Below are 60,948 nucleotides of genomic sequence, written 5' to 3'. Positions count from 1 at the left end.
AGCCTTGCATTCACCACTCGAAGCAAGCACGCTCCCTTAGCTGATTGCTCTCACAAAAGTAAGCATAGTTGTGACACAAAGCTGTAATTCTTTGAAACGAATTGGCACTGCAAGCTACATTTTCCATAGCTGAGCTGAATGGTTTATTGGCATGTGCCAGTAGCGCTATTAGGCCGAGAACTTTGGAAGACATTAACGTATTTTGTCCTTCAATGTAGCAGATATGAAACTTAGAAGCCATCTATTGTAAACAATAAGATGCAGGGCTTGCACAAGTACTGTAGGCGATGGGGGGGGAGAGAGAGAGAGAGAGAGAGAGATTGATTGATTGCACAAACAACAAGGTGCATTGTTGAGATAAGAGAAATTCTCATCGGTTTCTCTACAATCAGCTCTTTTCCCGCATACTCTCACTTTGATTACTTACAAGAGTAGACTGATATTAAGTGCTCATAGGACTGCTGAGAGAAAGGGCTGCTTTTTTTATGAAAATGCGGCAGGTGCATGATAATGGGGCGTCGTCATGGTATCACAGCCTTAAATCTGGATCGATACGACACTATACATGTGAAGAAACCTGCATCAACATGACAATGTTAGAAACTATATCAAATGTTATTGGAGAAAGAACTGTGCTGTAAGCGACTGATATGAAGGGCTTGTCTCCATCCGTGACTGGACTGGACACCACCAGGTTCTCAAACCCACGATTTTCAAAGAGTAAGGACCTTCGCAAACCCTGCAAAATTGTAAACAGCTGGGACATGGGCCTTATTCATTCATAACAGGCATTTCTTTAGAAACGCAGAACCAAACAAAGGAAAGAAACCTTAAAGCAAAGCAGCTCAGAGACAGCTCTCCATATTGATATCTTTCAATTCTCCAGAGACACTACTTGCTGGCCTGCCTGAGGCTTTTGTTAAGAGAGAAAATTTTTGCTACCCCTTCACAAGCTGCAGCAACCAATGATTGCCTTGCTTTGCATTGCAAGCTGTTGTCTCTTTCCTTATCAGCTAGACACAACTTTAGAACCACAGCATAAAAGGGGTTTTTATATGCCATCATCATGACACAGACTTTTACTAAGGTTTCTGCCATGTAAGCCTCAGATGTATATATTATATAAAGGAGCATGCAAACGCCCACAAACACATACATTATTATCACTGATGAAATGAAGTTAGCCTCTGTCCCGTTTCTGATGAAGCCTTGGCCCTGTTGTCAAAGAAAATCAGAGCCTCTTGATCTCGTACTTTGCCCTACGCTTGGAAGAGCTCAGTACTCTCGTCCTCTTTATCCTGTGGTATCCCCTTAAAATCTGAGATCAATCCTCCTTTAGTCTAACCCTTCTCTTCATCTTGTCTACTCCTCTATCTGCCTTCGCTTCTGTCTCCACCTTGTCCACTGGACTTTCTTCCTTTATCAAGCACTTCGCTGCAATATGATTGGTCTCTCTACAAGTGTAGCACTTTCACCACTTACTGATCCCACTCTGCCTTCTCTTCTGATGTCAAACAAGGAACTTCTTCACCTTCTTCCTACACTTCCTCAACTCTATCCAACGGCTTCTCCTTACTCCTCATCTACAAAAGCCAATGATCCCATGAGCAAAGCATAGCCGTCCTGTGCATGGGCCATCATCCCTTGTATGCTCGCGACCTTCTACTTCAAGCAATACCTTTCCGACTCCAGAAGCAGACCGCAACAGTATAGCTCCATCTCGAGAGAGACCATCTAAAATGAAGCGAGGGGAAGAAAAGAACTCCAAAACCTCTGGTTGTACAATAAAAGAGCGTCGGTCTTCTCATCCCTGGGCGCTTCCAAACTGTGAGAGTATGTGCCTCATAAGCAGGTGCCAACCATAGGGCAGGCTGACGCAAACAACTGTTTGAATCCCACCCAAGTACCTGGTGCATGTCCATGAAGCAATAAAGTCAGCCACCACTGCCGCCCATTCCCCTTCGGAAAGAGGTAGCGTTTCTGATTTTGGAAGCTTCCCTGAAGTTGCCTCCTGAGAAAGCTGTGCCAAAGCTTTCGTTTCATCTCAAAAGTCCTAAAAAAGTATCCAACTTTACGTTCTGGCCTCCTTCCTTGAAATCTTTCTGTCCCCCAAACCGTCAACTAATTGTACATGTTCGGTCTCAAAAGAAGGTCGACTTCAAGGTTCAGTGGCAAAAGTAGCCCCAAAGGTTGGAGACATAACTCCTTATGCATCCTAGTACTCCCTAATCCCTCATGTGGGATATCCATAAGGGTATCCATGCATCTTGACATACCTCCATACATCCCTCCCATGGGTCTTGGCATCCCTGCTCCATCGGCACCAAACATCCCTGTGTTGTAAGGCCCAGAACCACTCTACCCATGCCATATGGTCCAAAGAGCACCAACACCAGTGTCATATGGTCCATATGCACCTCTACCTGCACCGTAAGGCCCAGAAGCACAGGGAGATGTCGCAAGGTAACTCTTGATCGCCATATCAAAAAACGTTGTATTCCTGTCCACAAAGCCTGCATGTTTGCATGTGCACATATGCATCATCTGCTGTTGCATTTGTTGCTGAATCTCCTCATGTATCTTCCTCTAACTAACAATTGAGTTGGATCCCTTCTTATTGCTGGAATACTTGGATGCTTTTACCTTCATCTTGGTCTATGACTTGGGGTTTACGAATCCTCTCCATTGCCAATAAAAACGACACCCCAAACTACTACCCATGAAAATCGACCTAATGGTACATTAGCTATTGTAGAAGACATGGACATAAAGTGGTAGATGTTATTGGAGATGGCATGGTCGTCAAAAGAAGCAGATTGTGATGGCTCACCTCGAACTAGGATAACTTCTAACCTTGCCGCTCCCAATGCCTAGGCCGAGATCTTAGCGCTAGCACTGCCCTTTAGCCTCTTCATTTGCCCCTTTAGCACCTCCTATGTCAGTTCCTTTTGACTTGGAGTGTTGCCGGTTTCTTCTCAACCTAGGCAACCTTTCTCATTTGGTTGGAGTGTTATGCTTCAAAGGGTGGTAGCTCTTCTCCACCTCTCTCCGCCGGCTTCATAAGTAGCCAATGGGTATGATACGCTCATCTTTTGCACTTCCATTATCTACTTCCGCAATTTATTTTGCTATTTGGCCGTTATTTTCAGCTTCAACCTCCACTACGGTCATCTTCACTTGGTGTTGGACGGTCGGTCGTTTTTGAGCACCGGGTCCTTTCTAGCTTGGCGCTCATTTTGGTTCTCTAGATTTGTTAGGACTTTTTTGTTTTGTTTTCGGAGTCGGGTAGGGCATGCCCGACCGCTCCCCTCATACACCAAAAAAATATAGAAGAAGAACGACCAGGACTATGCACCCGGAAACCAAAGGTAGACACTTTTGTCACTAGTTTCCTCTGGACTACGAGAGGCCAGAATTATCTACACTCTTAGGGCCATGACTAATCCCTTGAGAGACCCATTTCGCCAACTTGATTTGGGCGTGACAACAACCAAGTACCTCTGTTCAGAGGCCCAGGTACTGCGAGACTTGCTTTGGTCTTCCCTTTGGAGTTGCCTCCTCCAGGTAACTTATCGCTCACCTCACTAAACTGCTTTTGAAACCCGACGGTTTTCCCCTAGGAAATGCCATACCCGTTGTTAGGTGCAGCGGAATGATTGTTTGCGCTTTGCTCAAGATGAGTGCTCCGAATTGTGCTCAAGGTTCCTTTTGTTCTTATGGAAGGTAGAGCCTTCCGTTCTTAGTGAGAGAATGCTATGATCACAACAAAGTGAATGGACACTGTGCATACAAATGTATGAGACTGAGAGATAGAGAGAGAAGAGAGATATGACACCAAAGACGTAAAACCCTCCTCCAAGGCCCCACTCTCGTCGGCGAGAGTGGTCTACTTATTGATTGCACAATCTGGTACAAATGGTATGCATGTGACTGATGCAAGTCTAGGCTATGTCGACGATGACGACGGTGATGACAAAATCGACCTAAGGGCTGAAATCTGCAATCTTTCTACTACTGTCCAAAAACGCTATGGGCTGAAATCTGCAAATCTTCTATTTGCTGAATTCTGACTCTATGTCGGTGACAATGTTGATGGCGACGATGCGACGACGACGCGCTGAAAAATGAAAACGCTGATCCTAGGGCTGATTCTGTCGCGATAGATCTGCAAAACGCTGAGGTTGCTGGCAGATGCAAAAACGCTAGGGCTTAAAATGAAGTCAGCTTTTCATGAAAAATCCGCATACATTCGTGCTCATTCATGAGCGAAACGTGCTCAACATACAATATGTCATGCCTAGGAAAAGGGATCACATAAGGACGTTGACTAAAATACAGGAAACGATCATGAATGAAACATTCGAACAATGCGTGCGTATCAATCATGCGAACACAAAATACTTCCTATGATGGTTCTTTGGACCTAGGCTCGGGAGCCAAGATCAGTTCTTCCTGAATGATCGAATCCTCCTGTGGGGGTTCTTTGCACCTCGACTCGAAAGCCAAGATCGGTTCTTCGTGATTGATCAAATCTACAACGAGGTTAGCTTCGCTAGAAAAAGCATCCACAAACACATCATCCTTGTGAACAATCACATCATCTTCATGCAACAACATCATGCTTGTGAGAAATCACATCTTTATCATTCAAATCATCATGCAAATCATGGGCATTCAAATCATCATGCAAATCATGTCTATCATGCTTTGGAGAAGAAGAGACTGAGAGAGTCTCCTTTTCCTGATTCTCTTGCATCTGTGCCTAAACTTGAGAAAAGAGTCGCAAGAACTCTTCCCTCCTTGCTTTGATCACGCGATCAAATTCTGCTTGTTTTGCTTTGTTCGCTGCTTGTCTTTCTGCTTCGTCTTCTGCGTGTCTACGTTCCATTTCTGCTTTTCTTTCTGCGTGTCTGCGTTCCATTTCTGCTTTTCTTTCTTTGCCTTCATGATCAAATTTGGCTTGTCGTTCTTTGGCTTCCAAGCGTGCTTGCTCGCGCTCACGCTCTATGGCTGCCATTCTTGCGGCATTTCTTGCGGCATTTCTTGCTTTGCATTGTAAATTCCGTTCCATAAACAACAGCTCCAACTCCTCCATTGGAGTTAGTGCAATCGGTGTCGTAGATGGGGAAGGGTCAAAAAAACCTCTTGGTGGGGAAAATTCTTCTTCGCCTCTCTCATGCTCATCACCTCCAAGCGAAGTATCCATTCCGCTTCGAGTGACAATCATTCTGAAGTCGTGGGTTCTTGGGGTCTTGAGGTTCTTAAGTTCACGAGGAACTTGGGTTCTTGGGATTCTTGAGGTTTTCTTTCGCTTGAAAATCACGTTTGAGAAGGATCTTCTCTTCACCCGAGTTCTACTCCTTTCTGCGGGCGCACCCCTTGGCGGCCTTGCGCTCACACCAAGGTTTCTTTTTCCCACCTCACGTCGATTGGCCGGCCGCTAAGTGCACGGTCCGCTCTCAATGAGTGAAAAGAAACACAAGGGGAGGCTGGACAAGCCCTTCTTTCTTGGGATTCCTGTCACTCTTCAACAAAACACGATTAGGAATCGACACGCCCAAGCGAACCTGGGTTCGTGCGACCTCAACAAGCAAAAAAAAAAAAAATAAATTATGTGGTTCTTGTGGTTCTTTCCTTGAGTGATACAGAACACTGCCAAAGCTCTGATACCAATGTTAGGTGCAGCGGAATGATTGTTTGCGCTTTGCTCAAGATGAGTGCTCCGAACTGTGCTCAAGATTCCTTTTGTTCTTATGGAAGGTAGAGCTTTCCGTTCTTAGTGAGAGAATGCTATGATCACAACAAAGTGAATGGACACTGTGCGTGCAAGTGTATGAGACTGAGAGATAGAGAGAGAAAAGAGATACGACACAAGAGACGTTGTAAAACCCTCCTCCGAAGGCCCCACTCTCATCGGCGAGAGTGGTCTGGTCTACTTATTGATTGCACAATCTGGTACAAATGGTATGCATGTGACTGATGCAAGTCTAGGCTATGTCGACGATGACGACGGTGATGACAAAGTCGACCTAAGGGCTGAAATCTGCAATCTTTCTACTGCTGTCCAAAAACGCTATGGGCTGAAATCTGCAAATCTTCTATCTGCTGAATTCTGACTCTATGTCGCGATAGATCTGCAAAACGCTAAGGTTGCTGGTAGATGCAAAAACGCTAGGGCTGAAAATGGAGTTTCTGTCGCAGGGATTCTGCAGATGCAAAAACGCTAGGATGATCTGCTGTGGTCTTGTCGCCGTGGCTCTGCAAATGCAAAACGCTGGCTGATCTGCGGTGTCTTGTCCAAAAACGCTAGCCAAGATGCTGTGGAGCAAAAATGCTAGAAGCCTTTGGGGTCCTGCTGAGAACGTGCCTGTTGAGCGGTGCTCCTGCTGCCTCTTCTGCCATTTAGTGCTAACTTGGGTTTGCTTATATATTAACTTAGCAAAATTGCCCTACCTACTTTTGTTGGAAAGTCACTTAAAAATAAAAAGTGAAAAATACCAAAAATAGGGAAAATAGGCTAAATGCACTGGAAAATTCCCCTGATTGAATCTGATGGATTCTGAAGGGAATAATGATGATCATGCTGTGTGCAACCAGAGGATATACATCTATACTAAGTGACTGGGCATGCACGGTCTACGAATAGACTCACAAAAATACCAGATCACTTCTAATCTAGACTGACTGGACTGACTGAACCCTGATCATGCTATAGCTTGTCCACGGACACATAGGGTTGGATGTGTCACGTGACACCCGCTTGGAAGGGCGTCGGCTCACAGGTGGCGTCCGCTGAGGTTGGTGGTGTCTTTCTTTTGCACCTCCCAACCCTTTTTAGGTGAAGTTGACCCCCCCGGGGGGGAATGGCACTTCGGCGCTCTTGTAACTCATTTGGCTTCGCTTGGGGAGAATTACGTCATTTCCCCCGAAAGGGATCGGATTCAAAATAACAGCATAGAAAGGGGAGCATTATCTCCCCATCCACCTATGCAGAGCACCCAAATACCGGGGTATTTTTTTTGTTAGGACTCTAATACCTTTTTCAGTAACTTCTCTCAGCATGTTGTTGAAGAGGGGTGTTAGAATTTTATGTTCACCTTCCAGATGCTCTCACTCTTGCTTGGGGCTTTTCTTATGTGCCCTCAATCCCTTGGTTCATTTACGTTCTTGTTCCATGTAGCGGCACATTACAAAGTTTTTCTACTAGGCAAAGCTCCTCAAGGGGATACGGCACTGAAGCTCAACTATAGTTGGTTCATGGGTCTTTACCTCGAGTCATGCAATGATCGCTAGGTTGTGGCTTGGCCACCCTTTCACTCTCTTGGTAGGGATTCTATGCACATTTAGGGTCTGCATCAAGCATTTTGCCCATTTAATACCTTTTTCACTGTTTTGTGGATTTTCTCTGTTAGGTAATCTAAAGAGGTTCCACTATTTGGACATATTGTATCAATCTGTCTCTTGAGTTATCGAGTTGCCGACTTCACACCTCTCTCTCTCTCTCTCTCTCTCTCTCTCTCTCTCTCTCTCTCTCTCTCTCTCTCTCTCTCTCTCTCTCGTGCAACACGAAAAAGTAGCTGATCAGAGATGTATATGACTCTATGTACTAGAGATTTAGTGGCATCGAGCACGGTTACTAGAGAGAGAGAGAGGCCTACACACCAGGAGACACATCCACAGACAGATCTCAATCTTCTTTCACCCAGAGAATGAGCAAAGATCAGAGCAGCTAGAGAGGAGGGATACAAGGCATATGTCACCAGCGTGTGACTACTATCTATCCTTTTTGTTGATTTCTTTCTTATTATCTATTTACTTTCACTTTTTGGAAACACCCCTCGGGAAATCTAACTGCCCTGCATTGCATAGCTAGTGTGGAACTGTCCAGAGGGAGTCCAGGCCTAAGGGCAAGAGAGCACTAAGGTTGGACAAGGACTATGGTTAGCCAAAGTGGGGTCATTGACTAGCCAAAGTGGAATCCTTTGCTACAGAGGCTACATTTCAGTTCTGGATGTGGCCGCAGTGTACAAAGAGGGTCGGATGACCGAGAAAGATACAATGGAAGCATCTCCTAAAATTTAGGGAACTGCTATTTTGGACCTGAAAATGTGTTGACGTCATTACCTCCGGAATGACAAGGGAACATTTTCTTACTCTGCCGTGAAGTCAACTGGGCAACCGGTTGGGATATTTTTAGACGGCAACCCCGAAACGGGAAAATGCTTATAAATGTGCCAAGTGGCACCTTCTGGTGCACTTTCCTCATGCAAGAGAAGGGGGCGCTGAATTTGAAGAGAAAAGAGCCTCATTTTCAGTTTTGTCACAGGTTAAGAGCTATGGAGTGCTTGCTTTCCCTATTATGCACAGTGTGGTGCCAGGAGTGATGCCCTGCACGCTACGCACTGCCCTCTCTCTCCCCTTTGGCAGTATGTTATGCCCCTCTAGTGGGCTCTTCATTTGATCAATGTACAGTTGTGTGGGTTCATGCGCGATTGCCGAGGCAAGAGCCTCTTGCACAGGTACTAGATTAGCTAGCGGCTAATCCCCCCGCAAGTACAGGTGAATTCGGAGAGGTTTCACGCCAGAAATCTCGTCCGATTCAAAGGGCAAGTAGCCCTACAGGTGCGGGAGCTCGAGGACTTGCTACGGATGCGACCGGCACGCGAAACGGAGCCCGAAACAGTAAATTACAGCCTGCTGTGTATTTTTGCAGGTTTAGGGTTTTGGCCCTAAACTGACCCTAATACCCCCAGGAGGTTCGGGGATGCAAGGGGACCGCTGTACAGGTGATCTGGCGCATTTTCAGGGCTGAAACCAGAGAATTCAGCGGCTGCAGATTCTCGCCAGGTTTTGCAAAGTGCCCGTAAAGTGCCCGTATGCTTCGGGAAAGTCAGTCAATGCGTGGGAATACTGACTGTGAAGGGTTCTAGTACAGTTATGCTGCCGAAATCAGGCTGGAACAGTGGAAATTCAGCCGAGTTTGTGCGGGGCAGCTTGTAGGGAACCACAACGTTTATTCCCTCTTTTGAACAATAAAGAAATACCGAAAGGGGCGCCTAAGTTAGGGGCCAATCTGGTGTCCGTCTACTCATACAGGTGCAATCTAGCAGCCTGTATCCCTCTCCCCTTTGTTGTGTCTTGAAAAAATACAGGTAAAATAGACGACTAATAATGGGTGAAAGCTAAATCAAGGTTTAGAGTAAAGTCTACCGCCCTTTTTGGATTGAATAGGCCAGTTTCATGGTTCCATCGACGGGATTAAATCACTTTTTCCCATAGAAGTGAGCCTTGGTCAGTTTTGGGCTTCAAGACACAGGGGATCATAGACCAGACACAGGGAATTGCAATTATGGCTGACAGACCAGATGATGTGAGTGAAGAGGTTTCCTCTTCACAGGGTCAACAGACACATGAAGTGGGTGAGTCCTCAAGACCACCACAGACAGATGACGATATATTCAGGACCCAGTTGGCTACTGCTGTGGCTATGTTCACACAAGTAATGCAGAATCCGAGGTTTTTAGCCTTTCTGCAACCTCCTGTTCCGTCTCAGCAAGTTGGGTCACTGGATCATATTCAAAAGCCTGTTAAGGCTCGAGCACAGGTGATTCATACCGCAGAGTCAATGGAAACACCTGTACACTTGACGGAGAACATGCAGTCTCCACAACCTATGCCTAAGGTGCAAGAATAGGTGGCTGAGATGCCAATCTTTCAAGCTGTACCAGTTCAGCCCGCCACTTTTCAGCAGCCTATAGCTGGTTCTAATGGGCAGGGAAGCAACCTACAGGCTATGCAACAGGTCTTCCCACCACCTTCAGTACACCCTGGCTATTTTGGAGGTGGATCGGTATTCCAGAGCATGGCTGGTCATGCACCTTGAAATCAATTTTACACGCCAGGAACAGTGTTTGGGGGTGCTCAAACGATGATGCCTAACCCCATGTACAGTGTCATGGGTATGCAACCAGGGTTTTGAGAGCACTCAAGGCCAATTTGGGATGCCACAAGCAAATTTTGGTATGGCTGGAATTACAAATCAGCAGCCAAATATGGCATTTCCAGGTCAAGTTAATAGCGGCCAAGGAACACAGATGAACCCTAATAGTGTTCCCATGTTTCAGTCACTTCCATATGACAATTTAACCCCGCTGGAGAGGCCAACTCCGTACAAAGAAGGTGGCAAAGGTGTGACATTCACGACCTTTACAGGGTTTGATGACAGGAAGAAGGCTCTTTCATTCCTCCAGCAATTTGACAAGGCCTATGCAGGGGGAAACTTTACAGAGGCTTCAAAGGTCCGCAAGGCAGCCACTTTCTTGACAGGGAATGCGGGACAATGGTGGACAACTTTATTGCTTCAAGGGCAAGCTCCGTCCACATGGATTTACTTCAAGCAGATTTTTGCAGCAGCATGGTTATCTGATGATTTCGAAGCAGATGTCATGACAGAATGGCACCAGCTAAATGCTGCCACTTGCAGAAATCTGGATGATTACAATCGGAAGTTTTGGAAAGCTCTACTTCCAGTAACTTCCTATAGGTTTGTGCCATTGACAGAACAGATTGAAAAATATTGTTGTGGCCTACCCAAAGGATTTAGAAAATACTGCACGCAGACAAAAGTCACTACTTTGACGCAGCTCATCGAGGTAGCAAACACTGGCAATGGTTTGCTCAAGGGAGAAGATTGTGAATTTAACACTGGCGTCAAGGCAGGATCAGACAAGAAAAATTCAGCCAAGAAGCACGTTCCCAATGAGGCTCCTAAAGGGACTCAGGAGTCAGCCAACGCAGGGAAAGATAAAGCTTCGGCTGAATCAGAAAAGGGACCAGCAAAGAAATGGAAAAGACGTTTTCCTCGCAAGTCTGAAGAGCAAAAGAAGGTCCTAAGAACAAAGAACAGATGCTTTATATGTGAGCAGCCTGGCCACATTGCTTACAATTGTCCTACAAAGAAAAGGCCAGCTGATTCTGATGACAAGGAAGACAGGAAAGGAAAGAAGCCCATGGCCGGTCTAGTGCCAGATATGGTGGGCGACAAGCCAAATTCAGATGCAAGTGAGCTTTGCAGAGCATGGGGAAAGGTCAGGGATCAAACAGTGCTTATCTTCTTTGATCCAGGTGCCAAAGCCAACTTTATTTCCCCAGAATTGGCTTCAAAGTTGGGAATCAGACCTGAAGAGATGGGGTATACAGCAGAGGCAGGTTTGGCATGTCTTGGCCATACAGAGGCTGTGACACCCATCATTGGAAAGTTGCGTCTACATATCCAGTCCTATGTAGATGCTGAAGAATTTTACATATGTAGACGCAACTTTCCAATGATGGGTGTCACAGCCTCTGTATGGCCAGGACATGCCAAACCTGCCTCTGCTGTATACCCCATCTCTTCAGGTCTGATTCCCAACTTTGAAGCCAATTCTGGGGAAATAAAGTTGGCTTTGGCACCTGGATCAAAGAAGATAAGCACTGTTTGATCCCTGACCTTTCCCCATGCTCTGCAAAGCTCACTTGCATCTGAATTTGGCTTGTCGCCCACCATATCTGGCACTAGACCGGCCATGGGCTTCTTTCCTTTCCTGTCTTCCTTGTCATCAGAATCAGCTGGCCTTTTCTTTGTAGGACAATAGTAAGCAATGTGGCCAGGCTGCTCACATATAAAGCATTTGTTCTCTGTCCTCAGGACCTTCTTTTGCTCTTCAGACTTGCGAGGAAAACGTCTTTTCCATTTCTTCGATGGTCCCTTTTCTGATTCAGCCGAAGCTTTATCTTTCCCTGCGTTGGCTGACTCCTGAGTCCCTTTAGGAGCCTCATTGGGAACGTGCTTCTTGGCTGAATTTTTCTTGCCTGATCCTGCCTTGACGCCAGTGTTAAATTCACAATCTTCTCCCTTGAGCAAACCATTGCCAGTGTTTGCTACCTCGATGAGCTGCGTCAAAGTAGTGACTTTTGTCTTCGTGCAGTATTTTCTCATCCTTTGGGTAGGCCACAACAGTATTTTTCAATCTGTTCTGTCAATGGCACAAACCTATAGGAAGTTACTGGAAGTAGAGCTTTCCAAAACTTCCGATTGTAATCATCCAGATTTCTGCAAGTGGCAGCATTTAGCTGGTGCCATTCTGTCATGACATCTGCTTCGAAATCATCAGATAACCATGCTGCTGCAAAAATCTGCTTGAAGTAAATCCATGTGGACGGAGCTTGCCCTTGAAGCAATAAAGTTGTCCACCATTGTCCCGCATTCCCTGTCAAGAAAGTGGCTGCCTTGCGGACCTTTGAAGCCTCTGTAAAGTTTCCCCCTGCATAGGCCTTGTCAAACTGCTGGAGGAATGAAAGAGCCTTCTTCCTGTCATCAAACCCTGTAAAGGTCGTGAATGTCACACCTTTGCCACCTTCTTTGTACGGAGTTGGCCTCTCCAGCGGCGTTAAATTGTTATATGGAAGTGACTGAAACATGGGAACACTATTAGGGTTCATCTGTGTTCCTTGGCCGCTATTAACTTGACCTGGAAATGCCATATTTGGCTGCTGATTTGTAATTTCAGCCATACCAAAATTTGCTTGTGGCATCCCAAATTGGCCTTGAGTGCTCTCAAAACCCTGGTTGCATACCCATGACACTGTACATGGGGTTAGGCATCATCGTTTGAGCACCCCCAAACACTGTTCCTGGCGTGTAAAATTGATTTCCAGGTGCATGACCAGCCATGCTCTGGAATACCGATCCACCTCCAAAATAGCCAGGGTGTACTGAAGGTGGTGGGAAGACCTGTTGCATAGCCTGTAGGTTGCTTCCCTGCCCATTAGAACCAGCTATAGGCTGCTGAAAAGTGGCGGGCTGAATTGGTACAGCTTGAAAGATTGGCATCTCAGCCACCTATTCTTGCACCTTAGGCATAGGTTGTGGAGACTGCATGTTCTCCGTCAAGTGTACAGGTGTTTCCATTGACTCTGCGGTATGAATCACCTGTGCTCGAGCCTTAACAGGCTTTTGAATATGATCCAGTGACCCAACTTGCTGAGACGGAACAGGAGGTTGCAGAAAGGCTAAAAACCTCGGATTCTGCATTACTTGTGTGAACATAGCCACAGCAGTAGCCAACTGGGTCCTGAATATATCGTCATCTGTCTGTGGTGGTCTTGAGGACTCACCCACTTCATGTGTCTGTTGACCATGTGAAGAGGAAACCTCTTCACTCACATCATCTGGTCTGTCAGCCATAATTGCAATTCCCTGTGTCTGGTCTATGATCCCCTGTGTCCTGAAGCCCAAAACTGACCAAGGCTCACTTCTATGGGAAAAAATGATTTTATCCCGTCGATGGAACCATGAAACCGGCCTATTCAATCCAAAAAGGGCGGTAGACTTTACTCTAAACCTTGATTTAGCTTTCACCCATTATTAGTCGTCTATTTTACCTGTACTTTTTCAAGACAAAACAAAGGGGAGAGGGATACAGGCTGCTAGATTGCACCTGTATGAGTAGACGGACACCAGATTGGCCCCTAACTTAGGCGCCCCTTTCGGTATTTCTTTATTGTTCAAAAGAGGGAATAAACGTTGTGGTTCCCTACAAGCTGCCCCGCACAAACTCGGCTGAATTTCCACTGTTCCAGCCTGATTTCGGCAGCATAACTGTACTAGAACCCTTCACAGTCAGTATTCCCACGCATTGACTGACTTTCCCGACGCATACGGACACTTTGCAAAACCTGGCGAGAATCTGCAGCATGCTGAATTCTCTGGTTTCAGCCCTGAAAATGCGCCAGATCACCTGTACAGCTGTCCCCTTGCATCCCCGAACCTCCTGGGGGATTAGCCGCTAGCTAATACAGTACCTGTGCAAGAGGCTCTTGCCTCGGCAATCGCGCATGAACCCACACAACTGTACATTGGTCAAATGAAGAGCCCACTAGAGGGGCATAACATACTGCCAAAGGGGAGAGAGAGGGCAGTGCGTAGCGTGCAGGGCATCACTCCTAGCACCGCACTGTGCATAAGAGGGAAAGCAAGCACTCCATAGCTCTTAACCTGTGACAAAACTGAAAATGAGGCTCTTTTCTCTTCAAATTCAGCGCCCCCTTCTCTTGCATGAGGAAAGTGCACCAGAAGGTGCCACTTGGCACATTTATAAGCATTTTCCCGTTTCGGGGTTGCCGTCTAAAAATATCCCAACCGGTTGCCCAATTGACTTCTCGGCAGAGTAAGAAAATGTTCCCCTTGTCATTCCGGAGGTAATGACGTCAACACATTTTCAGGTCCCAAATAGCAGTTCCCTAAATTTTAGGAGATGCTGCCATTGTATATTTCTAGGTCATCCGACCCTCTTTGTACACTGCGGCCACATCCAGAACTGAAATGTAGCCTCTGTAGCAAAGGATTCCACTTTGGCTAGTCAATGACCCCACTTTGGCTAACCATAGTCCTTGTCCAACCTTAGTGCTCTCTTGCCCTTAGGCCTGGACTCCCTCTGGACAGTTCCACACTAGCTATGCAATGCAGGGCAGTTAGATTTCCCGAGGGGTGTTTCCAAAAAGTGAAAGTAAATAGATAATAAGAAAGAAATCAACAAAAAAGATAGATAGTAGTCACACGCTGGTGACAAAAAGGGCGGTAGACTTTACTTTAAACCTTGATTTAGCTTTCACCCATTATTAGTCGTCTATTTTACCTGTACTTTTTCAAGACACAACAAAGGGGAGAGGATACAGGCTGCTAGATTGCACCTGTATGAGTAGACGGACACCAGATTGGCCCCTAACTTAGGTGCCCCTTTCGATATTTCTTTATTGTTCAAAAGAGGGAATAAACGTTGTGGTTCCCTACAAGCTGCCCCGCACAAACTCGGCTGAATTTCCACTGTTCCAGCCTGATTTCGGCAGCATAACTGTACTAGAAACCCTTCACAGTCAGTCAGTATTCCCACGCATTGACTGACTTTCCCGACGCATACGGGCACTTTGCAAAACCTGGCGAGAATCTGCAGCACGCTGAATTCTCTGTTTTCAGCCCTGAAAATGCGCCAGATCACCTGTACAACGGTCCCCTTGCATCCCCGAACCTCCTGGGGGTATTAGGGTCCGTTTAGGGCCAAAACCCTAAACCTGCAAAAATACACAGCAGGCTGTAATTTACTGTTTTGGGCTCCGTTTCGCGTGCCGGTCGCATCCATAGCAAGTCCTCGAGCTCCCGCACCTGTAGGGCTACTTGCCCTTTGAATCGGACGAGATTTCTGGCATGAAACCTCTCCGAATTCACCTGTACCTGCGGGGGGATTAGCCGCTAGCTAATCCAGTACCTGTGCAAGAGGCTCTTGCCTCGGCAATCGCGCATGAACCCACACAACTGTACATTGGTCAAATGAAGAGCCCACTAGAGGGGCATAACATACTGCCAAAGGGGAGAGAGAGGGCAGTGCGTGGCGTGCAGGGCATCACTCCTGGCACCGCACTGTGCATAAGAGGGAAAGCAAGCACTCCATAGCTCTTAACCTGTGACAAAACTGAAAATGAGGCTCTTTTCTCTTCAAATTCAGCGCCCCCTTCTCTTGCATGAGGAAAGTGCACCAGAAGGTGCCACTTGGCACATTTATAAGCATTTTCCCGTTTCGGGGTTGCCGTCTAAAAATATCCCAACCGGTTGCCCAGTTGACTTCACGGCAGAGTAAGAAAATGTTCCCCTTGTCATTCCGGAGGTAATGACGTCAACACATTTTCATGTCCCAAAATAGCTTTTTCCCTAAATTTTAGGAGATGCTTCCATTGTATCTTTCTCGGTCATCCGACCCTCTTTGTACACTGCGGCCACATCCAGAACTGAAATGTAGCCTCTGTAGCAAAGGATTCCACTTTGGCTAGTCAATGACCCCACTTTGGCTAACCATAGTCCTTGTCCAACCTTAGTGCTCTCTTGCCCTTAGGCCTGGACTCCCTCTGGACAGTTCCACACTAGCTATGCAATGCAGGGCAGTTAGATTTCTCGAGGGGTGTTTCCAAAAAGTGAAAGTAAATAGATAATAAGAAAGAAATCAACAAAAAGGATAGATAGTAGTCACACGCTGGTGGCATACCCCCTCTTGAAATCTCAAACGTCCTCGTTTGCATCTATGTCGTACATGCTTATTGTCAACACTGATGTATTCAACACCTATCGACACATATACGACACATACATGCTTACTGTCAACCCTAGTGTATTCAACACCTCGTCGACTCATGTATTGCCTGCGTGTGAACCCTGTCCCAATGACATAGTGGTAGCTTCGCACTCTGCCATTGCTTTGAGTCACTAACTTTCCAATGACAAAATGGTAGCTGCACATTTTGCCACTGTCTTATAGTACACCGTTGGATCCCGTAACACTTTCGAGCATACCCAAACCGACAGTTTAAGAATGCAGTTACACATGTACTCTTCAATAGAAGCAATCACTGTATCCTTGACAAACTGACAAGAAATACTCACTTCTATAGCACTAACCAAACTTTTGGACATTCCATAAGAGCAATTGCCAAACTGACAATCTGTACAGCTCTAACATTCATGTAACAGGTATTTCATTTGAGCTCACTTTAAATACCATGTACATCATTTGTTTCAGAAGCCATTGTCACACTGACAATCCATTTAGCCTTGAAACTCATGGGATCAAGGTAGGTTGCAAATCGAAGGCTTCAAGGTAAAGTGATAACACAGTTGGTGACTCTGCAAGTTCACCTTCTTCCATCCACTTAGCATCCATTGGTGGATAGTTTCTGAACTTTACCAAGTAACGCCTAGCAACCTTGCCTTTCACTTTCCTTTCTTTGTGTGCCAAAATCTGTTCAGGGACCAAGATCTCGTCAAGTTCCTTGACTTCCGGCTGATCTTCAGCTGGTATATCTTCTGGCACATCACCCACATAGGGTCTGAGAAGACTCACATGAAACGCATTGTGAATCTTCCAACTGTCAAGCAATTTCAGCCTATATGCAACATCACTGATTATGTCGCACACTTGAAAAGGCCCATAGTAACGCATGCTGAGCTTTGGAAACAGTCTTTCCTTGCCCTTCATCTTCTTTAACCTTGCCTTTTCAAAGCGTAAAAGCACCCAATCACCAAGTGAATATACCACTTCACGACGGTGACGATCAGCTGCTTTCTTTTGCTTTGCCTGAGTCCTTTCTAAGGCCACTTTGACCTTCTTGTACATTTCATCCATGTCTTGAACATACTTATCTGCTTCAAATATCTTGTCCTTTGTATGCAGTATGGGAGGAACTTTCTTGCCACCTTCAACTATCTCAAAGGGTGCCTTGCCAGTTGATGAATGCACTGTATTATTGTATGCATACTCCACCAATGGCAAATACTGCTCCCACTTTCCTTTATGCTCTGACACATAACACTTCAGCAGATCTAGGACAGTAGAATTTGCCTCTTTTGACTGCCCATCTGTTTGAGGATGAAATGACGAAGAGAATTTGAGCGTGGTGCCCATATTCTCAAACAAGCCTCTCCAGAACAAACTTGTCATGCGTGGATCACGGTCGCTAACAATCGACTGTGGCATGCCATGATACTTGAAAATATTGCTCATAAACAAGCGTGCCATCTGATCTGGCTTTATCTTCTTCCTGACAGGAATAAAATGAGCCTGTTTGCTGAATCTGCAAATAATGGTCCAAATACCATCGTTTCCTGTCTGCGTTCTCGGAAGATCAAAGATAAAATCCATAGCAATACTTTCCCATGGTTTATCTGGAATAGGTAGTGGTTGCAATAACCCTGGTGCCTTTTGCCTGTCAAACTTGACCTTTTGGCATATTAGGCATTCTCGCACAAAGGCATCCACATCTCTTCTCAATGTAGGCCAGTAGAAGAATGTCTCAACCGCTTTAACTGTAGCATCAATACCACGATGCCCTGCATACGGTGGGACATGACTCTCTTCCATAACTTTGCGTCGCAATGGCTTTGTGACACACAATCTGCCATGCATCATCATGACCCATCTTTGAGAAGATAGTGTTCATGACGTTGTCCATCCATTAGTTGCTCGAAGACCCTTGCAAAATCTTCATCATTTGCATACTGTTCTCTCATATCATCAAGTTCATGATGATAAGGAATCGACACAGCTGAAATTTGTGGCTTCCTTGACAAGGCATCAGCCACAACGTTCTTCTTGCCTTCCACATGCACAATCTGAAAATGGAACATGGACAAAATATTTGCCCATCACATATGCTTCTCAGATAACTTTGTCTGTGTCAAGAAGTATCGCAAGGTCTGATGATCCGTTTGGACAACGAAATCTGCACCTAGCAGGTAGTGTTTCCAACTTAAGAGCGCATGAATCACAGCCAGTAACTCTTTCTCATAGACCTGCATGGTCATCTCTGGCCCTTGCAAAATTCTGCTCTCATAGGCTACTACCCTGCCATCTTGCATTAGCACTGCACCAATGCTACTACCGCAGGCATCACACTGGACCACAAATGACTTCCTAAGATCTGGCAACACAATGACTAGATCCGAAGGCATCTTTTCCTTTAAGAGATTAAAAGCTGAAATCTCTTTTTGTGTCCATCTAAAGGTGACTGCCTTCTTTTGAAGAGCATGTAAAGGTGAAGCAATCACTTTTTCCCATAGAAGTGAGCCTTGGTCAGTTTTGGGCCTCAAGACACAGGGGATCATAGACCAGACACAGGGAATTGCAATTATGGCTGACAGACCAGATGATGTGAGTGAAGAGGTTTCCTCTTCACAGGGTCAACAGACACATGAAGTGGGTGAGTCCTCAAGACCACCACAGACAGATGACGATATATTCAGGACCCAGTTGGCTACTGCTGTGGCTATGTTCACACAAGTAATGCAGAATCCGAGGTTTTTAGCCTTTCTACAACCTCCTGTTCCGTCTCAGCAAGTTGGGTCACTGGATCATATTCAAAAGCCTGTTAAGGCTCGAGCACAGGTGATTCATACCGCAGAGTCAATGGAAACACCTGTACACTTGACAGAGAACATGCAGTCTCCACAACCTATGCCTAAGGTGCAAGAACAGGTGGCTGAGATGCCAGTCTTTCAAGCTGTACCAGTTCAGCCCGCCACTTTTCAGCAGCCTATAGCTGGTTCTAATGGGCAGGGAAGCAACCTACAGGCTATGCAACAGGTCTTCCCACCACCTTCAGTACACCCTGGCTATTTTGGAGGTGGATCGGTATTCCAGAGCATGGCTGGTCATGCACCTGGAAATCAATTTTACACGCCAGGAACAGTGTTTGGGGGTGCTCAAACGATGATGCCTAACCCCATGTACAGTGTCATGGGTATGCAACCAGGGTTTTGAGAGCACTCAAGGCCAATTTGGGATGCCACAAGCAAATTTTGGTATGGCTGGAATTACAAATCAGCAGCCAAATATGGCATTTCCAGGTCAAGTTAATAGCGGCCAAGGAACACAGATGAACCCTAATAGTGTTCCCATGTTTCAGTCACTTCCATATGACAATTTAACGCCGCTGGAGAGGCCAACTCCGTACAAAGAAGGTGGCAAAGGTGTGACATTCACGACCTTTACAGGGTTTGATGACAGGAAGAAGGCTCTTTCATTCCTCCAGCAGTTTGACAAGGCCTATGCAGGGGGAAACTTTACAGAGGCTTCAAAGGTCCGCAAGGCAGCCACTTTCTTGACAGGGAATGCGGGACAATGGTGGACAACTTTATTGCTTCAAGGGCAAGCTCCGTCCACATGGATTTACTTCAAGCAGATTTTTGCAGCAGCATGGTTATCTGATGATTTCGAAGCAGATGTCATGACAGAATGGCACCAGCTAAATGCTGCCACTTGCAGAAATCTGGATGATTACAATCGGAAGTTTTGGAAAGCTCTACTTCCAGTAACTTCCTATAGGTTTGTGCCATTGACAGAACAGATTGAAAAATACTGTTGTGGCCTACCCAAAGGATTTAGAAAATACTGCACGAAGACAAAAGTCACTACTTTGACGCAGCTCATCGAGGTAGCAAACACTGGCAATGGTTTGCTCAAGGGAGAAGATTGTGAATTTAACACTGGCGTCAAGGCAGGATCAGGCAAGAAAAATTCAGCCAAGAAGCACGTTCCCAATGAGGCTCCTAAAGGGACTCAGGAGTCAGCCAACGCAGGAAAGATAAAGCTTCGGCTGAATCAGAAAAGGGACCAGCGAAGAAATGGAAAAGACGTTTTCCTCGCAAGTCTGAAGAGCAAAAGAAGGTCCTGAGGACAGAGAACAAATGCTTTATATGTGAGCAGCCTGGCCACATTGCTTACTATTGTCCTACAAAGAAAAGGCCAGCTGATTCTGATGACAAGGAAGACAGGAAAGGAAAGAAGCCCATGGCCGGTCTAGTGCCAGATATGGTGGGCGACAAGCCAAATTCAGATGCAAGTGAGCTTTGCAGAGCATGGGGAAAGGTCAGGGATCAAACAGTGCTTATCTTCTTTGATCCAGGTGCCAAAGCCAACTTTATTTCCCCAGAATTGGCTTCAAAGTTGGGAATCAGACCTGAAGAGATGGGGTATACAGCAGAGGCAAGTTTGGCATGTCCTGGCCATACAGAGGCTGTGACACCCATCATTGGAAAGTTGCGTCTACATATCCAGTCCTATGTAGATGCTGAAGAATTTTACATCATGCCACTGGACGGATGTGATGTGTTGTTAGGTATTCCTTGGTTGTTTCGTGTACAGGGAATCATGGATGCCTACAACAAAAAGATCACTGTATAGAGCAGGGGAAAGACTCACATTCTGGATATAAAGCTTAAAGGGGAGTCTATTCCTACTGTATCAGCTTCTGCTATTACTTCTGTAATGAAAAAGCATCTTTCTGCGTACTTGGTTTTTGCACGTGAAGTGTCAGATTGTGATGAATCAAATTTATCTGTGCTAGATAAAGAAAGGTCAATGTTTTTACAACAGTATAGTGACTGTTTTTTCCGATTCATTACCGTCTCAATTACCGCCAGAGAGACCCGAGGACCATGCGATAGATTTGGTGCTAGGCAGTAGCCCACCAAATAAGCCTCCGTACAGGGTTAGTGCGGCTCAGCAGAAAGAGATAATGGGCCAAGTACAGGAGTTGTTAGAAAAGGGGCTGATTCAGCCCAGTTCATCTCCATTCTGTTCTCCAGTGTTGTTGGTGCAGAAAAAGGATGGCTCATGGCGTATGTGCATCGACTACCGTGCACTGAACAAGAATACCATCAAGAATAGGTTCCCTATACCTAGAATTGATGATATTATGGACAAATTAGAAGGAGCAGCTATGTTTAGCAGGATAGATCTAAAGAGTGGGTACCATCAGATCCGCATTAGATCAGAGGATGTGCACAAGACTGCTTTTAGAACAACGTTTGGCCTTTACAAATTTTTAGTGATGCCCTTTGGTCTCACAAATGCTCCTGCTACGTTCAATAGGATGATGGACAGAATTTTCCGTCCACACCAGCAGTTTGTTGGTACATTCTTTGATGACATGATAGTCTACTCAAAGAATGAAGAGGAGCATAGGCATCACTTGGCCATTGTGTTCAAAGAGCTACGTAGTCATAGGTTGTTCATCAATGCAAAGAAAAGTGAGTTTTTTCTGGAAGAGATTCACTTTCTGGGACACATTGTCTCAAAGGATGGTGTCAGAATGGATCCTGCAAAAGTTGAAGCGATCAAGTCATGGCCAAATTTGAAGTCATATCACTAGGAAAGGTATTCTAAGTGATCAAGCAGGCGAGTTGTCACAAACTGGTGACGTGGTACCTCCCTAAGTTGTCCTAACTTATGGCTAAGTGACGAGGGGACCCCTAAGGACACAAGGAACTTAAAGCAAATGGCTGGCGTACAGAATCCCACATATAGCGCTGACTGTATGGATCTCCGCAATTCGCGCTGACTGTTCGTACGGCCTGCCGGAAATTGCACTGACAGCTTTTTGCAGACTTTGACGCCAAGTTGCTTTTGAACACTAACTCCTTTTGAGTTAGTGCTTTGTTACCATCTACATGTGGTAGTGATGTGTGTGAACACACTAGGACCGCCGGGGCATTTTTTCCCTCTTTAGGAGGTTTTTTTCCCCCGTGCATTGTATATACGCCCATCACTCTAGGGCTATCTATCTTTCCATTGCACACTAAGTAACATACTCTCTATTGTGTGCCTTGAGCTTCCTTCGTCTTCTCCAAGCTGTGTGTGTTTCTCTTCAACCCTAATTCCAACAATTGGTATCAGAGCAGGTCACGTCCTCCCGGGCTTAGTCGCCAGCTGCTCCAGCACACGCCTGCTCACTTTCTCCGATTTCAGTGAGCTTTGGCGAGCGTTCGCAGGTCGACAAATATTTTGGGGGAGCTCGAAGAGCTTGGTCTGCTCAGAATTTTGATTTGGGCTCATTTCGGCCTCCGTTTCCACTACGGGCAGTACTGCACAGGCTATTTCGTCATTTTGTGCAGATTTTCTGTCAATGCCGTTTTCTGCATAACAGGTGCCTTATAGTCTTCTACGGTTTGTGCTATATAGCACAAGTTGTTCCCGCTCCATTTCTCCTATTTTCGGGCAGTTTTCACATCAGGTGCAGCATTTACCATGGCTGACAACAACAACACAGATGTGTTCAAGATGTTTGCTGCTGAGGACAGGTTGGATGGGGACAACTACCCTATGTGGGCTTATATGATGCAACACGTTCTTGTGTCAAAAGTGTCTGGAACATTGTGCAGGGCATTGATGTACGTCCTGGTTCTGAAGATGTAGGCGATATTGAGGATGTTGCAGGTCTTGCTGCAAGGATTGCAGCTGTTAGAGTTGTTTTGCCTACAGCAGAACAAGCTCGTTGGGATGTTAAGGATGCGCAGGCTCATGCATTGATTGCGTTGTCTGTGAAGCGCACCATTATTCCTCACATCCGTTCAGCAAAATCTGCAAAACAGGCTTGGGATATTCTAGCAGGTCTTTATGCAAGCCGCAATGAGGCTAAAATTGCTTTGCTGCGTAAAGAGCTAGAGTCGAAGATTATGCATGAGGAAGATGATATGGACACTTTCCTTGCTAGTGTCAAGGATATCAATGAGCAACTCATTTCTGCAGGTGAAGTCATTTCTGACAGTTCCCTTGTGCAGACTGTTCTTGATGCCTTACCAGATTCCTACCAGACTTTTGCTAGTACTTGGAGACTGATGACCCAAGGAAATCCTGAAGTTGTCAAGTTTGATGCATTATGCACATTGCTGTTGCAAGAGTCACTTTCTAGAAAAAACAGGACTAGGCAGCGTGCAGTAACAGGCTTTTATTGCTTCTCAAAGAAAGGGTGGTAACAGTAATGCAGCCACTTCTTATGGTTCTGCTGCGAGTGGCAAAATTTCTGTTCCTAATGCTTCTGCTGGCAGCACTTCGTCTGGCAATTCTGGTGATAAGGCAAAAAGAAAATGCGTTGCCATTATTGTAAAGCCAATGATCACTTGATCAAGTCGTGTCCTAAATTGAAGGCCAAAGAGGCTAAGAAGAAAGAGGGTGGTTCCACTGCAAATGCTGGTTCCACTACAAATGCAGCCATTGTTGAGTCTTCTGTGAAAGGAGATTGTGATGCTGATGTTGATGCAGAATGGGCTTTTAGCGCAGAGTGCACTTACAATCCTGCTGTCCATGATGCATGCTTGTCAGTTGCTGCAGATTCACATGTGTGGTATTTCGACAGTGGTGCTACAAAGCACATTACCTCACATCATGAATTGTTTACCTCTCTCGAGTCTGTCCCTCATGGGAATTCAGTCACTTGTGCCAACAACGCCTCTTATCCAGTTCAGGGAGTTGGAAAGATTGTGCCACTGCTACTAATGGCAGTCCTTCACACTTGTTGATGCACTTTATGTACCTGGGATCAAGAAGAATCTATTGTCTGTATCCGCACTTGCTAGACTTGGACTTGTAGTCAAATTTGTGGATGACAGATGTACAGTTCATGATCTCAGTTTTGGTGATGAAATTGTTGCATCTGGGCTTTTGTGCCGTGGGCTGTATAAGCTCACTTTGTATGACAATGTGGACAAAATTTTGCAAATGCTGTTGCAGATTCAAGGGCTATTTTCAGATGCAAAACTTTGGCATGCACGTTTTGGTCATCTGAATTTTGCCAGTTTGCTGCGTTTGCAGAAATCTGATATGGTTGCTTCTTTGCCTCCTCTTGAAGCACCTATCAAACATGTTTGTGAAGGCTGTATTCTGGGTAAAATGCAGCGTTCTAAGTTTCCAAAGGATGGTTCAGTTAGGGCCCACATGCAGGTTGCAGCTTGTGCATAGTGACGTTTGTGGCCCATGCAAACTCCGTCCTTGGGCAATTACCTGTACTTCGTGACTTTCATTGATGATTACTCCAGGCATGCGTGGGTATTTCCGCTTAAAGCGAAGTCCGAAGTTTTTATGTGCTTCAAACAATTTTTGGCTATGGCTGAAAATGTCTCAAAATGTACTATGGGCACCCTCCGTTCCGATCGAGGGGGGGAGTATATGTCTCATGAATTTAATGCATTTCTGGCTAGTCGTGGGATAAAACACCAATGTACAGTGCCTTATACACCTCAGCAAAATGGTGTTGCTGAGAGGAAAAACAGGTCACTAACGGAAATGGCACGATGTATGGTCAAAAGTCAAGCTTTGCCGCATTCTTTTTGGCTTGAGGCCATCATGTGTGCCACTTATGTACTTAACAGGTGTCCTACGAAAGCTTTGCAGTCTATTACTCCATATGAAGCATGGCATGATAGAAAACCTTCTATTGAGCACATGCGTGTTTTTGGCTGTTTGGCATATGCTTTGGTGCCACAAGTGCAGCGCAGAATTGGATGATAAGGCTGTCAAATGTATTTTTGTTGGTTATAGTGCTGAAAGCAAAGGTTACAGGTTGTATCATCCGCAAACAAAACGTATTTTGGTTTCACGGGATGTAGTGTTTGTGAAGATTCTGTTCAACCCTTGCTGTCATGTACTAGAGACAGTAATGTAAGCTCACAGGACATTTATGACACTTTGTTGCCTCTTTTCAGTGGTGGAAATACGAATGTAAGTTCCAATGAGGCAAATGTACAGCCTATGGGGGTTTCTGAAATGTTTTAGAACAGCCTATTACTGATGCAGATGTACATGATGTACTTGATGAGGAAAGGGCTGAAAATGAGCAGGCTAGAGTATGCCAAAATGGCTGTGCACACTTTGCGTGACAGTAAATTGGATGCACCTTTATCTAGTCGTACTCGTTCAGGCTCTCGCCATGCATCTTATGCATCAGATTGTTATGCTTTGGCTGTGTCTAGTTTACATGATGTTGAGGAGCCTCTGTCTTTTGATGAAGCACAGAATTCAGAAAATTGGATTGCTGCCATGAAATCAGAATATGATGCACTTATAGAGAATGACACATGGACTTTATGTGATTTGCCTCCTGGCAAAAAGGCCATTGGTACGAAGTGGGTTTACAAGTTGAAACGCAAGCCGGATGTGAGATCGATCGCCATAAGGCTCGACTTGTTGCAAGGGTTATGCACAACAAAAAGCATAGATTATGAAGAGACTTTTGCTCCCACTTGTCGTATGACTACTGTGCGTTTTCTATGTGCATTGGCAGCTCATTTTGGTTGGGATGTACATCAATCAGACATTGTTACTGCTTTCTTGAATGGTGACATATTTGAGGAAGTTTATGTAACGCAGCCTCGCGTTTTGTCATAAAAGGACAAGAGGACAAAGTGTGCAAATGTAAGAAGGCTTTGTATGGGTTGAAGCAATCTCCTCGTGCTTGGTATGAGAAAGCTGACACTCATTTGGTTAAACGAGGCTTTCGTAACAGTCCAACAGAAAGCACATTGTATGTAAAGCGTGAGGATGATGTATTTCTCATTGTGGTTCTTTATGTTGATGATTTGCTGATCACTGGACCAAATGAGAGACATATTGCTGAATTTAAGGCTGATTTGAATGCTACTTTCAAGATGAAAGATTTGGGGCTGTTGCATCATTACTTGGGTATACAGTTAAGCATGTGATGGTGGTATTGCCTTGTGTCAGAAAAGTTACATAGAGACATTGCTATGTAAGTTTGGACTTGAGGATTGCAAACCTATTGCCACTCCCATGGAAACAGGTTTGAAGTTGAGTCTACATGATGCTGGCGATCCTGCTGATGTCACTCTTTACCAAACTGCTGTTGGCTGCCTCATTTATGTATGCAACACGAGGCCAGATATTCAGTTTGCAGTCTCGCAGGTCAGCAGATTTATGCATAGCCCAGGGTCTAAGCATTGGCAGGCTGTCAAGAGGATTTTCCGCTACCTTAGTGGCACTTTACATCTTGGCTTGTTTTATCCCAAGGGGGATCATTGCCGCCAGACTTACATGCTTTTTCGGACTCAGATTGGGCTGGTTGTTTTGACACGCGAGTGTCCACAAGTGGTTTTTGTTTCATGCTTGGCAGTTCATGTATATCATGGTTGAGCAAGAAGCAACCTACTGTGGCCACTTCGAGTTGTGAGGCTGAGTACAGGGCAGTCTTCACAGCTACGGTTGAGTGTGTATGGCTCAGACGCCTTATGGCTGACTTGGTGTTGGACAGGACACTGCCAACACTATCTACACTGACAGTCAGAGCGCATTGGCAGTTGCGAGGAACCCAGTTTTTCATGCTCGCACAAAGCACATTGAGGTGCATTACCACTATGTCAGGGAGAGGCTCTCAGCAGGAGAGATCAGCTTGGCTTATGTGCCAACACAGGACAACCTTGCAAATCTTTTCACAAAGGCATTGTCTCGTGAGAAGCTTGAAGCTTTCCGCAAAGCTTTGGGCTTACTCCCCTTTGTGGACTGATCCTGTCCTCAGGGCATGGCACTTCCCTTTACTCATGTGCCAGCTCTCGTTCACCGCATCACTCCAGGGGGGATTTGTTACCATATACATGTGGTAGTGATGTGTGTGAACACACTAGGACCGCCGGGGCATTTTTTCCCTCTTTAGGAGGTTTTTTTCCCCCGTGCATTGTATATACGCCCATCACTCTAGGGCTATCTATCTTTCCATTGCACACTAAGTAACATACTCTCTATTGTGTGCCTTGAGCTTCCTTCGTCTTCTCCAAGCTGTGTGTGTTTCTCTTCAACCCTAATTCCAACATGCTTTTGGGGCTTTGCTTTTGGGCATCCCTTACCTTCAAATAAGTGGGCAAGGCCTCACTTCTCAGAGCATTTGGACGCAGAGTCTGAGAGTGAGCACCTACCCACTCTCTTGTACTTTGAACACAGATTAATACAAAAAGAAATATGGAAAGGGGGTCTTTGGGACCAATACCTCTTGGCACGGAACTACGCCTGGCCGTGTCGACCTAATTGTGGATTGTAAATTGTCTCGAAGTGATCTCTGTTATGTCGCGGTAGAATCTTGACTTGATGTGTCCAAGTTTGTTACAGTGGTATCAAAGCGCGGCCAATTTCTCTTCTACCGGAAAATCCGATCCTTTACTTGCGGCACTTGTGGATTCCAACAGAAATCAATCGACTTCTTCTGCATCTGCGAATGCGGGAGAAGATCACGGAGAAGATTCTATGAGCAATCAGAGGAAGAGTACGGCCTACTCAGTTCGAGATTGAAAAGATGGGACATCGACAATTGGTTGACGAGGCAACAAAGCAGATGATTAAAATTGCGAAGGATCCAAAATTTGCAAAATTTTGCCCCAACAATCCTCGCAGAAGTACACACCCAGTGGTGGCAGAAGGCCACAAAGCCACCCATCAAACAGGCACTCAAGAAACCTCCTTCTCCAAGGATGTTTACAAAGCAAGAATTAGAAGAGGTGGTTCACACACAGATTACCGACTTTTGGACGCAAACAAAAAATCCAAAAAGCACGATAAAAAGCATAAGAAAGGAATGGACTTCCGGGTTGTTTGGGTCATCAATCTTCTTTTGCATCGGCGAGAAAGCAGAAGAAGCATGTACGATTTGAAGGACTACCCAGGTTCTTCTTCTTCTGACAGTCCTAGCTCTCCTGACTTGAGCGAAGAAGACAGAAAAGGCAAAAAGCGAAGCAAAAAGCAAAGCTTTGAAAAGGGCAAGAAAAGGCGAAGAAGCGTAAATTTCGCCCAGTTTTTGACAGTCCTATAGGGGACTCCTCCTCAGACAATTTGGACTCCGACGATCACATGTTTTATGCAAAGAAGAAGCATTTCCATAAAGCCAACCAATATGACTTCCTCGAAGATAAAAGCAAGAAAGTAAGAGAATTCAAAGAAGGTGGACAATCAATTAAGTTTGACTCTTTTTCTGGATTTCGAGATGCTCCCAAGGGCTTTGGCCTTCATACAGCAGTTTGATATAGCTTTCTCTAGAGGGCATTACTCAAAGCACTCCAAGATTCGGAGGGCTACATCTTTCTTCAAGGGAAATGCTCGAACATGGTGGTCCACCCTTCTATTGAGAAAGGAAGCTCCAGTTAAATGGTTGAAGTTTAAGAGGCTTTTAATTTCTTCTTGGCTGACTCGGGAGTATGAACGAGATATACGAACTGCTTGAAATCATCTTCGAATGACCAAGGGAGATTCTTTGGACGCTTATTGCGATAGATTTCGGAGCTCTTTTCTACCAGCCTCTTCATTTAAGAAGGTCTCGTTCAAAGAACAGATTGAGCGGTTTTGCTGCGAACTTCCTACACAGATCCGAGACTACTGCTTGGAACAAAAGTCAAATTCTATTCAAGAATTGATGGGTCATCCGAAACGGGGTTTTGCCACACATTCGAGCAATCTGACTTACCCCACTGATGAGATCGGAGAACCCAACAGACTTCTAATAATGTAAGTAGAAAGAGGAAGAGTTCCCAAGAAAAGAAAGACAAGGATTCACGACCCCGACTCACTCTTTGAGAGAGGGCCAACTACATCAAAGAGGGGAAGTGTTTTGGATGCGGGGAACATGGGCACGTCTCCACGAAGTGCCCTAAAAAGGCACAGCAAGAACAGAATGAAGACAGGTCAGAGAGTTCAAGAGCAACTGAGGAACATGGTAGAAAAGGCAAGATGAAAGCAGGACTGGTTCCAAATTGCATGGATACTCACCCAAGCACGATTGATGAAAGTAAAGAACTTTGCCGAGCTTGGGGCAAAGTGAAAGATCAAGAAGCTGTCCCGAACTGCTGACGTGTCAAAGCCTTGAAGAATGGAGCCAACTTGCAGATGCCGGCCAAGGGGCCTATACCCTAAGAAAAACAAGTAACAGAAGAAGAAGTCCTACCAACTTATGGGGACCCCGTCCGAGGGGGCCCCAAGTGACATAACGGATTAAAATAAAGCAGGACCTAACACAAAGGCTTGCGCATGAGCTGATGACGTGGCAGTTGTACGAACACTGCAGATTTTTTGATGGTTGATGACGTGGCAGACTGTACGGATCTCCACGTTTTGCGCTGACTCTTGACGTGGCAAATGTACGGATTTCCGTGATTTACGATGGCAGCCTTTTGGCATTGCTTTTGAACCAGAAGCTTTTTGAGTTTGAAGGCTTTTCATGTAAACTGCTTTTCATAGGCCAAAGGCCTTTAAATATGTGCTAAGGGCTCATTCTTGGCATGCCTCCTAGAGAAGGTGCAAAGTCTGGAGTACCGGCTTGTACTGAGTTGATGCGATATAAAGAAATACTGAAAGGGGCGCCAAGGTTTGGGGCCAATACTCTCTGGGGTGGAATTCCGCCACTCCATGTCGCGTGTCGTCTCTCTTTTTCAGTTCAGTTGTTATTTGTAGTGCTTAAAGTTGTTCAATCTGTTCTTTTCTATTGGCACACGGTGCCCGTCTTGTGACAACGGTATTAGAGCATCAGTCATGTGCTTCTCTGAAAGCATCCCGGTCCTACCAAAGAGGAGACAAAGAAAACCAAAGACTGATGGAATTTTATTTTAAGTATCTTCGGCCCCCGACCCCGGGCTTATATTTATTTGAAGTATCTTCGGCCCTCGACCCCCGCACTTATTCGCCACTCCCACCCTTCATAAATCGCACATCAGGCGCGCTTCCGTCTTCACCGCTCATGTCTTACAGGGCATAAGCCAAAAACATCATCACTTGCAAGAGGACTTAAGATTTGTTTCGAGTCACTATTTTTCTCAAAGCAGTGCCAAGCAGATGTTGATGTCTATGGCTACCAAGATGCACACTTCCAAGGACTTGGCAAGCTTTCAAGAAAAACTTTGCCCAAAGTTATATGGTTTCTGACATCTTCCTTTGGAGTGCAACTTCTGGCAGAGTGGGATATCCTGAAATGCTTGCCATGGAAACCCTAGCAGATTATAACTTAAAATTCCTCCACATCTCTTTGTAGATGTCTTCTCACGAGCAGATGACCTTGGAGGTCCAGTGTGATTGCTATCTTGGGACTACCATCGCCGCCAAAGAAAACACTGTCTGTCCAAGAGCTGATGGACCATGCTGTGCTCGGCTACGACCTTATGGAATGAACCTAACCCTAATTTTTGGTGCAGGTTTTAGGATGGAAAGTCATTCGACTTTTTGAGCTCGATTGATGTTGAGAATGCTTTTTAAGTTTGAAAAATGTTTGAGAACTTGTTTGGTAATCTTGTTGGAATTTGTTTGAAATGGATGGTATCGGTTTTGAACATGTTTTGGTACCAATTTGAAATGTTTGACTTTGGTTTTACTACCATTGATTCATGATTTTACTCCGGGTGGAGAAGTGAAATACTGTTTTGGTATTGTTTGAACCTCGGAACGACGTAGGCCGATGCTTGGGGAGCGTTTCGTTCTATGTTTGAAAACCTCGGAACAACGTAGGCCGTTGTCTGGGGCAGCGTTCCGTTGTATGCTAGAAAACCTTCGAACCACGCAGGTTGGTGCCTGGGGAACGTGATGGGAACCATGAAACCGGCCTGTAACCTTACTAAAGGGCGGTAAAATTAGGCTTTCACCCAATCTATACGTGTTTCACTTTACCTGTACTTTGACACAAAGTAATTTCACGAATAGCGTGACTGGAATCCACAACTTGGTAGCTATAGTGCTCCTAAGTAGACAATGACACCTTGTTGGCCCCAAAGCTTGGCGCCCCTTTTGGTATTTCTTTATTCCAATTGAACTTGGAGGAAAACCTGTAATCTTCTACAAGCTGTCCCACTTTTATTGGGCTGCAAATTTCCTACTCTAGTCAAATTTCGGCAGCATAACGACAATAGAAGGCTTCAGAGACAAAATCGCCATGTAGCAAATGCCTTTCTACGCACATTAGAGCGCTTTTACAAACCTGGCGAGAAAATACAGCACGCTAAATTCTCTGTTTTTAGCCTTTGAAATGCACTAGAACACCTATTTAGCAGTTCCCTAGCTTCCCCGAAGCTCCTTGGACTTTTAGGCATAAAAAAGGGTCAAAACCCTAAGCCTGCAAAAATTACAGCAACCTATAATTCTCTGTTTTGAGCTACGTTTTGCGTGCCGAACGCACCTGTAGGTAGCCATTGAGATCTTGCAGGTGTAGGGATACTTGCTCTTTGATTTAAATGAGATTTCTTGCGAGAAATCTCTCTAAATCAACCTGTACTTGCTCTAGATTAGCAGTTAGCTAATCCGATACCTGTGCAAGAGGCTCTTGCCTCGGTAATCAAGCATAAATTTCGCCAGATGAATAGCCCTTGAGCTCGGCATCACGATTCTGTATTCAAAACGGGAGAGAGGTGCACGAGAGCGGAATCGTTGTGCTACATAAGACAGAGGAGAAGCCAAGCTTTCCATTAAAGTTGTGATCACCTGCACACTCTACTCACACATACACAATAGCTCACAATGAACTTAAATCAACCTCTTCTCTTGTTGAAATCGATTTTGGCCGCTCCCCTTGCTGAGGTGTCCGTGAAAATGGCTCACAGACTGCCAAGTGTCCATTTTGTCCATTTGGTTTAAATTCCTAGTACCCACCAACTTACGAAGTCTCGCCAAGGGCCCCAATGACTAACTGAGCCTAGCCTCCCTTTTACTAGTCAGATTTCAGTGTTGATCGGCTCAGTCGTCTCGTGGCTGCCTAGCCTTGACTCTTGCGGGTGAAACTCTCGGCCATCAATCGTTTCACACTGGCCATGCAATGTTCGGGTATAGTGATTTCAAAAAGAGTCCCAAAAATTAAATAAAAATCAAAGGAAGGAAACCAACATATAAGTTAGTGTTTGTCACAATCTCGTGAAATCCCGTGCTGGGACTTTGCTTTTCTTCATCTCCCTGTAGACTAAGAGTTAGAGGAGTGTTGTCTCTATCGGATTCATTGCAAGAACCCATGTGCTGCAGAAAAGGATCGGATCCTTCAGAGAAGAAGAATCGTCTGAGCTTTGATATCACTGTTACAGGCTTGGACACTCCAAGCGAGAAATCAATCGCAACACACAAATAAAAATTGCAAATAACAGAACTTGGATAGAGAGAGACAGAAGAGGAGAGTCCACATGGAACATCGGAGTTCCATCCCTAGAGCCTTACTTGTGCCCCACAATTCAGCAAAAGGCAGACTAAGCATCTTTAAAATACTATTTTGCCTATAAAGCCGAGCCAAGATGTCAAAGAGCAATGAAGTCCAAGAGAAAATGCCCCAATAGGGGTGATGGAAACACAGATAAGGTGGCTAGCAATGAATTACACTACTATTCTAACTCCATTTCTAGGGGATGGGCGATACACCCACAAGAAACAGGACCCTAGAACACTAGCACACCACATTGCCATGAGTAAAATCACTTATACAACAATTCTGTCTCTTCAAGGTGTTCTTACATCCAATGGTATGCCCCAAATGGCATAACTGATACACTAAACAGATATCGTTATAATAGCTGCCTGATCTGCATTGTGTACCTTGCACAAACTCACACTGGTCTAAAAAGCCTAAACTTTGTACATATCATAGCTTATGAAAGCTTGAGCTCTATTTCTGACCATCATAAACAAAACACACAAGCTTTGATAATTAAACATACACTTCAAGCAAATGGAGATCACTGATATTGACGAGAGTTATCTACGTTGAGTGAAAACAAATTTTTCAATGCTTTGATTCAATAAAACAATGCAATAATATATCTGTTCAGGATTTTCATATGTAACATGGATACACTATCTAATAAGCAACTCTTTTGCTTTGCCCAATCTAAAGACAAAGCATAAGAATTTGCAATACATCCAACAAAAGGTACATGAGTCAATCCGTACTGAAGCCTTGACAGTACCACAAACATCAAACTCTTACCTCATCTGTTATTCGCATCTTATTTGGAGGATTGGAGTAGACTTTATGTACTCCATTGGTGACAGAAATAATTTCCCCAGGTTTCTCCGTAAACCAGTGCATCTGATCTTCATTTGAGTTGCCTTCACTGTGTTTTTGCACCTCACTTATGCCGTTCGGTGTCTCGGACTGTTTAGATTTATCCTGCTGAAATGGGACCACAAACCTTTTCAGCTTCTCAAAGAAAGACCCATTTTGATTGCCTTGAGCAGCCTTTAGAGCAGCTTCACTTGGACTAAAATACTCGAAACCATCCAATCCGACACAACAAACTGCTTGCGAAGACCTGATTGCGAATGCTGTTGAGACAGAAGCAGTAAACCTCAAAGGTCTTCTGTCCTTATTAGTGAGCGTAAGAGCAGATGCAAGTCCTTGATTAGTAAGGGTAATAATGTTATGTAGCTGAAGTGACAGTCATCTCGATTTTCATTGGCACACCTTAGAGTCACCTGCATGGTTCACCATGTACCTTTTGTAAATCACTAACCCAGAGAGGAAGAGAACACAGTAGAAACCCTCAGACTGCAAGAATAATGGCAACACACACGCAATGAAACAATTTTAAGTTGAGACATAGAACAACTCTAGTATTTGCATCCTATGAGCAGCTTTGAGATTCACATGATAGTCTTTGCCACTTAATAACAAATAAAGTCATCAGCAATAATTCATATTATTTATTTTTATTATTTTTTGTGTTGAAAAGATCCTTCTATGAGTTTTGAAATTGTCTAATGTGCTACATCTCCCCTAGCAAGAAGGTAAACAGTACAAAAGAAAAAAAGGGGAGAACTTGTTAAAGGGAGCCTCAATGTATTTGACATAATTTATTTGAGTTGCATAGGGCAACTTTCTGTGGGAAATATATAAGGGCCTTGGGCCTCTTACTTTGTATCTAACTGATCAAGTTGATTGGAGCTCTCTCTCTCTCTCTCTCTCTCTCTCTTCTCTCTCTCTCTCTCTCTCTCTCTCCTCTCCCTCTCTCTCTCTCTCCGTGCATGTCCGGGGCCGAATGTGTGTCACATCTATGCTTCCGCACGCTATTCTGACATGGTATCAGAAGTCTTTGGCTTGTGATCCTCAACGATGGAGGAGGTCATTTGTGAAGCAGACAATGATAACACAGGCTTGGATCAGCTCTATCATACAAGACCACAGGTCACCCCGAAGAGAATTTGGAATTGCAGCCGACTAGCTCTATTGATGCTCCATCATTGGGTGGGCTAGCCCATCAAGGGCTCAGAAAACGCTTCGTTTAAGAACTATAGCGGCCATTGAGTCCCCCCAACTCCTAAAACTGCATGCGGTTTGAATTGCACTAGCAGTCAAAGACTGAAGATTTTCGAAGATTCAATGCTTTTCCAGAGTTCTATCAACATCAAAAGTCATTCCTTTAACCGAGGCTCTCATTTTAAATGAGAGGGAATGTCATGATTGTGACTATGTTACAGTATTACATCTACTCCTAGTTTGCAGATACACAAAGTGCTATGCCAAGGAGAACCCTACGCTTGATGGTCCACGACCTTCGCTCAAGAGACATGCCTCTTCGCCAAAAGCCACACTCCTTCGCCAAAAGCCACACTCCTTCGACGACTTGTCACAACCCTTCGCTCTACTGTTGCGACTCTTCGTCCAATGATTGCAGCTCTTTGCCGAAAGGATGTGTCTTTACGTCTAAAGTCATGTCTCTTCACCATGAGACCTGTCTTTTCATTTGTGTCTCTTCGTCTCCTATATAAGGAGCCTATTGTGCTCAGTTTTTATTCATTCATTCAAGCATTCAATCAATCAATCAATACACATTCAGTCTCTTGAGTCTCAGTTCGATCTTTAAGTATGAAGTTTTAGTCTTAAATATAGGATTAGCACCACTATCCTCACACTCTGGCAACAGAGCAAGGGGGCCCTGAGGATGGTTGGGACCCGACATCCGTGCCGTCCCTCCTCTCTCTCTCTCCTCTCTCTCTCTCTCTCTCTCTCTCTCTCTCTCCTTCATTGTGTTCGGTTCAGTTTCTCTTTCCAAGTGAAGTAAAGTAACCTTGTGTTTGTGTGGAGTACTAGATCCGAGCTATATCTTAACATTTCCACTGCACATTACAAGTGTTTCTTTATATTTCTTCAACATGGTACAACTCCCATGGCTCTGCTCTGCATCTCCCGCGGGTAGACTGCTAGAGTGAGAACCCATGGGTCTTATTTAAAGGCCCTAGCCCAAAAGCGAAAAGCATTCAAATTCTAAAAGCATCTGGTCTCAAAAGGGTGGAGTCCAAAAAACTGTCAGCAACGTTTCACATAAATCCATATACCGCCACGTCAGTAGCCTGTCAGCGAGAATTGTGGCAGTCCATACAGTGCTGCGTCACCATGTTAGCACGAATTGCAACAATCCGTACAGTGTTAGTCAGCATGTCAACGCAAATTGCGGGCTATCCGTACAAGTCTGCCACATCATTGGCTTCATACGCAATTGACTTTGTGTGTGTGTGGGGTGGGTTTGGCTTAATTTTAACTGTCTTTGGGTCGATTGGGCCCCATCAGACGGGGTTCCCATAAGTTGGTTGACTTTTATTTATTTGCCCCGTTGTTAGGTGCAGCGGAATGAATGTTTTGCGCTTTGCTCAAGATGAGTGCTCCGAACTGTGCTCAGGTTCCTTTTGTTCTTATGGAAGGGAGAGCCTTCCATTCTTAATGAGGAAATGCTATGATCATAAACAAAGTGAATGGGCACTGTGCGTGCAAGTGTATGAGACGAGAGATAGAGAGAGAAGAGAGATACAACACCAGAGACCTTGTAAAACCCTCCTCCGAAGGCTCTCCACTCTCGTCGGCTGAGAGTGGTTCTACTTATGATTCCCACAATCTGAATACAAATGGAATGCATGGGACTGATGCAAGTTTTAGGCTATGTCGACGAATGAACGATGGGGATGACGAAGTCCAACGCTAATGGCTGAATTCTGTAATCTTCCTACTGATACTTCTGATCCAAAACGCTATGGGCTGAAATCTGCGACTGAGGCAAAAACGCTGTTTTTGGGGCTGTTTTCTGTGGGTCTTTGACGCTGAAAATCTGCAGGTTTAGGGTTGAAAACTGATGATCTTCAAGGCTGAAAATTGAGGTCTTTCTTGGGCTGAATCTGCTACTTCTTCATGGGCTGAATCTGCTACCTTTCGGGGCTGATCTTGATGGTCTTTTAGGGCTGCAATCACTGCATGTGCCGGATCTGCAAGGCTGAGGCTGAAACCAAAAACGTTGGGCTGTTGTAAACCAAAAACGCTAGTGATGCTGGTTTTTCTAAAAACACTAGCTTCTCTGTGACCTCCGGCAATGAAAGACGATGCTGATGCAAGCACTAGTGACTGAGGATGGCGATGTTCCTTGTTGAAAAACGCTAGGACAATGGAGCCCGGGGGATCTTGCTTGAGGGAGTCGCCCCCAAGGGTTCTTGCTTGAGAAGTTGCCTGTTGAGCGGTGGAGCTCCTGCTACCTCTTCTACCATTTAGTGTCAACTTTGGTTTGCTTATATATTTTCTTACCCAATTTGCCCTACCTACTTTTGTTGGAAAGTCACTTAAATTAATAAGCGAAAAATGCAAAAAATAGATAAAATAGGGTAAATGCACTGGAAAATTTCCCTGATGGAATCTGATAGATTCTAATGGGAATACTGATGATCATGCTGTGTGCAACCAACGGATATGCATCTATACTAAGTGACGGGGCATGCACGGTCTACGAATAGACTCACAAAAGTACCAGATCACTTCTAATCTAGACTGATTGAACCCTGATCATGCTGTAGCTTGTCCACGGACACATAGGGCTGGATGTGTCACATGACATCCCCTCCTTTTCAAAGTGAGGTACTGGTACCGAACTGTATGTCGTCGAGGGAGATCGCCAACAACATCCGGAATCCTGGAAGGGACTCTTCACCGGCCCACTCTGATGTGTGGGTCGTGCGGTACTTGAACTTCATAAAGGTCTGCAACGCTTGCTTCTTTGGGCCGCGCCGAAAGCGACACAAAGTTTTTTGAGTTTCCTTCGATGCTTCAACTTCGTCGAGAGTCATGCTTCTTTCTTCTTCAAGAATCTCCGTGGCTGAAAATCCCTGAAACCATTTCCAACACACAACCATGAACATATCTATTCCATGTAAAGTGAGTGGAAAAAATCGTGTCTTCCTCAAAGACTGTGCATGCAATGTAGATAAACAAATAGATGGAGTGACAAACCGTTCATCAAACACATGCAAACAATGAGATCGAATCTTTCTCTTTTGATCTAGAGCAATCAACGGTGCCAATTCACAACGGAAATGCCCATGCTTCGTGCTCATACTTTCATGTGCTCGTTCTACGAATGTGTCATGCCAAGGAAGAGACATGGAATGTGACTTCCTTGAATGCATACTTTTCAGCTTTTCATGAACAATCCGCATACATTCGTGCTCATTCATGAGTCAACGTGCTCAACGTACAATATGTCATGCCTAGGAAAAGGGATCACATAAAGACGCTGACTAAAATATAGGAAACGATCACGAATGAAACACTCGAACAATGCGTGCGTATCAATCATGCGAATACATAATACTTCCTGTGAGGGTTCTTTGGACCTAAGCTCGAGAGCCAAGATCGGTTCTTCCTGAATGATTGAATAGTCCTGTGGGGGTTCTTTGGACCTCGACTCGAAAGCCAAGATCGGTTCTTCGTGATTGATCGAATCTACAACGAGGTTAGCTTCGCTAGAAAAAGCATCCACTAACACATCATCCTTGTGAACAATCACATCAGCTTCATGCAACTCATCATGCTTGTGAGAAATCACATCTTGATCATGCAAATCATCATGCTTGTGAGAAATCACAACTTGATCATGCAAATCATCATGCTTATCATTGTCAATCAAATCATCATCATGCAAATCATTGTCATTCAAATCATCATGCTTCTCACAATCATGCAAATCCTGTGTGTCATGCTTTGGAGAAGAAGAGACTGAGAGAGTCTCCTTTTCTTGAATCTCTTGCATCTGTGCCTGAGCTTGAGAAACGAGTCGCAAGAACTCTTCCCTGTATTGGTTGCTCTTTCCTTTGACGGCGGCTGCAATTCTTTCTTGGTGTCTGCGCTCTATTTCTGCTCTTCTTTCTGCATGTCTGCGTTCCATTTCTGCCATTCTTTCTGCATTTCTTGCTTCACGTTCTAACTTCCTTTCCATAAACATCTTGTGGAAAGCCTCCATAGGAGTTAGTGCAATCCTTGACATAGATGGGGAAGGTCAGAAAAACCTCCTGGTGGGGAAAATTCTTCTTTGCCTCTCTCATGCTCATCACCTTCAAGCAAAGTATCTATTCCGCTTCGAGTGATGACCATTCTGAAGTCGTCGGTTCTTGTGGGTTCTTGTGGTCTTGGGTTCTTAAGTTCACGAGGAACTTGGGTTCTTGGGGATCTTGGGTTCTTAAGTTCACGAGGAACTTGGGTTCTTGGGTTCTTGAGGGTCTTGGGTTCTTGAGGTTTTCTTTCGCTTGCAAACCGCGTTTGAGAAGGATCTTCTCTTCACCCGAGTTCTACTCCTTTCTGTGGGCGCACCCCTTTGCGGCCTTGCGCTCACACCAAGGTTGCTTTTTCCCACCTCACGTCGATTGGCCGGCCGCTAAGTGCACGGTCCGCTCTCAATGAGTGAAAAGAGGCACAAGGGGAGGCTGGACAAGCCCTTCTTTCCTGGATTCCTGTCACCCTTAAAAAACACGATTAGGAATCGACACGTCCAAGCGAACTTGGGTTCGTGCGATCGCAACAAGCAAAAAAAATTCTTGTGATTCTTGTGGTTCTTTCCTTGAGTTATTCAGAACACTACCAAAGCTCTGATACCAATGTTAGGTGCAGCGGAATGAATGTTTGCGCTTTGCTCAAGATGAGTACTCCGAACTGTGCTCAAGGTTCCTTTTGTTCTTATGGAAGAGAGAGCCTTCCGTTCTTAATGAGAGAATGCTATGATCACAAACAAAGTCAATGGACACTGTGCGTGCAAGTGTATGAGATTGAGAGATAGAGAAAGAAGAGAGATACGACACCAGAGACGTAAAACCCTCCTCCGAAGGCCCCACTCTCGTCGGCGAGAGTGGTCTACTTATGATTGCACAACCTGGAACAAATGGAATGCATGGAACCGATGCAAGTTTAGGCTATATCGACGATGACAACGGGGATGACAAAGTCGACCTAATGGCTGAAATCTGCAATCTTCTTACTACTATCCAAAAACGCTATGGGCTGAAATCTGCGACTGAGCCAAAAACGTTGTTTTTGGGGCTGTTTTCTGTGGGTCTTTGACGCTGAAAATCCAAGCAGTAAAAGGGTGTCCAGGCTCAGTTCAAAGTTATTTAGGCCCCCGCTACACTTGTCAATGGGTACTAGGAAACTAACTCAAAAGAAGCATAAGGGACACATGGGGCTCCAGATGCATCTGCCAAAAGTATCAACAAGAGGGGGTGCCCATTTCAAGAGAGGGGGCTTATTTGACTTGATTTTTGTGCTACAGTGTGCGTGAGTAGTGGGTGCAGGTGCTCACAGCTTTAATGAAAAGCTTGGCTTCTCCCTTTCTCTATGTAGCGCGACAATTTGCTCTTGCGCATCTCTCTCTCTCCACTTTGCACATATGGTAATGCCCCTCTAGTTGGGCTTCTCAGATGAACATGTACAATTATGGGGGTTTTGTGCGTGTTTGCCAAGGCAAGAGCCTTCTGTACAAGAACCGGATGAGCTAATTGCTAATCCCCTTCAGGTACGCACATTTCCATTGCCAAGGAATGAGAAAACAGAGAATTTTCTCACGTGAAAACTTGTCCGATTTACAAGGGAACTGTCCCATTGCGTGCGCGAGCAACTGAGACACGTGTAAGCGTGCTCACTCCGCTCGAAACGGTCCAAAACAGAGAATTACAGCTTGCTATGTTTTTCTACAGGTGTAGGGTTTCACACCTAAACTGCAGGGAATCGCCTGGGGAGCCTCGGAAAGGCCTTGGGATGCGTGTATAAGGCAGTAGGCACCTAACAATGGCAAAACAGAAAATCACAAGATGCTGAAATTGACCTGCAGCTCACTAGAAAGCTTCCCATAGGGGAAAGTGTCCTTGACGTGTACTTTTGACCTACACGGATTTTTGCGCCGTTATGCTGGCGAAATCGGATCAAAAACCTGCAATTATAACCATGGACAGGTTTGGACAGCTTGGTGAGGGTTAGATAAATGCGTTTGGATCGTTTATTTGCCAAGAGAGCCTCTAGAAAGCATTGGGTGCCTGTACAAGAAAATTTAGAGAGATTTCGCGCAAGGAATTCGTTTAATTCAAGGGGCAAGTGACCCTACAAGTGCGAGAGCTCGAGGGCTATCCACAGAAGTGATCGGCATGCAGATCGGAGCGCAAAACAGAGAATTCAGAGAGCTGTATTTTCTCGACAGGTTTTGTAAAGTGCTCTAAAGTGTGTGGAAAGTCACAGTGGACTTGGGATTTTGTCCGTGGAGACTTCTATTGTGGTTATGCTGCCGAAATCGGGTTAGAGTAGAGCAATTTCAGCCCGATAAAAGTGGGACAGCTTGTAGAAGTTTACAGGTTTTTCTCAAGTATAATAAGAATAAAGAAATACCGAAAGGGGCACCAATATTTGGGGCAAACAGGGTGTCGTTGTCTACTTGGTAGAGCTCTAGCTACCAAGCCGTGGTTTGTCTTGAAGTGTTGAATTCCAGTGAGAAGCTTATTCGTGAAGTTCCTTTGTGTCGTAAAGTCTAAAGTAAAGTTACGGGTGAAAGCCAAAGTCTACCGCCCTACGGGCCGGTTTCAGTTGGTGAAAACTTCTTCTGCTTCTTCTTAGGGTTTAGGCCCCTCCACTTAGATCTGCAAGTTGGCTCCGTTCTTCAGTGGCTTGACACATCAACAGTTTGTAACATCCCCCCTTCTTGAAAGAAGAGTCATCGTTCGCAGTTACAATATATCTGCAAAACAACTCAAGTTAGCTCAAAAATTTCCGAGAGACGATCAATTTTCTCATTCCAGAACAGAGCATTTGATATCCTGGGTCATTGGCTTCCCTGAAAAATCTCATCCAATAAGGAGTATGTTCTCATTCCAGATTGGAGCTCTTGATATTCTCGCATAGCAAAATTAGCCATCACACCCAATCTCAAACAGGTGTGTCGATGCACTAAAATTACATAGCTAGGCAATCTCACCCAATTAGGAATATTCAATGGTTGGTAAATCACAATGCAACACAAATGCTCACATATGCATGTTACAAGATTTTGAATAACACCCCCGAGACAAACGGTCTACGATATGAAGCTACTCAATGACTACCTCATCAATCCCCCCCCAAATAACATAAAAAGGTCCGGGCCATGAGCTCAAAGGATTGATACAACCAAACGCTCCCCAGAACGTAGCTTGTATAATCGACCTGTACAACGTAGAGGACGGTACTATTTCAAATACCTGTTAACATAGAACACAATTGCGTCCAGCAACTAGAATGTCACTGTGCACACGAGACCAACACCTTTTAGGCCCCAAAATTGGTGCCCCTTCTTTATTAATCAACAGTTGACAATCCGTACACTTAGGCCAAACTCTCACAAAGCTGTCCAAACCTGGCAAGGGCTGAAAACATAGGTTTTTGACTTGATTTTCGCAACACAACGGCCCAAAAACCCTTGTAGGTCAAAAAACACCTGTCTAGGACGGATTCCCTCGCAATTTAGGAGCTTTTTTGTGAGCTCACAAAAATTCAGTGTGCTGTAATTCTCTCCTTTTCTGCTGTCGGGTGCCCAAAACCCTGTATACGCATCCCAAGGCTCTCACAAAGCTCCCCTGGTGTTCCCTTGCAATGTAGGTGCGAAACCCTAAACCTGCAGAAAAACAAGCAGGCTGTAATTCTCTATTTTGGATCATTTTTAGCGGAGCGGCCTACACGTATCCCAAGGGCTCCCGCACACAATGGGACAATTCCCCTGTGAATTGGACGAGTTTTCACGCGAGAGAACTCTCCAAACTCGCAATCTTCGCGATGGAACTGTGCATACCTGTGGGGGATTACTAGTTAGCTAATCCGGTTCCTGTTCAAAAGGCTCTTGCCTTGGCAAACGCGCATAAACCCCCAGAACTACACATATTCATCTGAGTAGCCCAACTAGTGAGGCATTACCATATGTGCCAAATGGGGGAGAGAGATGCACGAGAGCAAATCATCGCGCTACATGAGACAGAGGAGAAGGCAAGCTTTCCATTAAAGCTGTCAACCTGCACCCACTACTCACACACAAACTTTAGGTCACTGAATGAACAAAAATCAGCCCCCTCTCTCTCTTGGGCGCCCCCTCCAGCTGAGGTGCCCTGCAGGTTGCTCTACAACTGCCAAGTGTCCAATTTGCCCCTTTGAGTTAATTCCTTAGTTCCCACTCACTTATAAAGTTGTAGGTGACTTTCCGAGTGGCCCAGATTTCATTTGGGGCACACAGAGTTCCATACTCATCAGAATTCAGTGCTAACAGATCCGACCAGTCCCAGACTAACCGACCTAGACTCCCGATGTGAGAAACCTGTTCGGCCGCAATCGTTTCACACTGGCCATGCAATGTCCACTTGCACCTTTTCAAGGGTTTCGGGAAAAACAGGTAAAAATATAAATAAATAAAAAATAAGTAGCACATATTTAAAGAAGGAAATAGGAAAAATACACCTCCTGTTGACAGCCTGTGTCGCTTGGAGGTTTCAGCATACAACCAAAAGCTCCCCAGACATCCCGTCTTCGTCATTTCGAGGTTATCAAGCATACAACGAAACGCTCCCCAAACATCCCCTTTGCGTCGTTCCAAGGTTTAGACAATACCAAAACAACATTTTTCACTACTCCAATTGGGAGTAAATCACCAAGCACTGAACAATTGAAATCATCACCAAGACACGTTTAAAATAGATACCATTTATTTCAAACAAATTCCAAACAAAATCACCAAATAAGTTCTCAAACAAAATTCAAAAAACTACTAAATCAAAATGAAAACGCATTCTCAATGCCAGTCGAACTCGAAAAGACGACTGGCTTTCCATTTTGAGACTTGCACCAAAAATTAGAGCTAGGTTTGTTAGGTGCAGCAGAATGAATGTTTGAACTTTGCTCAAGATGAGTGCTCCGAACTGTGCTCAAGGATTCCTTTTACTTACGGAAGGGAGAGCCTTCCGTTCCTTTAGTGAGAGAGTGCAATGATCACAAACAAAGTGAATGGACACTGTGCATGAAAGTGTATGAGACTGAGAGATAGAGAGAGAAGAGAAATACGACACCAGGGACGTTGTAAAACCCTCCTCCAAAGGCCCCACTCTCTATGGCGAGAGCGGTCTACTTATGATTGCACAAATCTCTACAATGCTTTGACTTGCTGATGATGTCGACGACGATGACGACGACGACGAGACAGGCTGAAATCTGAAAACGCTAAGGGCTGAAATCTGCAAATCTTCTATCTGCTGAATTCTGACTCTGTGTTGGTGACGATGTCGATGGGCGACGATGCAACGACCAAGCCCTGAAAACGAAGATGCTAAAATCTGCATTTCCGGGCTGAAACTGACCGTGCAGCGAGTGTCACGTGACACATCCCAACCCTATGTGTCCGTGGACAAGCTACACCATAACAGGGTTTCCGTCAAAGTCCAGTCAAGTTAGATTAGAAGTGATCTGGCACTTTTGTGAGTCTATTCGTAGACGGTGCATGCCGAGTCACTTAGAGTAGATACATATCCTCTGGTTGCATAAGCATAAGCATAAGCATTTCCATCAGATTCCATCAAAGTCAGTTTGGGGATTTTTCAGATGACTTTAGCTTATTTTTTCCCTATATTTAACATTTTTCACTTATTTATTAAGTGACTTTTGTTGGGTACTCAGTAGGGCAAATTGGGTAAGTTAATTTATAAGCAAACCCAAGTTAGCACAAATCGACAGATGAGCCAAGGAGCACAGCATGCTACCAAGCAACACGTGTTCACTCCCTCTCTCAGCAAGACCCTCTCCAAGCATCTTGGTGAGGCCCATTTCCCCCGCATCATCCTCAACTTGGGATCGCCCATTTCTCTGGTTGCCTTAGCGTTTTTCCTCCCATGCAGAGATCGCCAGCAAGCAGTGAGAGCTAGCGTTTTCGCCTTGGTCAGATCAGCGTTTTTAGCAACTACTAACGCCATACAAACCTCAGCCAATTCAGCGTTTTCATCAAGCAATTTGCAGCAGATCACCATAGCCGGGTAAGGAGTTATTAAGCACTTGAAAACCTGCAAATTTCAGCAAGAAAAACTCTGCTGTCCCAGCGTTTTTCAGCAAGGAACTTTCCCCCAAAAACGCAGCTAAAGAGCAGATGACAGCAGCGTTTTTCATCATCTTTTCAACCCCGACAAAACAGTCATTTTTTCAGCCATTAAAACAGCGAGAAACAGTCATTTTCAGCCACCAAGAAAGTCACAGATTTCAGCCTAAGTCGCCGTCGTCGTCATCGACATAGTCCCATTGCATCAATCCATTGCATTCGCATTGTACGTTTTTGTGCAATCAAGTAGACCACTCTCGCCGACGAGAGTGGGGCCTTCGGAGGAGGGTTTTACAACCTCTCCGTGTCGTATCTCTTCTCTCTCCTTCTCTCAGTCTCATTCACTTGCATGCACAATATCCACTCACTTTGTTCGTGATCATAGCACTCTCCATAAGACAGAAAGCTCTCTCTTTCCCTAAGAACTAAAAGGAACCTTGAGCAATAAAGATCACTAATCTTGAGAAAATACAACATTCATTCCGCTGCACCTTACATTGGTATGAGAGCTTTGGAAGTGTTCTGCATTACTCAAGGAAAAGAACCACAATAATTTTTTTGCTTGTTGCGATCGCACGAACCCAAGTTTACTTGGGCATGGCGATTCCTAATCGTGTTTTGTTGAAGAGTGACAGGAATCCCAAGAAAGAAGGGCTTGTCCAACCTCCCCTTGTGTCTCTTTTCACTCATTGAGAGCGGACCGTGCACTTAGCGGCCGGCCAATCGACGTGAGGTGGGAAAAATCAACCTTGGCGTGAGCGCAAGGCCGCCAAGGGGTGCGCCCGCAGAAAAGGGTAGAACTTGGGTGAAGAGAAGATCCTTCTCAACACGATTTGCAAGCTCAAGAACCTCAAGATCCTCAAGAACCCAAGATTCTCCCGAATCAAGGACCTCAAGAACCTCAAGACCCTCAAGAACCAAGTTCCTCGAGAGCTTAAGACCCCAAGATCATAGTGCATGGTCATCACCCGAAGCGGCATGGATACTTCGCATTCAGGTGATGAGTACGAGAGAGGCGACGAAGGATTCTCCCCACCAGGAGATTTTTCCAACCCTCCCCCTTCGCCATCTACACCAGACCCTATGGAGGCAATGGTCAAGCAGATGCTGGCCATGATGGATAGACAGGAAGACAAGCGCCTTGCCTTAGAACGCGAGCGCCTTGCTCAGGACCGTGAGCGCGATGACAAAATTGCAAGAATGACCACAGATCAAGCAGCCAAGGACCGCGAGCGCGACGAAAGAAACGCAAGATTTTCCGCACAACAAGAAGAAAATCGGCTTGCTCTCAAACGAGAGCGCGCTGAACGAAATGAACGAAAAGCAGAAAAGGAGGCCGAGCGTAAAGCTCAAAGGGAGCTTCGCAATCAAGAATTTATTGCCCAACTCCTCGCCTCGAAGACCGAACCACCCAAAGATCGTGGGAGTTCGTCAAGTGGCGCAAGCCACGATGCGGATTCACACAATCCAGTCACAGAGAAGTTGACTTTCAGTAAGTATGACGGTAAGATGGATGCTACTGTTATTCATTCTTGGTTGCATCAATTTAATGCTTATTTTGCGACAACTAAGAAAACAGGCAATAGCAAAGTTTTGACGGCAGCTATGTACCTTGCCGGTGATGCCATAAATTGGTACCAGGCATGGCAAGAGGCACAGCTAGCCGCGCACCTAGAGGCAGCCGACGATCTCACGCCCCTCTCTTTTAGTTGGGCTGATTTCCAAGACAAGCTCAAAGCGCGGTTTATGCCACCTCAGTATCTTGCACGATTGAAGGACGATTGGCGAGCTCTCAAGCAAAATGGTATGCCGGTTATGTCTTTCTCTAATCGTGTTTTGCAGCTTGGCACTCAATTATGCAAATCGGATGCGAAACGCAAGGAGGCATTTCTTTACGGATTGGACAAGTATCAAGTATGATGTCGAGGTACTCGATCCCATCGATCTCAACAAAGCGGTAGCAATTGCTCTCGCCCACGAGATGAAGCACAACAAAGGAAAGCCTAAGGAAAACAAGACTTCTCAAGGAACCCCGCAGAAGTCTCAGAACACATAGAATGGTAAGAACGGAAAGAACGGTAAGAATGGTAATTCTTCTAGCCCTTCTTCCTCTAATTCCTCGGAAAAGAACTTTAACAATGAATCTAAGGGTAAAGCTAAAGCACCTGCAAAACCTAAGCTAACCCATGATGAAAAAGCTTCACAAGGAATTATAGGAGGATACATCACAGCTGAAGAACAAGTGATTTATGCTAAAGAAGGTAGATGTTTTCAATGTCACATTAAGGGTCACATAAGAAAAACTATCCTAAGACAGTCCCACCTAAAGAACCAAAGGCACCCGCAACTACCACAAACTCTATCACAACACAACCTGCATCTTCTCATGACTCTGACACACACATTGATGAATCTCTCATGAAGTGTTATGGTCATGTAAAAGGACAGCGTTTTACCATATTGTTTGATCCAGGCAGTATGCATGATGTCCCCCTCTTGTTGAGAGAGCCCGCCTAGAGGTTAGTCAGAAATCTCCTATCGAGGTTTCTGGCTTCGCTCCTGGTATGGACTCTCTCATCACGAAGGAGTGCCTTGATGTGATGTTTACCGTTCAACAAGCTTCTTTTCGTAGGAAATTTCTTGTGTCTCCTCTCTCAGGATGTGATATGATTTTAGGCATGAAATGGTTTCGTGAACTGAACCCTCTCGTTGATTGGGAGGCTCTAACTCTCACTTTGCATGCCAAAACAGATTCCCCCCTCATCATTCGTGCTGAGGAGGGCTTGCATTCTTTGCCTCTCATCTCGCATGTGCAGGTAAAGCGTGAATTACGACGAGGAGCACAAGCGGCATTCATATATGCCGCCCCAGTTTCCCAGAGCATTCAAGCTCCAGGTAAGTATTCGGAGTTGTTTACGAAATTTAAACATCTCTTTTTGCAAGATGATCTTCCACCTCGTCTCCCACCGAAGCGGCCGGAGGACCACCGCATCGAGCTTATGGAGGGAGCGTAGCCGGTCAGTAAGACTCCCTACCGTTTGAACAAGTCACAGGAGGAAGAGTTAGAGCGACAACTCACAGAGTTGGTGGCTAGAGGATTCATACGTCCTAGTGTAAGTCCTTTTGCTGCCCCTATTTTGTTCGTTCGCAAGAAGGAAGGTTCGTCTCGTTTGTGTGTTGATTACAGCGCATTAAACAAGATGACCGTCAAGAACAAGTTTCCGATGCCTCGCATTGAGTATATCTTGGATAGGCTCAATGGGGCAAAGGTTTTCAGCAAGGTCGATCTCAAAAGTGGGTACCATCAGGTACGGGTATTCAAAGGCGACATTTTCAAGACTGCCTTTCGCACCGAGCGAGGGCAATGGGAGTATATTGTTATGCCTTTTTGATTGACAAGAGCCGTGGTACATTCAATCGTCTCATGGTAGGTCGTTTCGGCGACATGGTAGGTGTATGTGTGTTCATCTTTTTAGATGATATTCTCATTTTTTCTGCATCGTGGGAACAACATGAAATGGATGTTGAAAGGGTATTAACTCGTTTGGATGAGTGTCAGTTGTACATTGTAGCTAAGAAGTCTGAATTTTTTCTTACTGAAGTCACTTATCTGGGTTATATCATTTCTACAGAAGGCGTCAAGCTAGACCCCGCGAAGGTGGAACAGGTTCGTAATTGGGATTTGCCCAAAACTGCATATGATGTGCGTTCTTTTCATGGTTTATGTCAAGCATATAGTTCGCACATAGAGAATTTTGCACGCATTGCTGCACCTACGACTGATGTTTTGAAAGGGGTAAAGACTCGTCGTCAGCGCGTCGACTTGCCCGAGGCAGCCATTGAGGCTTTCGCAACTCTCAAGGTTATGGTGACAGAAGCACCGTGTCTTATCTTAGCCTCTTGGATGATCCCTTTGAGGTATGGACGGATGCGAGCAATGTCGCCATAGGCGCTGTGCTCCAGCAGCATGGTCGTCCTGTAGCTTTCCTTAGCGGGAAGCTCAATAGTGCGGAAAAGAATTATTCAGTTTATGATAAAGAACTTTTGTCTGTCATTCACTCTCTTAAGCATTGGAAGCATTTTTTGTATGGTAGAGAGTTTACAGTGCGCACAGATCATCAAGCCCTCAAGTGGCTACAGTCTATGCCTAGTGCACATTGGAGTGATCGCCAAGCGTGGTGGTCACACAATTTTTTGAGCAATTTGGCGGTTTGATTTAGTATGTGCCTGGAAAAGCTAACCCTGTTGCAGATGCGTTGAGTCGCAAAGGACAGATTTTGTCTCTTGAGTCAAGAACCATATTTTGTATACAGGGTGAGTCTTTTGACAGCATGAAGAATCAGTATGCAGATTCGGAGTTTGATAAGTATTGGTTGCAAGCTCTTGCTTCCTAAGGGCCCAGCAACAATCTCATTCGTGATGGATTGTTATTTTTTCGTCAGCATCTATCTGTGTTGCCCTCTCTCAGGCCAGTCATATTGCATGATGCACATGACTCTCTCACGGGTGGGCACAGGGGTATGAACACATTGGAAAAGATTGAACGATTTTTCTATTGGCCTAAAATGCGAAAAGATGTGTTTAGTTATGTCACACATTGCACTATATGTCAAAAAGTAAAAGCTCCTCGGGAAGCAGCAAGGCCTCTTGCTTCCGCTGCTTATTCCCAAGTGACCTTTTCAAGATATCTCTATGGATTTTGTGACTAACTTACCACCAAGTCAGCATTCAAGGAACACTCAATGTTTAACTATTGTTGATCGTTTCAGCAAATTCTGCATGTTGATTCCTTGTAAGGCCACAGTTACTGCACAAGATGTTGCACGATTGTTCATAAAGCATTGGTACCCCCTCTGGGGTTTGCCAAAGTCCATTGTTTCAGATAGGGATGTTAAGTTTACGTCCAACTTTTGGCGTGCACTCTTTGAAAATTTTGGCACAGAGTTAAATTTTTCATCCGCTTTTCATCCACAGTCAGATGGTCAAACGAAAATTTATAATCATTTGGCTTTTGATGTGTTGAAGTCTTATGTTCATGATCAGCAGTCTCAATGGGAGCTCTTTCTCCCATTGGTACAGGCTATTCTCAATGATTCATTCTCTTCTGCTATTGGTCGAACTCCGTATGAGGCAGCTTTTGGCCGCCGATTCCAGTCATTGTTGACTCGATCGTCAGTCAAATGCCTGATGCCAATGCTGAGAGTCAGTCATTGGATGAGATTTCTGAGAGAGTGAAGCTTCGGCTAAGCAAGGCTCAAGAATCTTATTCTCGATAGGCTAACAAGCATCCTCAGGAGGTCTCGATCAAGGAAGGAGATTGGATGTATCTACGAATTATGAAACAGCGTCTCAAGCAAGTTGGAAAGAAATGTCCTAAGTTATCTTTTCGTATGTATAGTCCATTTCCAGTCATCAAAAAGATTAATGAGGTTCAATGAAATTGAAGTTGCCTAACTCATGGTCAATGCACAACGTTTTTCATGTTTCTTGGTTGAAAGTGTTTCACGGAACACCTCCAAAGGACGTTTCGGAAGAAGAAGAACCGGAGATCATCGATGAAGTAGAAGTCATGGAGCCGGAGCAAGTCTTGTTGCATCGGTTTCTCATGGTTCGAAGAAACAAGTACGACAATATTTTTTGAAGTTCAAAGATCGAGGAACCCATGAAGCGGTGTGGGTAGACGAAGAGTTCTTCAAGGATTATCCAGAGTTGTTGGCAGACTACAAGGAAGCCATGCAGCTCGGTACCAGTACCTCACTTTAAAAAGGAGGGGATTTCACGTGACACATCCCAACCCTATGTGTCCGTGGACAAGCTACACCATAACAGGGTTTCCGTCAAAGTCCAGTCAAGTTAGATAGAAGTGATCTGGCACTTTTGTGAGTCTATTCGTAGACCGTGCATGCCCAGTCACTTAGAGTAGATGCATATCCTCTCGTTGCATAAGCATAAGCATAAGCATTTCCATCAGAGTCGGTTTGGGGATTTTTCAGATGACTTTAGCCTTTTTTTTTCCCTATATTTAACATTTTTCACTTATTTATTAAGTGACTTTTGTTGGGTACTCAGTAGGGCAAATTGGGTAAGTTAATTTATAAGCAAACCCAAGTTAGCACAAATTGGCAGATGAGCCAAGGAGCACAGCAGGCTACCAAGCAACATGTGTTCCCTCCCTCTCTCAGCAAGACCCTCTCCAAGCATCTTGGTGAGGCCCATTTCCCCCGCATCATCGATTGCCCATTTCTCTGGTTGCCTTAGCGTTTTTCCTCCCATGCAGAGATCGCCAGCAAGCAGTGAGAGCTAGCGTTTTCGCCTTGGTCAAATCAACGTTTTTAGCAACTACTAACGCCATACAAACCTCAGCCAATTCAGCGTTTTCATCAAGCAATTTGCAGCAGATCACCATAGCCGGGTAAGGAGTTATTAAGCACTTGAAAACCTGCAAATTTCAGCAAGAAAAACTCTGCTGTCCCAGCGTTTTTCAGCAAGGAATTTTTCCCAAAAACGCAGCCAAAGAGCAGATGACAGCAACGTTTTTCATCATCTTTTCGACCCCGACAAAACAGTCATTTTTTCAGCCATTAAAACAGCGAGAAACAGTCATTTTTAGCCACCAAGAAAGTCACACATTTCAGCCTAAGTCGCCGTCGTCATCACCGTCGTCGTCATCGGCATAGTCCCATTGCATCAGTCCATTGCATTCGCATTGTACATTTTTGTGCAATCAAGTAGACCACTCTCGCCGACGAGAGTGGGGCCTTCGGAGGAGGGTTTTACAACCTCTCTGTGTCGTATCTCTTCTCTCTCCTTCTCTCAGTCTCATTCACTTGCACGCACAATATCCACTCACTTTGTTCGTGATCATAGCACTCTCCATAAGCCAGAAAGCTCTCTCTTTCCCTAAGAACTAAAAGGAACCTTGAGCAATAAAGATCACTAATCTTGAGAAAATACAACATTCATTCCGCTGCACCTTACAGCGAGGAACTACTGCGGGAAGGTGAGGTCTACGAGGTTCGGGACTTGATCGCGGTGTCTAAGGGCTAAAAACTGAAAATGCTTATGGTTCTTGATGTTCCGTCGCGGTAAATCTGCAAAACGCTAGGACTGATCTGCAAATAAAAAACGCTAGGGCTGAAAATGGCTCTGTTGTCGCCGGATGGCCTGCAACTGCAAAACGCTAGGTCTTTTGTTGAGTCTTCTGTCGCCAGGGATCTGCAAGTGCAAAAACGCTGGCTGATCTGGTCCAAAACGCTAGGTGGTTGCTGTGGAGCAAAAACGCTAGGCTTGGGGTTCTGCTGAGAAGCTGCCTATTGAGCGTGTGCTCATGCTGCCTCTTCTGCCAAAAAGTGCTAGTCTAGGTTTGCTTATATACAAACTTACTCGATTTTCCCTACCTACTTCCAACAAAAGTCACTTAAAAATAATAAGTGAAAAATGTCAAAAATAGGTAAAATAGGCTAAAATCACTTCCCCTGATGGATTCTGATGGGAATGCTTGTGATCATGCTGTGTGCAACCAGAGGATATGCATCTACACTAAGTGACTGGACATGCACGGTCTGCGAACAAACTCACAAAAGTGTCAGATCACTTGCTAATCTCGACTGACTGGACTGAACTGAACTCTTGCTATGTTGTAGCTTGTCCACGGACACATAGGGTTGGATGTGTCACGTGACATCCCCTCCTTTTCAAAGTGAGGTACTGGTACCGAACTGTATGGCGTCGAGGGAGATTGCCAATAGTATCCGGAATCCTGGAAGAGACTCTTCGCAGGCCCACTCTGATGTGTGGGTCATGCGGTACTTGAACTTCATAAAGGTCTGCAACGCTTGCTTCTTTGGGCCGCGCCGAAAGCGACAGTCTTTTGTGGCTCCTTCGATGCTTCAACTTCGTCGAGTGTCATGCTTCTTTCTTCTTCAAGAATCTCCATGGCTGAAAATTCTTGAACCCATTTCCAACACAAAACCATAACATACCTATTCCATGTACAGTGAGTGGAAAAAATCTTGTCTTCCTCAAAGACTGTGCATGCAATGTAGATGAACAAATAGACGGAGTGCCAAACCGTTCACCACACACACGCAAACAATGAGATCGAATCTGTCTCTTTTGATCTAAAGAAATCAACTGTGGCAATTCACAACGGAAATGCCCATGCTTGGTGCTCATACTTTCATGTGCTCTTTCTATGAATGTGTCATGCCAAGGAAGAGACATGGAATGTGACTTCCTTACATACATACGTTTCAGCTTTTCATGAAAAATCTGCATACATCCTTGCTCATCCATGAGTGAAACGTGCTCAACATACAATATGTCATGCCTAGGAAAAGGGATCACATAAAGATGCAGACGAAAATACAGGAACGATCGCGAATGAAACACTCGAACAATGCATGTTGACCAATCATGCGAATGTGAATACCCGTACCTGATGGTACCCACTTTTGAGATCGACCTTGCTGAAAACCTTTGCCCCATTGAGCCTATCCAAGATATACTCAATGCGAGGCATCGGAAACTTGTTCTTGACGGTCATCTTGTTTAATGCGCTGTAATCAACACACAAACGAGACGAACCTTCCTTCTTGCGAACGAACAAAATAGGGGCAGCAAAAGGACTTACACTAGGACGTATGAATCCTCTAGCCACCAACTTGTGAGTTGTCGCTCTAACTCTTCCTCCTGTGACTTGTTCAAACGGTAGGGAGTCTTACTGACCGGCTACGCTCCCTCCATAAGCTCGATGCGGTGGTCCTCCGGCCGCTTCGGTGGGAGACGAGGTGGAAGATCATCTTGCAAAAAGAGATGTTTAAATTTCGTAAACAACTCCGAATACTTACCTGGAGCTTGAATGCTCTGGGAAACTGGGGCGGCATATATGAATGCCGCTTGTGCTCCTCGTCGTAATTCACGCTTTACCTGCACATGCGAGATGAGAGGCAAAGAATGCAAGCCCTCCTCAGCACGAATGATGAGGGGGGAATCTGTTTTGGCATGCAAAGTGAGAGTTAGAGCCTCCCAATCAACGAGAGGGTTCAGTTCACGAAACCATTTCATGCCTAAAATCATATCACATCCTGAGAGAGGAGACACAAGAAATTTCCTACGAAAAGAAGCTTGTTGAACGGTAAACATCACATCAAGGCACTCCTTCGTGATGAGAGAGTCCATACCAGGAGCGAAGCCAGAAACCTCGATAGGAGATTTCTGACTAACCTCTAGGCGGGATCTCTCAACAAGAGGGGGACATCATGCATACTGCCTGGATCAAACAATATGGTAAAACGCTGTCCTTTTACATGACCATAACACTTCATGAGAGATTCATCAATGTGTGTGTCAGAGTCATGAGAAGATGCAGGTTGTGTTGTGATAGAGTTTGTGGTAGTTGCGGGTGCCTTTGGTTCTTTCCCTTAGATTCATTGTTAAAGTTCTTTTCCGAGGAATTAGAGGAAGAAGGGCTAGAAGAATTACCATTCTTACCGTTCTTTCCGTTCTTACCATTCTATGTGTTCTGAGACTTCTGCGGGGTTCCTTGAGAAGTCTTGTTTTCCTTAGGCTTTCCTTTGTTGTGCTTCATCTCGTGGGCGAGAGCAATTGCTACCGCTTTGTTGAGATCGATGGGATCGAGTACCTCGACATCATACTTGATACTTGTCCAATCCGTAAAGAAATGCCTCCTTGCGTTTCGCATCCGATTTGCATAATTGAGTGCCAAGCTGCAAAACACGATTAGAGAAAGACATAACCGGCATACCATTTTGCTTGAGAGCTCGCCAATCGTCCTTCAATCGTGCAAGATACTGAGGTGGCATAAACCGCGCTTTGAGCTTGTCTTGGAAATCAGCCCAACTAAAAGAGAGGGGCGTGAGATCGTCGGCTGCCTCTAGGTGCGCGGCTAGCTGTGCCTCTTGCCATGCCTGGTACCAATTTATGGCATCACCGGCAAGGTACATAGCTGCCGTCAAAACTTTGCTATTGCCTGTTTTCTTAGTTGTCGCAAAATAAGCATTAAATTGATGCAACCAAGAATGAATAACAGTAGCATCCATCTTACCGTCATACTTACTGAAAGTCAACTTCTCTGTGACTGGATTGTGTGAATCTGCATCGTGGCTTGCGCCACTTGACGAACTCCCACGATCTTTGGGTGGTTCGGTCTTCGAGGCGAGGAGTTGGGCAATAAATTCTTGATTGCGAAGCTCCCTTTGAGCTTTACGCTCGGCCTCCTTTTCTGCTTTTCGTTCATTTCGTTTCAGCGCGCTCTCGTTTGAGAGCAAGCCGATTTTCTTCTTGTTGTGCGGAAAATCTTGCGTTTCTTTCGTCGCGCTCGCGGTCCTTGGCTGCTTGATCTGTGGTCATTCTTGCAATTTTGTCATCGCGCTCACGGTCCTGAGCAAGGCGCTCGCGTTCTAAGGCAAGGCGCTTGTCTTCCTGTCTATCCATCATGGCCAGCATCTGCTTGACCATTGCCTCCATAGGGTCTGGTGTAGATGGCGAAGGGGGAGGGTTGGAAAAATCTCCTGGTGGGGAGAATCCTTCGTCGCCTCTCTCGTACTCATCACCTGAATGCGAAGTATCCATGCCGCTTCGGGTGATGACCATGCACTATGATCTTGGGGTCTTAAGCTCTCGAGGAACTTGGTTCTTGAGGGTCTTGAGGTTCTTGAGGTCCTTGATTCGGGAGAATCTTGGGTTCTTGAGGATCTTGAGGTTCTTGAGCTTGCAAATCGTGTTGAGAAGGATCTTCTCTTCACCCAAGTTCTACCCTTTTCTGCGGGCGCACCCCTTGGCGGCCTTGCGCTCACGCCAAGGTTGATTTTTCCCACCTCACGTCGATTGGCCGGCCGCTAAGTGCACGGTCCGCTCTCAATGAGTGAAAAGAGACACAAGGGGAGGTTGGACAAGCCCTTCTTTCTTGGGATTCCTGTCACTCTTCAACAAAACACGATTAGGAATCGCCATGCCCAAGTAAACTTGGGTTCGTGCGATCGCAACAAGCAAAAAAATTATTGTGGTTCTTTTCCTTGAGTAATGCAGAACACTTCCAAAGCTCTCATACCAATGTAAGGTGCAGCGGAATGAATGTTGTATTTTCTCAAGATTAGTGATCTTTATTGCTCAAGGTTCCTTTTAGTTCTTAGGGAAAGAGAGAGCTTTCTGTCTTATGGAGAGTGCTATGATCACGAACAAAGTGAGTGGATATTGTGCATGCAAGTGAATGAGACTGAGAGAAGGAGAGAGAAGAGATACGACACGGAGAGGTTGTAAAACCCTCCTCCGAAGGCCCCACTCTCGTCGGCGAGAGTGGTCTACTTGATTGCACAAAAACGTACAATGCGAATGCAATGGATTGATGCAATGGGACTATGTCGATGACGACGACGGCGACTTAGGCTGAAATCTGTGACTTTCTTGGTGGCTGAAAATGACTGTTTCTCGCTGTTTTAATGGCTGAAAAAATGACTGTTTTGTCGGGGTTGAAAAGATGATGAAAAACGCTGCTGTCATCTGCTCTTTAGCTGCGTTTTTGGGGGAAAGTTCCTTGCTGAAAAACGCTGGGACAGCAGAGTTTTTCTTGCTGAAATTTGCAGGTTTTCAAGTGCTTAATAACTCCTTACCGGCTATGGTGATCTGCTGCAAATTGCTTGATGAAAACGCTGAATTGGCTGAGGTTTGTATGGCGTTAGTAGTTGCTAAAAACGCTGATCTGACCAAGGCGAAAACGCTAGCTCTCACTGCTTGCTGGCGATCTCTGCATGGGAGGAAAAACGCTAAGGCAACCAGAGAAATGGGCGATCCCAAGTTGAGGATGATGCGGGGGAAATGGGCCTCACCAAGATGCTTGGAGAGGGTCTTGCTGAGAGAGGGAGTGAACACGTGTTGCTTGGTAGCATGCTGTGCTCCTTGGCTCATCTGTCGATTTGTGCTAACTTGGGTTTGCTTATAAATTAACTTACCCAATTTGCCCTACTGAGTACCCAACAAAAGTCACTTAATAAATAAGTGAAAAATGTTAAATATAGGGAAAAAATAAGCTAAAGTCATCTGAAAAATCCCCAAACTGACTTTGATGGAATCTGATGGAAATGCTTATGCTTATGCTTATGCAACCAGAGGATATGTATCTACTCTAAGTGACTCGGCATGCACCGTCTACGAATAGACTCACAAAAGTGCCAGATCACTTCTAATCTAACTTGACTGGACTTTGACGGAAACCCTGTTATGGTGTAGCTTGTCCACGGACACATAGGGTTGGGATGTGTCACGTGACACTCGCTGCACGGTCAGTTTCAGCCCGGAAATGCAGATTTTAGCATCTTCGTTTTCAGGGCTTGGTCGTTGCATCGTCGCCCATCGACATCGTCACCAACACAGAGTCAGAATTCAGCAGATAGAAGATTTGCAGATTTCAGCCCTTAGCGTTTTCAGATTTCAGCCTGTCTCGTCGTCGTCGTCATCGTCGTCGACATCATCAGCAAGTCAAAGCATTGTAGAGATTTGTGCAATCATAAGTAGACCGCTCTCGCCATAGAGAGTGGGGCCTTTGGAGGAGGGTTTTACAACGTCCCTGGTGTCGTATTTCTCTTCTCTCTCTATCTCTCAGTCTCATACACTTTCATGCACAGTGTCCATTCACTTTGTTTGTGATCATTGCACTCTCTCACTAAAGGAACGGAAGGCTCTCCCTTCCGTAAGTAAAAGGAATCCTTGAGCACAGTTCGGAGCACTCATCTTGAGCAAAGTTCAAACATTCATTCTGCTGCACCTAACAAACCTAGCTCTAATTTTTGGTGCAAGTCTCAAAATGGAAAGCCAGTCGTCTTTTCGAGTTCGACTGGCATTGAGAATGCGTTTTCATTTTGATTTAGTAGTTTTTTGAATTTTGTTTGAGAACTTATTTGGTGATTTTGTTTGGAATTTGTTTGAAATAAATGGTATCTATTTAAACGTGTCTTGGTGATGATTTCAATTGTTCAGTGCTTGGTGATTTACTCCCAATTGGAGTAGTGAAAAATGTTGTTTTGGTATTGTCTAAACCTTGGAACGACGCAAAGGGGATGTTTGGGGAGCGTTTCGTTGTATGCTTGATAACCTCGAAATGACGAAGACGGGATGTCTGGGGAGCTTTTGGTTGTATGCTGAAACCTCCAAGCGACACAGGCTGTCAACAGGAGGTGTATTTTTCCTATTTCCTTCTTTAAATATGTGCTACTTATTTTTTATTTATTTATATTTTTACCTGTTTTTCCCGAAACCCTTGAAAAGGTGCAAGTGGACATTGCATGGCCAGTGTGAAACGATTGCGGCCGAACAGGTTTCTCACATCGGGAGTCTAGGTCGGTTAGTCTGGGACTGGTCGGATCTGTTAGCACTGAATTCTGATGAGTATGGAACTCTGTGTGCCCCAAATGAAATCTGGGCCACTCGGAAAGTCACCTACAACTTTATAAGTGAGTGGGAACTAAGGAATTAACTCAAAGGGGCAAATTGGACACTTGGCAGTTGTAGAGCAACCTGCAGGGCACCTCAGCTGGAGGGGGCGCCCAAGAGAGAGAGGGGGCTGATTTTTGTTCATTCAGTGACCTAAAGTGTGTGTGTGAGTAGTGGGTGCAGGTTGACAGCTTTAATGGAAAGCTTGCCTTCTCCTCTGTCTCATGTAGCGCGATGATTTGCTCTCGTGCATCTCTCTCCCCCCTTTGGCACATATGGTAATGCCTCACTAGTTGGGCTACTCAGATGAATATGTGTAGTTCTGGGGGTTTATGCGCGTTTGCCAAGGCAAGAGCCTTTTGAACAGGAACCGGATTAGCTAACTAGTAATCCCCCACAGGTATGCACAGTTCCATCGCGAAGATTGCGAGTTTGGAGAGTTCTCTCGCGTGAAAACTCGTCCAATTCACAGGGGAATTGTCCCATTGTGTGCGGGAGCCCTTGGGATACGTGTAGGCCGCTCCGCTAAAAATGATCCAAAATAGAGAATTACAGCCTGCTTGTTTTTCTGCAGGTTTAGGGTTTCGCACCTACATTGCAAGGGAACACCAGGGGAGCTTTGTGAGAGCCTTGGGATGCGTATACAGGGTTTTGGGCACCCGACAGCAGAAAAGGAGAGAATTACAGCACACTGAATTTTTGTGAGCTCACAAAAAAGCTCCTAAATTGCGAGGGAATCCGTCCTAGACAGGTGTTTTTTGACCTACAAGGGTTTTTGGGCCGTTGTGTTGCGAAAATCAAGTCAAAAACCTATGTTTTCAGCCCTTGCCAGGTTTGGACAGCTTTGTGAGAGTTTGGCCTAAGTGTACGGATTGTCAACTGTTGATTAATAAAGAAGGGGCACCAATTTTGGGGCCTAAAAGGTGTTGGTCTCGTGTGCACAGTGACATTCTAGTTGCTGGACGCAATTGTGTTCTATGTTAACAGGTATTTGAAATAGTACCGTCCTCTACGTTGTACAGGTCGATTATACAAGCTACGTTCTGGGGAGCGTTTGGTTGTATCAATCCTTTGAGCTCATGGCCCGGACCTTTTTATGTTATTTGGGGGGGGATTGATGAGGTAGTCATTGAGTAGCTTCATATCGTAGACCGTTTGTCTCGGGGGGTGTTATTCAAAATCTTGTAACATGCATATGTGAGCATTTGTGTTGCATTGTGATTTACCAACCATTGAATATTCCTAATTGGGTGAGATTGCCTAGCTATGTAATTTTAGTGCATCGACACACCTGTTTGAGATTGGGTGTGATGGCTAATTTTGCTATGCGAGAATATCAAGAGCTCCAATCTGGAATGAGAACATACTCCTTATTGGATGAGATTTTTCAGGGAAGCCAATGACCCAGGATATCAAGTGCTCTGTTCTGGAATGAGAAAATTGATCGTCTCTCGGAAATTTTTGAGCTAACTTGAGTTGTTTTGCAGATATATTGTAACTGCGAACGATGACTCTTCTTTCAAGAAGGGGGGATGTTACAAACTGTTGATGTGTCAAGCCACTGAAGAACGGAGCCAACTTGCAGATCTAAGTGGAGGGGCCTAAACCCTAAGAAGAAGCAGAAGAAGTTTTCACCAACTGAAACCGGCCCGTAGGGCGGTAGACTTTGGCTTTCACCCGTAACTTTACTTTAGACTTTACGACACAAAGGAACTTCACGAATAAGCTTCTCACTGGAATTCAACACTTCAAGACAAACCACGGCTTGGTAGCTAGAGCTCTACCAAGTAGACAACGACACCCTGTTTGCCCCAAATATTGGTGCCCCTTTCGGTATTTCTTTATTCTTATTATACTTGAGAAAAACCTGTAAACTTCTACAAGCTGTCCCACTTTTATCGGGCTGAAATTGCTCTACTCTAACCCGATTTCGGCAGCATAACCACAATAGAAGTCTCCACGGACAAAATCCCAAGTCCACTGTGACTTTCCACACACTTTAGAGCACTTTACAAAACCTGTCGAGAAATTACAGCTCTCTGAATTCTCTGTTTTGCGCTCCGATCTGCATGCCGATCACTTCTGTGGATAGCCCTCGAGCTCTCGCACTTGTAGGGTCACTTGCCCCTTGAATTAAACGAATTCCTTGCGCGAAATCTCTCTAAATTTTCTTGTACAGGCACCCAATGCTTTCCAGAGGCTCTCCTGGCAAATAAACGATCCAAACGCATTTATCTAACCCTCACCAAGCTGTCCAAACCTGTCCATGGTTATAATTGCAGGTTTTTGATCCGATTTCGCCAGCATAACGGCGCAAAAATCCGTGTAGGTCAAAAGTACACGTCAAGGACACTTTCCCCTATGGGAAGCTTTCTAGTGAGCTGCAGGTCAATTTCAGCATCTTGTGATTTTCTGTTTTGCCATTGTTAGGTGCCTACTGCCTTATACACGCATCCCAAGGCCTTTCCGAGGCTCCCCAGGCGATTCCCTGCAGTTTAGGTGTGAAACCCTACACCTGTAGAAAAACATAGCAGGCTGTAATTCTCTGTTTTGGACCGTTTCGAGCGGAGTGAGCACGCTTACACGTGTCTCAGTTGCTCGCGCACGCAATGGGACAGTTCCCCTGTAAATCGGACAAGTTTTCACGTGAGAAAATTCTCTGTTTTCTCATTCCTTGGCAATGGAAATGTGCGTACCTGAAGGGGATTAGCAATTAGCTCATCCGGTTCTTGTACAGAAGGCTCTTGCCTTGGCAAACACGCACAAAACCCCCATAATTGTACATGTTCATCTGAGAAGCCCAACTAGAG

General features: G+C 45.1%; 1 pseudogene across 1 annotated transcript; it reads right to left on the bottom strand.

Moving 5' to 3' along the window:
* Positions 1-328: 328 nt before the first annotated feature.
* On the bottom strand, positions 329-33,785 carry LOC147417128 (uncharacterized; annotated as a pseudogene). Its single transcript, XR_015187424.1, has 2 exons — positions 33,292-33,785; positions 329-739 (listed from the first exon to the last, which is right to left on the bottom strand). The product of XR_015187424.1 is annotated as an uncharacterized LOC147417128 (transcript).
* Between the last annotated feature and the right edge of the window lie 27,163 nt (positions 33,786-60,948).

Source organism: Adiantum capillus-veneris, unplaced genomic scaffold (genome assembly GCF_014529385.1).
Source record: "Adiantum capillus-veneris isolate H3 unplaced genomic scaffold, ASM1452938v2 Hic_scaffold_325, whole genome shotgun sequence".
NCBI lineage: Eukaryota > Viridiplantae > Streptophyta > Polypodiopsida > Polypodiales > Pteridaceae > Adiantum > Adiantum capillus-veneris.
This window is presented reverse-complemented; position numbering and strand designations above follow the sequence as displayed.